The sequence below is a fragment of the Plodia interpunctella genome, chromosome 6, assembly GCF_027563975.2.
Source record: "Plodia interpunctella isolate USDA-ARS_2022_Savannah chromosome 6, ilPloInte3.2, whole genome shotgun sequence".
NCBI lineage: Eukaryota > Metazoa > Arthropoda > Insecta > Lepidoptera > Pyralidae > Plodia > Plodia interpunctella.
The window spans coordinates 11,334,499-11,395,446 of record NC_071299.1 but is presented as its reverse complement, the minus strand read 5'-3'; the positions used below and the strand labels follow the sequence as shown (position 1 = coordinate 11,395,446).

The following is a 60,948-nucleotide window of genomic DNA, read 5'->3' as shown; positions in this document are numbered from 1 at the left end:
TTTAAATTTTTGTAGTGCGCACATTCCGTGTCCGTAAAATTAGATGGGTATAGATATATTTTATTAATTCGATCATATGATCGAATTACTATTTATAAACTTTGTTTATTTCTAAAATATACAGAATCATTACTTGAATAAAATCAACAAAGTAAATAAATTAAAACAAGTTTCCATCTTAGTTGGATTTATAGTTTATGCGGCACCGCGCTCCTGACAGACAGACAAGCAGCTGAACTGGTAAAGTGCTAATTATACTAGCACCAGACTTGAATCGTTATAAACAACACGACAAGCAAAATTGCAATGAAAGTGCAGTGAAAGGTATGTTTGCATCTATGTACGAGTTTCCTTGGACAGGCTTTTGTACGCGGCTTCGCTTGCGTTCATAGTATGGCTCTTTGTACTTTGTTTAATAAAATCTTTACAACAAATAGACTACAAATAACATCTTTACCGGTTACAAGAGAAGATTTTTCTTTTGCTGTTTCAGATACTTTTTTCCATAATGTCATAAACAAATATTTCATGTAGCGCTTGGACGACAGGGAAGCAGTGACGTTTCTTATTTCTCTCTCTTTCATCTCGTTCTCTCGGTTTCTTACTCAACCGTAAAGCCGTAATAGGAAAGCCGAAAGCTATCTGAACTACGTCGCTACGAAGAATCATCTGCTTGTCCACTTCGCACGGTAAAGAATGAAGTCACTTATCGTAGAATAAAAACTGTTCCAAATGCTGTACTATTACTACCATTCGTACTCTTCTTCTTCTTCTTCGCGTGTCGATTGCAAATCTACAACACTTAATTGGATACTAAATATATTTTTGCCAGAACCGAGCCCCTTCCGAGCCACTTCTGTGGCTTCATCGGAAGCTGCCATCATGTCAGCCCGAATAATTATTTATTACATTCAGGATTAGAAGACTACCTATAGTTGTATAGTTGAAATAATTCCATATTAAATAAATGTATCAAGTATTAATGGCAATATTATTTCGAAAAACGTGCCATCATTAGAATGAACCTCATACATCAAGTAACATCAACACCAATGTCTTTTCCCACTGTAATTAATATAAAGAAAATAAAATCCGGTCACGAATCGCGTCGAAAACGTTTCGGGCAAGTGACGGTTCACGGTCATTTCGTGAAAACTCCGATTTAACATAATGCTGCTAACATAACATACCGCTAAACAGTGCTGACGTTGTCGACAATGAAGTGATTATATTTATTAAGTTTGTCAAAAAGTATTTCCAAATTTGGTTTATAAATATTTGAGACATGTAAATGGAAAAAGAGAGACTTTATTTGTAAAACTACCAACTTAGTACTAACTGTAGTGTTTAAATGGATTCCTTTCGGCATTTCTTCTCGGCAGTGGCCGATCCGAAACGCCAGAGTTCAGAAATCCCTACATATAAAACAAAGTCGTTACACTACTGCGTTTGTCTGTGATGTGTCCTTTTTTTTTTCGAAAAAATATTTTTTGTGAAATTCGCAAGGCCATCTTACGGTTGCACAAAGCCTAAGTATATTAATCATAGAGCTTCAAGCGAACGCATCATTTTGACAAAAAATCTTTTTGTTTTACATTAACACGAACAACGTGTGTATAACGTAAAGTGTATAAAGTTTTTGTGCAGTTGAACCCTTCTAATTAACTCGTTGCGGCGTACATTACATTGCAGTTATTCCCAAAAGTGCACTACAGGATTTCAATTGCGTGCTAACACTTAAAAAAAAACGTATGCGACATTATATGGAACGTTTCATAATTAAATTGTCGTATGCGACACACCTAGGATCGTAATGCTTTATTAATTATTCCGTTTTTACCCGGCTAATGGACTTTCTGTCAGCCTTCATTAAGATATCAAGGTTTTTACGTATCGACGTAATGCAAAATGTGGAAAACTTATTCAAATATATAATCAAAATTCCTTGAAATACATGTGGCCTGTGTGATTCCCGTCGTAAAATGTTACTACATCATTACCTTAGCGTGAATGAGCTATTACAACCTTGACAGCTAAGAGGCGTTACAAAAAGGGGTTTCCTAAACGGGTTGAAAACCACAGCCGAAGCTTTAAAATTTTAAAGTTTTTGTTTAAGTGGATCTTCTCATATGAGAGAGAGAGAGGGATTACAAATAATAAGATTTTTAGATCTGAAAGTATATTTGAGGGTGCTGAGACTGAAACCTCCTCCAAAAAATATTACAAGATTGTTTTCTACTTTGAAAATAAAACAAACTGTATTTGACAAAAAAATACTGTCTTTCAGTTACATTTTTCCACAAATATGTGTATATTGAATGACAATAGTTTATTAGCGCAATTAGGTAATCAAAATGCATAAAATCCTTTTGAAATGTGAAAGTCAGAGAAACATTGCTTTTTAATGTTTTGAAGAAACCAAAAAAGATAACAAATCTAAAATTCGGGGCGATCAAGATTAACCAGTGGTTAATTTAAAATAACCTATAGACGAAATTACCGCGATTATTAGAAAGGTAATTAAAAGCCGTGACGGGGTGGGCCATAAAATAACCAACAACCCCAGAAACTACCACGTAATGGGCTGTAATAACTGTCGTGGAAAAAACACCGTTTTTACCCCACTATAATTAGGACTGAAGTGTGGAGGACTTTATACAAAGCTGGTTACTGGTATTAGCTTTATGGTATTTTGTAAATATGTCGCTGTATGGTCTGCCAGCTCCACCCGCGTGAATTTCACAGTTGTTTTTCATGCTGAAATACGTGTATACCCTGTATCCTTTTCAGCACTCAATATATAGATGCAATATCAAGGAGATTGGTTATGTAGATAAAGCGTGAAGAAGTAACAAACTAACAGAATTTTTGCATTTATAATACTAGTTAAGATGTTAGGATAGGAAGTTAGAAGATTCTTGGAAAATGCTGTCATAGCTTTCGATGTTTTTATCGCTTAAAGCCATGTCCCGTTGTTCAGTCAGTCCGTCATTTTGACGTCCGTCGACATACAACGCAGAAATTGAATGAAGTTTTAACGTACGTCTACGAATGACGGAGTAATTTGGTGCTGCAACGTACTGCATCGTCGCAACGGAGCAAATCTGAGCAATGGTTCTTGGCTCTTAGTCGCCTCGTATGAAATCACGAGGTTATGGAGAAGTTCTCGCACTTCTTCACATGTCTCGCCCTTGGGAAACACTTAAATAGCCGTATTTAGATTTTACAGTTGAAATCTATATTTCAATAAAAACTTTAACCCAATTAAGGCTTACAGAATACGTTTACGAATAATCCACGGACCCGCAACTACATATTATAGGTATATATATATTACAGCAGTCGTCATAAATCCGGGTGTTCGTGAATACAATTAACCGGGCGGATCCGGGAGAATTATAAATTCGTGGGAAAGGCGACAGGTGGCGCGGTAATCGCATGGAGCTCGAATCATAGCGAACCTGCACCTACTGCCAGAGATTAACAATAGTATAGTACAGAAAGGACTAGAGAACTTACGTATTTGTGAATATTATGAATGAATGAATAATTTTTGTTGCATAAAATTTGGTACATACAATGGTGTGGTAATTACAATTAAAAAACTTTAGTCTGTAATTAGGAAAAATGTTAAAGATTATACTTATTAGTGTCTGCGTCCCAGGGCAGAATTCAAATTACCAGTTAACGGTTTTCCAAAAGAAAAACATAAATGAATAGTATAATTTATTTCTTTTGAAACCCGTTTTTAAGTAGATTTAGCATAATTGAACAAAACAAACGTATTTCCAATCTCTAGCATTTATTATATACATTATACATTGGCAGCATACTTGCCTTAATAATGTATAACTGAAAATATCTAGAAGCTAAGATTTCATCTCAAATAACCAACAATAACCATAATATTATATTATCATAACTATTAAGTGCAAAAGTTTGTTATTTCAGCTTTATCTATATATCTCAACCACAAATTTTCTTCAGATATATATATATATATATATAGTCAATAGTAAAGAGAAGGTGAAAGGTTTTCATTCCTGGTAATGGGAAAACTCACACAGGAAAAAGCCTAAAATGTCGCTTCTGAATTTCTCATCTAAGTCTCCAGCGGCGACTATTTGCAGAGAGCTGAAACAACAGCGGCCAGATAACACGGAGCTATTGTATAGCCAGTAGTTTTGTAGCCGCTGGATAAATGTTTATACGCGCACTATACTGCGGCAGGATCCAAAAGGTGGATTTGAATATTTTGTTCCATAAATCGGTATCGTCAAATCTCTAAAATTGCAATAGATTGTATTTACTTTGTCTCATTACCGCTGGTACTGTACTTAGTAACAAGCGCATAAGCAAGGCTATATATAGGCTATTTAGTAATGCAAGATAGCCTATAGCCTTGTCGTGTATACATATGAATTGATGTAGAAATAAATTCTTAAATCAGACCCTTTGGTACTTCCAGAGCGCTAGTTCTAATGAACTGTTCAACTTTTAAATCCTATCCTATGATAGTGGTGTATGAAAATAATAGATTATTGTATGTGTTTATTATTTTTTCATTTCGTCAGATAACTTCAAGTGATTATAGTTTTAAATAATGAATGTGTAATATTTTATAGCCGCATTTTTATAATCGGTACTATATCCTTAATCCACTTTGAACTTAAACTCAACGCTATTGTAGCAAAAAATAAATTTTCACATTAAAATAACTGACTACATTGCGATATTTAATAATCAAAAATCTCAATCTTCCAACCTATATAAAAATAATGACTTCCAACAAAAGGAAAATTAAATTGATAGTAGTTAAAATATGTTCCAAATTAGTTGACAAATTATAGGTTAGTTGCGGCCCGCGGCGCCGCGCGCCGTCGGCCGCGACTCGCCTTATTTCACGCATCGCACTACTGGGAAATCGGTGCGCTCTGGCTCTGTGTGTGTGTGTGTGTGTGTGTACTGCATTTTGTAATGGAATGAAAATACGGGTGACGGAGATGCTCCTGTTATTTATATTGTAAAATGCTATAATAATTCATTTCAGAACACCGTATGGAAATTAGAATTAGGAAAATATATTAAGTTGATGGTTTATTTTAAATAAAGACTATAATTACAAATAAAATATTTTCACATATCAGTAAAGGTACATACAAATAAAATGAGATATGCCAGTAGTTTGTAGCTTGTGAGAAATAACTGTTTAATATAAAAATTTACGTAAAACAGTGCCTGTGAAGGTCTAATTTTTGAATAAATGATTTGATTTGAATTTTTATGGCATTTAGTTCACCTTTTGTACATACATTTTGTAATTTTATGCGACACATTTTTATAGTATTTAAGAATATAAAATTAAAACAATTGTATGCGTTGCTAGAGTGAAAGTCTATTCGTGGCGCGTTGTTAGTAAGATAAGCGTTTTTTGTTTTAACCTTTTTATATTTACTAAGTTTTGATATTGCAATGTGTTAATAAATATACACACATAACAGTAATACGTTTTCTCAACAAAACAAGCCATAATGTGAGGAATCACTAAACATCAATTGTATCCAGTCTTCCGCCATAACAATGCCTGTATATATTACATGACATAGTATATAATATAATAGTAGTTCATTTCACGGTTGGCGGCCGCAAATTGAAGGCGGCGCGGGCGCAGGGGAACCACCGTTGTTTTGTTACAGACAGACATATTATCAAGTTACTATGTAGGGCTTTACAAACTCCAACCAAAATGTCACATAATATATAAACTAGAGTACATAGAATACACACTAAAGTTCATGTATTTCCATATAAAACATTGTAGTGAAAAAATTTTTAGTTCGACCTTTGTATCATCTTGGTAAATAGAGATTAAAGAAATAAATAAAATGTCCTCGCCTAGACATTTCCCTAAAACGTCGTCTGGATGAAATTGCTATGCGTGATAAGCTGACTTTTGCGTACTTAATACTTATACTATGTAGGTACCTAAACGGTATTGTAGAATTGTACAAATAGATAGTAAAGAGTAAACTGTACATATTTTATTTTATGATTATCCATGTGATTCTTTGCTTAGTTCTACCGACATCTAGCACGGACACGAGATCTTTAAAATTTCATAATTTACTGTTTATAGTACATCTCATTATAGCACATGTGTCTAAAGTTTTTATACGCTAAAGTGTGTTTTTTAAGGAAAATTAACAGTTAATCATTATTTATTGCATTGTAAATCTAAACAGCAATTTCTGTGGGTGAAAAACATTTTTTTTTCTAACTAGATATTTGTTTTACTTGCTCTTCGTGGTCTCTATTGGAATGTTCACTAAATCCCAAGCATAATTTCATAGAATTTCAAGAAGTGGGCCCTCAGACCACACGCACATGTCATAAAAACTTGCTATGAAAATTTGCCTGGCTTTTAAAAAGACGATATGTACATGACACGAGTCGTTCACTTATATGTGTTATATTTCTGATCACTGTGTGTTCTCTACCTGTGTGCTTTTCGTTTTGATTTTCACAAGAGAATGCTCAAATATATCAACACTCGGTGCGTGTACCTATTATACAATATCCCATATTTTTAAATATTCATTTGGCTATCTGTTCCTGCTTTTATAATCATTATATATATTTATTTTATCTATGATCATGTATAGTACGATACGTATATATAGATACGACGACATCGGTGGCGCAGTGGTAAAGTGCTTGCCTCTGAACCGAGAGGTCCAGGGTTCGATCCCCGGTCGGGTTATGATGGAAAATGATCTTTTTCTGATCGGCCTGGGTCTTGGATGTTTATCTACATATGTATTTGTTATAAAATATAGTGTCGTTGAGTTAGTATACCATAACACAAGTCTCGAACTTACTTTGGGGCTAGCTCAATCTGTGTGATTTGTCCTAATATATTTATTTATTTATCATTATGATTTTAACGTAATTTGTAAAACCTTAAACATGTCTTGAAAAACGAATATTGTTTAACACGATCGCCTCGCGTCAACACAAATATATTTTTACATAACTTATAGTAGTTTAAGATATTATGAGGTGTGAAAATCAGCGTAACAGCTAATAACAGCGCGATAACAGTATAAAAAGCTGCTAAAGCTTGAACAATGATATATCTCATGTATAAATTTATGAAACCCCGCATTAATGAACTAAGGTCATTTGAATTTGTTTTCTTTCACTCATTTTTCGTTTATTCCCAACTTCTTTATTACTAACAATATTTTTAAAGCATACATTTAATAAATAATAATAAAAACATGCATTTTAAATGAATAAATAAATAAACTTAGTTTTGAACCTCGACGAGTTTAGTTCTGCTACTCGACAACAGATGGCGTTACTAGTACCGTCAGCGTGAATAAAAGTTATCAGTCGTTTTTACACGGACCACGTAGTGAGCCTTATAGACGTTTTAATAAAACTTTTGTTTCGTGTTTATTTTAGACGCCGCCGCTTGTCTGGGAGCCGGCGCGTCTCACTACCGTTTTTAATTTAAATAATTATGCACTCGTTATATTATGAATGGATTGCAATTGAAAGTATTTACAGTCATTGTAAGGATGTGGGTGAATGTCACATTGTTACGTAAGAATATGAATTATTAATAGCTTCGTTTTGCTTATCGCTAATACGTTTTTCAGGTTCCTTGCTTGAGTGATTGCTTGTATATTCTATTATTTCTTTTGTAGAATACGTAAGTGTTTGACTATTTTCATCACAATCACGTTAGAGGTAAACAATTTATATATAACTAAGTAATTTGTTGGAGTATTTTCTTCATAAATCGTATAAATAGACTAGGAAGTGATTTTGATCGCAAAATAACTTAACCTCCGTCATTTTACTCTATGGAGTTTGTCTTTTATGTCAATTTTCTATAGGTATATATAATTTACATATTTTTTACACACGATGCTCAATGGTGCTCAACGACAAACCTTCTCGTCTGGAGGTCCAGGTTTTGACTCCTAAAAGGAATAAAAAATTCTAACTTTGGAACATAAAACAAATGTTTATATCTAATTAATTCACTACCTGTCAAGCTTTTCGACTTTTATTTCGCATTACCTACCACTAATAATATACCAATCTAAATAATCAAACAGAATCGTACCGCTGATCCCTAAGCAATTAAACAATACAAACTTGATCCCACGAACGGAAGCAAATTATCACCCCGTACCTTAATTAATATTTTCCATTATCCAATTGCAAAAGTGTATGGAAATCTGTACAACCCTTCCCTTTCTATATATATCGAATCATACCGCGCGTTATCAGCCGGCGAATACCTACGTTTCCTGTATTACATCTATATTCGTGTGTGCGTGAGTTTTCTTCATCTATGTGTTAGTCTGAAAACGTAAGTAAGGGTGACAGCGTTGTCCCTTACCTGCGTATAGGTTTGTCTCCCTCACACATGTTGCTATGCGACTGGCTGCGTCTGTTAGATATAAAATAGAATGTAGATAGAGAGTGCGTTGCTTAGGAGTCTATTATAGTGTGCTTACCCATGTTTTGAGAATACCCGTGTTGACGTATTGAAATGACAGTATTCCGGCGCTGTTTGTTTTATAAATTTATATCTTGTTTTGTATGTTGTGATGTCTGGTGTGTGGATGTTCAATCAGTGCTTTTGCTTGATGGGCGGGCATTAGCTTTGATTAGTGTCTAGCTGTTTTAGAAGCTATTTTCGAAATGAGCTATTAAGTTTGGCTGCGTACGATTGAATTTTAATTTTAATCTGTGGACGAAGAGACATTCAGATAGTGTTAACTTTTTTGGGAATCGAACCCGTAAAATTCAAAATTTCTTTCAAAGTTTACACCTGAATTTTCGATTTTTTGTCTAGTTGCTTAAAGCTCGTTTATTCAGCGCTAATAACTTTTTTATGTTATAATTATATTATAATTATAATAATTTATAAACGAATAATTTCCATTCCTTCATTTTAAGTACAGGACTTGCCGACATCCCTCTCATATATAAATATGTTTTATACGTCATTACCATTTCTTACATATTGAAGAATTAAGGAAAGGAATTAAAAAAACAACACTCATATTAAAACGTATATTTTATTTACTGTTATTACAACGTATTAGGCATTGTTTTTTATATTGTAAGCCCCAGCAGCTCCTACTAAAATGGCTGATGATGAATCCAAATGATCACCATAACCAATGAGCATGATTAGAATTTGGTAAAATTTTAAATCTACATTAAAGATTGGTTAAAGTTCGGTGACAAACTCATTGGTAGTGAATGTAAACAGAATGCCATCAGCATATTCTAACTGCACCTGAACATTACAATATTATAATTATGTTGCAAATTGTATACAAAATTTTAATTTTCAAACTTAATTTATAACTCAGATATAATTTAAACAATGCAAGTTCAGCATAGAAATAATAAAGCAATCATCCATATTGGTCGTTACATTGCACTTACAACAAAAATAACCGAGCCATTTCCTTACGAACAACCAATTAAATTTCCCGACGGTACAATCCGATGGAAAAAATCGCGGCGTGTATAGCTCATCATCGAGTGACCAATCATACAGAATAGCATACCCGGCGCAGACGATCGCGGGCGGGGGTACACGAAGGCGGGGAGCGGGGAGTGGGCGGCGCCGCGCATGCGTCCCGTTGCTAAGGAGACGGCACGTAGCATCGTCTATGTGTGAGTGTAGAGTGCATGCAAAGATTTGATCGTTGTTTGGCCTAGGTGTAAAATGGAAAAAATCTACGGCTATTTTCCTTAGTGTCTGTTATTGGCTACCTGGGTCTTATGGAAATTAGCAAAGATAATTGAGTGATGTCACTTCAGAGTCACAATGAAATCAACTGTATGGGCTTATTATAAGTCATAACGCTAGAGACAGATTGTGCAGTAAGCACCTGTTTAAATAATTGTTTTCTCACCAAAATTTCTTACCTCTGTCGTTTTATTTTAGTCTGTTTTTATCAGATAATAATTGAGACAATAATTATTGGCACTATATATCTGGTCTTCATTTATTTATTCATTAATATAGTGCAAAAAAAAATTAACATAATTTCATAATATATCGTAATAACGTGACTTGACAGAACTTCTAACAAAAAATTCCCCGTGACGTCACAGAAAACCCTACAATTTAGACGCACTATACTAGGCTCTGTTCTACACGCACACATACGCAACGCTTGCACGTATACGCGTGTCACGTCGCACTCACACAAGCACACCACCTTTTACGCCCAACACTCGAGCCTCTACACCAGCATATCTATACGCTGCCGTACCCGTCTTCGCTTGTAGGTGTACTTGAAAACTCCTTGGAGACCTAAAAAAGAATTTTACAAGGGCGTCATTTCTTTTGAAGCCGAGCCTTTGGTTGTAAAATGGCTCTTAACCGTTATAAAGGGATGTATTGATAGGACTTAGCGGTTTTCTTTTGTAGTTTGTCTCTCATGGGATGCTATGTGTATGGCCGTAATCGTAAAACTTGGAATCCTGAAGCTTGCAATTTATTTGTTCTGGTAATATACATATATGTAGAAGTACTGAGTGTAGAAGCACAGCCGGGTCTATACCCGTGGATATCTGAAGAACCTGTAACTTATATCTATATATAAGTTACAGGTTGTTCAGATGCACAAAGTGTGTGAAAGTAGGTAACATTGCACTTGCAATTCAGGTTTTTGTAGCAGGACGATCTAGATACTTTTCGACCACCACTCTGTCTTTTCTATCATTAAAATTTAAATCAAAAATATGTATCAATTTTATTGGTTATCCTATTTTGGAAAATATTAAACTGTGTGTTCATTATGATTAACGTAGTTAAATTTTGTGGATTAATGCTCTATATCGTAATTGTTATATTACAAAATATTGATTACATTAATTATATAAGTATATAAAACATTTTTTACGTCATATGCCTTTTTAGTTACATGGTTTTATTTTCAAATCACATATTTATTTCACAGCAGTCGGACTTTTTAAAACAGCTGGAATTCTGTATATATACATACAAACTTGAAATTAAAAAAAAAACGATACAATAACGAGCCTTACTTTCTTTTCATGAGTTATGATTATCGCAGTTAACATAAATATGCCTGTCAGAAGCTTTACCTAAATGTTGGCAGACATTGGCTATTGTTTAGATATATGTAGATATCCTGTAAAAAATATTTTAAACTATTAATAGAGTAACTGAAATATTATTCTGTATTCCATACAAATAAAACACATTACTTACGAAAACTTATTCTTGTCAAAAGTATTCCTTCTGTTAAAAAATCATTCAGGAGCCAAATTGTAGAGGCGTATAAATTGGCTTTTTTCTGCCCTAGAATTTTACGACATAGGGACACAATAGCCAGGCAGCAGCTGAAAAATTGCATTCCCAAGACGATTTGACGTGAGGCAGGCGGTCGATTGTAAAATCAAAGACAAATCTTCAAAATTTGAACACGCGATGATTACAGAAAGATAGTGAGAGAGATACACACATTACAGAAGTTTACGACGGTTACCAACACATTTATCCCGTCAACGCCAGTCGCTTGTTCCAGTCGCTAGATCTAGACCTGCGCCCGTAATCTAGACCCGCAAAAATCCTCAAAAAAATCGATCTGTGAGCCAAATAAGGCATTGCGAAGGTCATGGCCCATCGATCGGCAGAAAGTGAGACTGCTGCCACTACTAACACCGACCCAGGCTATGCAAGCTGAATTAATCGCGCATATATTTGAATACATTTGAACCCAGTTCGGCGCGGTGTCGTCGGCCCCTTAAGTTTTGTTGCGAGACCGTTTTGTTCCAGTTTTTTCGTGGTTTTTCGACTGAGGTTGATTGTTTGGGTGCTGAAGTATGTACAGGATTAATGTCAGGTGCCCCGTGGCCGGGTGATGCATTGTTAGAATGTTGTGTAGAAATTTGGTATTACAACTTCAAAGGTAGGTCTTTATCATCTAATAAAAATATAGGTTTCGATAGCTGTGAATAGAATATTATTATTCTTTATTGAAATAACAATCACTTATTTAAATTTATAACTTATTTAAAAAAAATTAATCTAATTAGGATAATGTCAATAGGGTCACAAAAATGTAGAAATAATAAAATTAGAAATTTTATATCAATTTTTAAACATTGATATAAAATTTCTGTGTGATTCACAGAATCCGAAATCATGTCATGTAAATACTGAGTTTTCCCTTATTACACTGTGTACAATTTACAATAATAAAATAATTTAAAATTCAATAAATCAAAAGAAAAGAAAATCATCTTGTTTTGATAATTTGAAATCAACTATACGAATCTTTAATATTATACATACTGATTAATTTGTATATTCAATATGTATGTTAAAATAGCGATAAAATAGCAATGAATTATCATACTTTAATAAATTTTGGATCTGTCATACATTCCATAACGTTCAAATGACTGGCGTCGTAAATATATTTTCACCATAGTAAATTTTCTTTAAGACAGGACAGATATATATCAGAGTTTCTATATAATGACGTTGGTCGTAAAAATAATTTAAAATTAGATAATAAGTTTCACAAATAGGAGAAACTTGCATATGAAATGTGATTAAATATGGTGACATCGAAAATATGACACCATAAATATTATGATTTGTGTGACCTCGTCAGTATTAAACTTTCTAAACTTTGTGTTTATCTATACATATAATAAAACTGCAACTGAGCTATGTCTGTACATAGGAGATATTAAAGAAAAAAATAATTATGTAGGGCTAATTAAAAAATGGCTCTTAACATATAACTTAAACAAATTTCTTTAGAATATTTGTCTGTCTTTCTGTCTTTATGTTTGTTCGCGCATCACGTAAAACCTACTAGATGGAATTGGATGAGGTTTTCACAGTTGTATAGCGGATAGTCTAATTTAAAATGTATTGCGATTATTTGCTTAGAATCAGAGATGTTGACAATAATAAGTACGACAGCACGAAACAAAGGCGGGCGAAGCCGGGGGCAAAAGCTAATTTTAAATAAATATGTTAATTTTCCCGAAGCAGATCACATTCCAAATCTGATTGATTGTGTTATTTATTGCTAACACTGGTGTCAGATTTTATTCTAGTCGCCTAAAGGCAAACATTATTATATAAATTAATGAAGTTCCAATTCCTTGCAAGGTATGAAACTAGAAATCTTCATGTTACTCCGGTCAAAGTCTTCTACTCTTTTCCTCCATACTTACGCGCTTAGTTATTTTTAAAGGTTTCATTGTGCCATGATGTCATCCTAATGTGGACCGTTGAGTGTTGACCATTTGATGACCGCCCATTTGATTGTCCATAGCGTAGTGGTTGATGTGGTCTTGAGGTCCATTCTCAGCGCGGGTAAATATTCGTACCTGTATTCACAAATATTTGGTTCTGGGTGTGTTGTGCACTTTCTCCAGTCCATCGGACAAGTTTAGTGTTAGTGGGACCCTGAGTTTTGTCTATATTTGTGTTTGAGTCATCTTCTTAAAAGCTTTCATCTCTCGTTCATTATTTACAGCACAGCTCGATGTATTGACTGTAATATTATATTAATTTATATAATTTTATTCAAAAATGTTCTAGGTAAAACTCTTATACATAGTAATGATGTACAGCTATACTACATATATACTAACTTAACACTGGTGTGATGAATTGTGTACTTATATTCAATTTTCAATCATTTTCACATTTATAGTTTCTATTGGAAACAAAACCATGGTGTTGTGGGGCTTCGCGGACCGCACGCAGTGCTGGTGCGGTGGTGGAGAGCCGCTACAGACAATGCCTCACTTGCTTCAATGTATATCTTGGCCGGATTCGTGCACCTTGTGTGATCTTAACATTGCAAATAATGCGCTGGCCGTGGCAGAATTCTATTCCGAAAAAAATTAAGCTAGCGATATATTATAATGTTGCAAGTTGCAGTTAATACGGTCGACTCGACGAAGAAGAAGAAGTTTGGAAATAAAATTCATATTGTTCAGTGTCTTGGCTGTGAATTAGTTGATATCTGCGGCTTTGCTCGTCTAATCCTTAAAATGTAGTTAAATAATTAACAGTGGATTTTAACGTTACAGAACTATCCGATATTATCCAGAAGTATCGCTTTTATGAGCATTAACAAATAGATAAACATATACCATGTTAACCGCCACGTATTGCTGTGACGATTGCGATGATATTTAGATAACATTCTGATCGTCTCATAGTCGTCAAAACAACGGGCAGTTTTCCGAGCAGCTGCCGGGTAGGGATTGCGCGGCGCATACAAATTGGCGATGGAAAGTCGACCGATTGTCACCCGAGGGCTATTGCTATTCCGAGGCGACACGCAGATGTTCATACATTAGTGAAGGTACAGAGTAAGACAATAACAAGATCATAGTATAAGAATTTCCAGTAGATCGAGTAATACATTTCGATGGCTCCTGCGGCTGAAATGCGTTGAGGCTTTGGTCCGAAAGAATTTTAACTACGAGGTAATTTGGTTTGCAATGTCCTAAACTGGATACAATATATAAATCGATGTCCTCTCTCTCATCAAATGGCATCTAGCTGCCCCAATGTTTGCTGCGCCCTCGCAGGGCGTCACCTGTACTTACATATTATCTATGTAACATCTAACATTTCCACTTGTGACATTGCAATGAATGAATCTGAATCAAATCGGTTTCCCGGTTGCTTCCGTACCCAAAGATCGTTGGAGCTAATTGTTTTCGTGTCCAATAAATAATGGAATATTTTCTTGACCTACTCAAGCTTCCCGGCTTGTTTACAACAATGGTCCACTCTTCTGAAAACGGATATATTTCTAAATTAATATCTGAAAAGTTAAAAGTTAAAAGAATAAAAGTGACAGATAATTAAGACAAAGAAAATTAAGTGTTATAACTGAATTGTTTCACTGCTTGCTGATATAGTATATAGTATATGTCTATAAGTAACATATCGAACAGATAGCGTTAGCGATTGTGTTTCACTAGTATGCACACGGCTAATTGGCTAATCATATTACGCAGATTAATCTAGCAGGTTAGGTTATCGGTCAGATTAAAATATGATATTTTAACAGAAAGTAATGAAACACGCTTTTATTATTATTCGAGCACGGTCAATTCAGTATTATAACCACGTTGTACCACTGTTATTTTTACACTATGTGCCCACTTCACTGCAGCCGTAATGTGTACACGCACCTGGACAACACGCAGCCACATTCGCAGTGCTCCGTGCCAGTCGATGCCATCTGATATTGCCTTTTTAGTCACACCCGTTAGTTTCTTCGACCTGTGGGTTAAATGGACACATTATTGTTGTATTACAACAAATAAACTTAAGTATACAGATAAATAACACAGATGGAGTTATGACCGTATTAACCGATGAACACCAAACGGATTCCTACATAGACATTATTATGCTACTCGTAAGAGTGCCTTTAAAGCTGAGTTTCCTTATAACATAAAAGTTTCCTTAAGCAAAAAGGTGGCACTAGGTAAGTTTTTCACATCTTTGAGTTCCTGGTTTCATTCCCAGCTGCAGCTCAGGGTCAAATCAAATCAAATGATTTATTCAGAAATTAGGCCTTCACAGGTATTTTTTCACGTCATATTGTAAATTAAATGATATTTACCGAAGCTACAAATTACTAGGTTGCCTGACGTCAAACCTCTTTGAGAATGTCTTGGCGGACGGGAATGGTGATCATGCCACGGTGGATCGAAAAGTGGTAAAAAACTACAACATTTTAATATATTATTATGATTAATTATCCAGCAGCTAAGAACTTACGACACTTGTGTGGTCCCGCCCTAGAATAGGACCATACCATATCCCCGTTGATATCGAGACATATGCCTGGTAGCTGATAGGTAACAATAGCATACTCAAGAAGAGCAGACGTCAGGCAGGCAATTATATAATCACAGCCGAATCATCAAACTTTTGAACTTCATTTTTACACTGACCCTGCGTTAAGACGTCACGGCCTTAAATGCAACCACCACGCGACGATGAAAGAGATCCTGCAGCTAAAACCTGGAGGATTTGTACTCTTTGTTATTGCCAAGTTCGAGTGTGTGTGTCTCATGTAAAATGCATAAGCCACGCTCTCACACGGCGACCCTACACTACACGCATGTCGTCTGCAAGTGTGTGGGTGCCCGTGAAACTCTGAAATTCGGATTGCGTTTTTATTATTCAGTACAGAGTCTTGGTGACTTGGCCTACTTGGAGAATGTATAATATATATATAATTATTATTATTTTGATGTATAATATACGAAATAATGGATAGGTATTACCAAAATGTTACAGGCTTTTTCGCGTAACCTTCATCTGAGATTGGGATCATCATCAACAGGAATCTAAGCAAGCCCGAGGCTTGGTTCCATCAGATCAATTTGCTACAGAATAGTGAAAATAAAATATATCAAGTGTTTGTATAAAGGACAACTAGTAGAAATAATGTTTGACATGCATAATAAAACCATTTAAACAAGAATCATGTCAACAAACTAAATAAAAGCTGTAATAAATAATAGGCATCGAATATTGTCGAACACATAGTTTGCAGACTCTTTACATTAATCTTAGGAATTTTTTGATACGATCCAAATGGAGGCGATTCGACGCGTGACGCCGTGTTCCTCTGGATGTATCTCCATTTCTCTGAAACTCTGTTAACTGTTTCAATTAACATAACCATTTAGATAAGAATATTGTTAAGAACCTTTGCTAAAGTTCTTATCCATTATTTCGCCCGCATGCAAGGTACTAATATAATCCTTATTATTATTAGAAGAACGCTTGATGGCTGAAGAAGAAACCGAGAAAACGCTCAAATTAGAGAGAGACAAGGAACTAACGTGCCGCTTATATCGTTACCAGGAAGTGGATAAATTATAAACAAAAACAATACGTTCCATAATGTATCGTGACAAAATAGGTACATCCTTACCGGGAAGGAAGCGTTGCAGTTAAGTACTTAAAAAGTTGAAAAAAAGGTAAAAAAACACCTATAAATAAACAGTACTGAATTTCGGGAAGGAACTATTGCAGTTTTGTGTTGAGCAAGCGGTTCGCATCATTTACTAATAGCTGTGAAAACGCGGGCCAAGTCACGCAATTTCGAACTGTATGCATGGATATTTTTTTATTACTCATTTAGCATGCGAATGAGTTAGCAACGGCGTGATAAAAAACATTATTATTTGCATCGATTAAATGATAAAAAGTTACATTAAGTTATTCGTTTGGTTTATAAGTATAGTTTGTTCTAAACTATCAGCCATATGACTTGAGAAAAAACGATATTTCCATCGACTAAAAATAGTGTCGTCAAAATTCGTGTATGACAGAGGAAAATAATAATTGACGAACTAGTTATCTACTATTTTATTGTTACAATACAAAGTAAATTTCAACTTTTGATGATCGCAAATTTCAATACAAATCCTTCCAAAAGGGTTTCTTGCAAAAATTCATATAAAATTTTTAACTTGTACCAGTGTTTAAACGTATTTGTTTCGTCTCACGACGTCATGGGCTTTAGATATCTCTGTTTGGGTGCACGCTGCAGCCTGATTATCATTCTGGCGCGGCGACAAAAATACGTGTCTTGGCTGATTTGTACCCAGCGATGCTTGCCCCTTGTGTCCGGGACTCAACGGAACATGGAACATGTTTTTGATGAATTCATTAATGATTCATAGAGAGATTTTGAAGATTCGGCTATGATTTTACAACAGGTAACCTGGCTGTCGTCAGCCCTCTTTGAGAATGTTATTGATTCGATTTTGAAACGACAATTGCTTCGTCTACGAACCATTCACCGACAGAATAGAGGAGACATTCTGTCGGCGAATCGTTCGTAGATGAAGGGTTCTGTCGTTCAAACGCCCGATGTCGAACCATTCTGTCGACAAAACGTTTGTAGACGAAGCATTTGTCCGTGAACCGTTTCATTCTCCATTGATCCCCATCAGCTGCCAAACTACGTGTCCTTTAGTCGCCTCATACTACCATTTGAGGATATGGAGTAGTTTCATTATAGAACCAGTAACTGTCTGTCATATTGCAATAATTAAAAAAGAAGGGTGGGTTGTACTGTCAACTTTGGCTTCAACTTTAACCTGTGCAGAACAAAGAAAAATACTCAATTTTACTTAATCGTCGTTGGCACGTTAAAGTTAACGTAAACATTGACTGGTGCAAGTCGGGCTAAGTAAATGTAGTTTTGATATATTGTAACTGCATACAACACGAAAGCACATTCCTTTACAATATCTAATAATCTGAATAAACATCTAGTATTTATCTAGCCGTAAGGGAGGGTGTACTAGATGTGGAGGGGGTGAGGGGGAGGGGGGGTGGGTTAATGAACCTGGGGATGCTACGGCGGACGTTTCGCAATAATATTAGTTCAGCCCAATATTCGCTGGTAAGCGAAATGTAAAATTTGTAGAAATATTACTTGTTTATTGAGTTTGGGAAAATGTTATCGCAAAATGTTCTTTAATTTCGAAATTATACAGTTTGCCTGGAAAAATGTTGTGCAGTCATGTGAAATATCTGTGAGGAAACAAAAAAAAATGGATGAACGCCATGTTGTAAACGAGTCGTGATCATTACCTGGAATGAAACACACACAACGACTTTATTGGCACATGGAGTGGTTTGCCATTGCCTTCTCCATTTTAAACACAAGAATCAACCAGTGTGCAGGTTCCTCACGATGTTTTCTTACACCGAAAACAAATGGGGGTCGATGAAAACTACTATAGGTACATGGACACGATTAGGATTCGAAACAAGGACCTTTAAGGTTCACAGGCGCGTCTTAACTACACCACCACGGTCTTCATCGAACCTCGAATCACTCATAAGCAATTAATTAAGAAGATTTCCCCATTTTCAATCGTAATCTTCAGAATCAGGAGCAAAGCCAGCGCTCCTGGCATACCAAACAGCCGCTCAGTGCAATCAAACGTTACCGCGCACATTTGTCTGTCGGCAAATCCAATTAACATAAAACTGAGACAATAAAATCTTTTCCGAATTCCAATATTGCCTATAAATGTGTCTAATGGAAACGAAAAGGACTGGGAACGATTGTTAGGGGATCGCGTGTGGTTCCGCCCTGGAATATGACCACTCTATATCTTACCGTTAATGTCGTATGAGGCGACTAAGGAACTCGAAGCCTTATGAGCTTATCAGGCGTTAATGCTATGGTGAAGTATACTTATATAATGTGTGTGTAATGTATAATAGGCTATATGGAGTGGAAGGAGACGACATTCTGCGCCGACTTCAGTTGAATGGGAAAACGTAAGACAAGTGAATGTAGTCTAAAGGTAATAATAGCATTCCCAAAGCGTCTTGTTTGTCTTATGATTTGTTATCAAAATATTCTGTGATGTTGTGTTCTTTACTAGACTTTCTTCAGTTTTATTTTTCATATTTAATACATTGAACCCTATCCATAACCCCACAAAATACAAACATTTCAATCGGAGCAATTACTCGTCAAAGGCGTACACTTGAATGCTGATTAAACGATCGCAGCAGACAATATTGACAAAACGCAGGCTGCGCTTACGCAAGCAAATTTACTGAATATCGCTCCATTCAGACGTCACCCATACAGCATTGTATGGCAGTCTCAGACGCTTCTAGTAGCATTTCAGCTTTTATGGCCTTGGCCGTGCTAAAAATTAAGAATGGTTGTATTGCATTGGGGTTATTTAGGTTCTTATACCGCTAAAATGTAGTAAGAGTTCCGTCCGTGATTTTAATAAATTCTGTACTTACAATGAATGTTGAGCTACGATAGGTTGTATGAGAAAGTGATATGAAAAGGTACATAACTTTTCAAAATATATAAAACAATTTATGGGCGATGTTCCTTGATATAGAAAAAATTGTGATGATACCAGGATCTGAATAAGTATAAAAAACAAAACGGTTATCTATGAATCTAATATTATTATTCTATTCAACTCAATAAGCATGAGAATAAAAATAAACATGAATATAGGTGGGTATGTGTATCCAATACCGATGCCAGGAATAAAAATATTCGACAAAATTTCCACGAATATTTGTAAACAAACAGGAGTATTTTTTTAGTTGTGTAGTGTAAGCAAAGCGATCGTTAAAAATACAAGCTCACAACGAACGTTAAACGGGATAAACAGACAGACGAAAATATTATCGGAAATTCAAAGAACAATACCGAGCTAACCATTAAAATAAAAGTGGAATAATAAATGAAGCTGGGATTAAAAATAAAAACGTAGGCGCGGATGCATAGAAATTCCCGTCTAGGCACGGACCAATCAAAATTCTTCGTCAATTAAGTGAGATCCAGCTAAAGAAAATTGGGGGGAAGCGAGGGTGGCATCGAGTAGGGATGCGATTCTATCGATAGTTTCAGAGAGTCTGCTTCACTGTGGAGAGTTGTCTCCAGCTTGTTTGTTTTGAGTGTTATTTTCAGTTTCCATTCTACGGGTATTAAAATTTTACGTTTGAAACATTGTAGCTAGACATTTGTTAATAACTGTTTGTCTGTCTGTCCCTACTGCCCCATATTCTGCTCTATGAAGGACTTGCTCTACGAAGCCAATAACAAAGCGATTAATATGGCATATACTGGTGGAACACCGTCTGAATAGCCATTCCGACTCGACAAGAGCAAGAAGAATTTCAATAAATATAAAATAAAACATATATAAAATATAAAAAAAAAGTTTATAAAGCAATACTGAATTTTTTGTACCGAGATAAGCTATTCTGGTATAGGAAACACAAAATAACCTCGCAAATACTACAACAAATATAATTCATTTTGAAAGCACATTTAACAAATAACGTGCAAAATTTTTCACGATGTTTCATTTACAGAAATCACTATTACAGCTTTTACGGGCATTCAAAGTCATAATTCTTCAGTTGTTCTGCATTTGACAAATGGTGGTAATAAATTCCGAATCGATACACAAGGCGGCGTTATCGCATCACTCAACTGATATGAAAGTCATGAAAGCAAAGTTTTCCTGTTCTGTGCCATTCGTAAATAGATTTTATTTATCACTATACAAACGCACGTAAATTTATGTGCGATCGTACAGTTTATTTGCGTCACATAACTTATATGAAGGATCCATAACAGAGGACGTTAAACTTTTACGGAACAAGCTATGATAATGCAATGATTCTAGTAACTTGTAAATCTGCATATACATGTAAAAAAATGTGAATTAACTAGTACTTCTGAGTCTAGTCTAAGAGCTTGTCTCATCGATTGCTGATAAAGTATCTGATAGCCTATATGTAACATCGAACACATAGGGTGAGAATTTGTGTTTCATAAGTGTTGGGTAGTGACAAACAACTTCAGGCAGATTTATTTACCATCTTTCAGAAAGTTTATCTGTCAGATTACAATACGATATTTTATTAGAAAGTAGTGAAACATGCGCTTTAAAGTCTGTCAAAATACACACACATATCAATCCGTCCGAAAAACTAAAACATTTTCAAGAAGAAGTTCCGAAGTTGTTGAATCACTTTATCACAAAACTGGTCCTCGCAACCAAATACACTGTGATATTATGCGCAAAGTGCTCCAAGGCTCATTTAGCCTAAACGTTACATCTTTGATACCCCAACGACCCTTTGCAATCGTGTATTAATAATAGAGAACTCATCCCTTCCGGACATTACGTTATTTTGAAGAATTTTCACGGAATTAAAAAGAAACATGACATAATTGTTAAACATAACATAACTATGAAATCAAAACTACTAAATTGGGAAGGTTTATTTGTAAAAATACCTCATGATAATCAGTAACTCCCAAAACGCTCATATGTGCCCGAAATTAATCGGGTAAACAAAACGCAGATTACATCAACATTACTATTACTGAAAGCAACGCAAACCTTGTGAATGGGTACCGCACGCTCCAAACAAAACAAATGAACCAAACGAAAAAGTTAAAAAGCACGCGAAAGGACCATTACAAAATAACTCCACCGTGTACCGAGTGATTCGATTTAGCCAACGCAAATAGGAGAAGCGGCTGACATAAAATCAATCGGTGGGCACGCGACGCTTAACACCGAAATAATGTAAATTATTACTCGTAAAAGTGTCATTTTCGACGTACACGTGACGTCACAGGCAGGCAACGACGCGCCGCAAACTTCACTAATAAAACACAAAACGCAACCTTAAACAATTGTATGTAGAATACAATTTTGCGTGGAAAGTTTATAGCTACCAGTTACGGTGGAATCGTTTTTGCTCAAACTGCCCTCGCTTTGTTATCTTTGTCATCATTTAGACGTATTTGCATGTCTACCATATCACGGCTACTACGAGCTGAATTAGAGACACTAGCTTTACAGATAAATTGTGGTTATACAATGTACCTATGAGTAAACTATCATGTTGTGACTGACTGTGTTAAAGATTCAGATATATCACAGTATTTTCAGTTGAAATTCGTGCGTTAGAAATTTTATGTAAAATTCTAATAGGTTAGGCAAATAACACGATTCAAACTGTGAAAACATTTCGTGTTAAGCTTTCAACAAACTCTTTTGAAACAAGTTTTGGAAGAAATAAAAAAATATATATTCAGGTGGATTTTGTTATTTGAATTTCTTTAATATTATTTATTACTGTGATTTGATGTAGTATTGTCACAAATAGTAAAATCTCTATCTATCATTGGAGGTTAGTTAAGGCCTTCCCAGAGCATCTTTAGCAAGTCTTCAACGCTTTAGACGTAGAACCTTTACCAGGGACGTAGTCGCATCAACTTCCAAATTCGTATTTAAAATGGGACAAAAGCCTGTCAGGGCAGTAAACCTCAAACGTGCGTGTGTTTGTGCTCATCTGTACGAGGGTGGAGGCACACCAGTCCACGGAGACGATCATTTACATACGGCGGGGTGAGCGGGACGCGAGAGGGACCGCGGCCCTTGGGACGCCGCGACGCCCGGGATCGCCCGCGATAGACAGAGACCACTATATTATTATCCTGAGCTAAAAAAACGAAAAGTGGGCGGGGGATTACATTATAGTAGCGAAAGTAATCGATATTCTGTTTTAGTACGAGGTTGTTAGACCTGTGCAGTACTGCAGCCTAAATATGGCTAGGTCACGGAAGCCAGGTATTTTTATGTCGAGTTAAGAAGATTGCTATGAAAGGGTTCGCTTTGTGGAGCCTTCTGGATTTAGTGACATCATAAACAAGCTTCGCTTTTATTACTTCGGTTTATGGGGGGAGAATGGACGCCTAAGTAAGCACGATGCGAAAGACATTTGCCTTGCGTTTTCAGATGTTTACAGTTGCTTGGAGATGGATGCTTTAGGAAAATTGTCTGCGATCAACGTAACGTCGTGCTCTTTCGAACATTGTCAGTTATTTATGTACTTATATCGTGATTATTCTATTCTGAAAATTGATCCTTCATTTTGATAATCGGAGCTGGGTGGAATTAGCTGAAGCGGTGGTTGTGTAATGGTTACAACTATGGATCGGAAGGCCTCAGGTTCGAATCCTACTCGTGTCATATTATGAGTTTGTATACCTGACTCATGTATAGTAGCTTTCATTACCCACCACTGGTTGATTATTAACTTGTATGTGAAATGAAGAAGGAAATCGATGACCACGACCTTCAGCCATGAGGGATTACGACTATGAAGAAGCTCTTTAGCTCTGCGAATGTTTGAACAAAAATTATTGTACTATTTAAAGTTATATTTACTAACATACCGATAGTATTATTCATAAACATAATTTCTTCTATCATTAAAGGAAAGGATTGTGTTTGTACCCAAAGTTACAGGTTGCTGAGATAAGTACGTAACTTATTTATTACCATCCTGTATATAGCTCATTTTGTCGCTATATCATTTTTATATCATTTTACGTCACGTACAACAAACAAATTCAAGCAAGCAAAATTGCGGGCTAAAAAGGTGCTAGTTTTGGAAGTAAACAAAAACTTTTATCGAATAAACTCTGAACTAAGTTCAAGTAACATTGAAGAACTCATATTTTTGGAAACTTTTGATAGACGACGCGCCCCGAGCCGTAAGGTGCGGACATAAAGAGAGATCTTAAGGGACATTATTTAGGGCCGGAAGGGATGAGTTCTGTATTATTAAAACACGATTCCAAAGGGTCAATGGAGTATCAAAGATGCAACATTTAGGCTAAATGAGCCGTGGGGCATTTTACGCATAATTTCTCGGCGCGTTTGGGCGTGAGGTCCAGTTTGGTGACAAACTGGACGATGGGCTGATAAACGATTTTGATTTTATAGCTTCCCTTGCTGGAAATTTCCATTTTCAGTTGTAGGAGTGGAGTGGTTAGGTATATTTTATCTATTTTATTGACATCTGTTATGGTTAAAACTTTGATTTATCTAAGAGAAAAATTTAAAATGAATAAGGTTGTTAAGTGTGTTTTGATTTCACTCACAAAGAGATATCAACATTTTAAAATTATTTTGTTGAAATGTTTTTTGCGATAGTTGTCAACTAAATCACAAAGAAAAAAATCGTATAAAAAGCAGGTGAGTAAAGTCGCAGTTAATGCTAGGGCATGCAGACAGCGTGGCGATAAGGGCGTGGACACACGCGCGCCCAATTAAGATCTTCATTAGGCGCCTTCCGCGAATGCTCCCGCGCTGTATCGCGCGCTTTTTGTCAGAGATTACTACGGGAAATTAAATAGGTATTCGAGTTTGTATCTTGAAGAGTTCAAGCTGGGTGTTCTGTGGTTAGTAATATAGAATAAATTATTATTTTTGTAAAAGCCAATTTACCAATTTACCAATTATTAGTTTTTACATTTTAGCACGGAAACGAAGGTCATGAAACTTTGCAGGATACCAAGTCAAACAAGTGAATAAAATAAATCTTCCTACAATAAAGTCGAAGAAGCGGCTTAAATATTGAGGGTTGTGAAACAGGCAAAATTACTGGCACTGGCGGGCCAACATTTTTAGGTAATCTTTCAAAAAACATGCAATTACATAGAAACGTACCGCATATCTATTAAATATATTTCCTGCAACAGTACGGAGTTATGTTAGTAAATTCTGCAGATATGAGCCCCGAACTAGCGCTGCTGTGTAAATCTACAAGTACAGACGGGTAGACAAGTGATGCATGTTTGCTAATTTTCATTACCCACGCACATTAAGTAGTATATAGCGTTATTCTTTTCAATTTTCTTAACATTACAAAGTATACTTTGCAATTTTACTATGGTTTTTGGAATAAAGTAGTTATAACACAAATAAAATAGGGTAGATGATAAAAGAGGAGGCGAGTATTAACATCATCATCATTTGCCTTACCTTGTCCCATCATCTCGGGTCGGCACAAAATATCGGTTCTCTCCACAATTTTCTATCTTTTGCTATATTTGGATCCACTCCCAGTAACCCCATGGAAGGAAGAGATGGAAGGATTGTGTCAATCCTCCCTGACACAATCCTTCCATCTCTTCCTAGGCCTTCCCCGTCCTCTATATCCATGTACCTTCCTACTTAAAGCTTTCCTCAGTAAATGATTCTCTTCTCTCCTCATCACGTGTCCAAACCAACACAGTATTGTTAATTTAAATACAAGAGGTTGAAATAATATGTTATGAAAATCAAGACTTCTGTTCCCGATAGTCTCAGCTAGTTTATCATACTCTGGCACGGGTGAGCGACGATTGTAATGTAAAGCCGAGTGGAGCCGGGTGACGAACACAAACTACCACACCTAATATTGATTTGGACTTTTGTTTTGGTGTGAACTCAGTGATGCAGGAACTAATCGGTTAGATACAAACTGTGCAAGATTTTGTTTGAGACAAGCAACATAATTCTGTTTATTTTACAATGCTCTTCAGAATGTCAGGATATTTTCCACCCACGGCTAATTATGGATCTGTATTTTTACGCCATTTTACTCTGTCCTCTGCTATTCTAACCTAAGTATTTTTTTTAAGACTTTGATTATATGTCGTCCGCCATTTTAGATATTCTGCGATGACAGATCGTAGGACACGTTTCCCCTTCTCTGGACTTCACCTACCGTATAGTACTAATATAAAATGTTTGCTCAATATTTATGTATTAGTTTATAATGATCATAGACTTTTATACTGCATTTAAAGTACCTTGTAAATGTAATGGAGAAAGAATTTTTGAAATCGCTTCGGTAATTTCGGTGAACCTCAAACATACAAACTCACAGAGTCACAAACGCTTACCTCTTTATAATAATAGTATAGATCTATTTGTACTGTGTGGTTCGATCGAAACTGAAGATTCTTGGATCGATGGGAACGAGTGCGGATCGGAAGCATCGCGGGCCTGATGCTCAGGCTCAGAGTTTTTACTGGCCAGCTCAGACACACGCCCAAGATGTGGGAAGAATTGACGCGGCTTTACTTTAATACGTCCACAAAACTTTTTCCAACTCAATAATTTATTTGCTTGTTTTCGATTATTGATTAACTCCCGACGCAAAAAGTTGTGTGCTATAAGTTTGATCGCTAAATGTATCTGTCTGTCTATGTTCGTGGCACCGTAGCTCATCAAAGGGCGAACCGATTTGTATGCGGTTTTTTATGTTCATTATCATTAGTGTACAGTACAGTTTGTAAGTGGAATTAATGATCTAACAGTTAAATACCTGATCATTCAGATAATGATATGTGTTCTTTGGTCGTTTTTGTTAAATGTTATTTTGATTATCACAAAATGGGTCAGGTGTTAGCCATATTTATCATCAAATTGGTGACATCATACAACAGTCTTAAAGCCAAGTTTGAAACAGAACTAGATCCAAATATGCACATCACCAATTCTGGTGACTTGGTCACCCGGTAGCAGCGGGACCTTCGGAGGCTAAACTTGGTGACAGATAATGAATGATTAGCTAATGACTCCTGAATTTTAATTTAGGCGCTATATTTGATTGACTGGATTTTTTTTAATGATTTGAATATCGTCAAATATCTAAAGCTAGTCAACAGTAAGAATGTTAAATTTAATGTAATGTTTTTAATAAAATATTGATCAAGTGTAAAAATATCTTACTAGTTGAGAACGATTCCGAAAAAACAATAATTGTATTATTCCTGTTTTTCGGAAACTGAACTTAACTCGTAAGTCGGCAAACCAGTTAAATATTTAACCATCATTATGTACGGGTAACAAATAAATAAATATATTTGAAGACTAAGGGACTTGTGTTATGGGATACAAGTCAACGATACTATATTTTATAACAAATGCATATATAGATAAACATCCCGGGCCTATGAGAAAACGATAATTTTCCATCGTGAGCCGAAAAGGAATCGAAGCCGGGACCGCAGCGCCACCGAGGTGAGGGCTTCTCAATATAGTGTGAAGCCTCATCCGTTTTTTCTACTCCTCGCGACCAAAGACAATGAACGGGCCACACCGCGTCACTCCTTAAACCTTTTCGCCTTATTTCACTAGCCTTCCTTTTGTTTCGAGGGCATTTCTTTATTTTGTTGCGATCTTATTATTTCGCTACCGTTGGCCGCATCGCAAGTTTGCTATAGACTTAGCAAGCAGGAGACATGTCACAATTAATAAAAATAAAGGCTGAAGTTTACTAATAAATATTAACTACATTATATTATATAGTTAGTCCAACGAGTTTTAATCTTAGCCATAAATTATATGACATTCAATTGGGCAATTAAAATTTTGCTATCTGTTTAAAAAATCATACTTTGAGTAACCAACTGTTTTTTTATAACCAACATAAAATATAATGTTCCATTAATTTATTTCTTCTATATTTATTATAAATATCACATAATTTATTTCATACGCTTTAATATTTGTTTTTAACCAGCCAAAGATGGCTAACCTAATTTGTTTTTGCTTTTTTAAAAATAAAAATCTTATAATCTTTTCATTTCATCTGCCTCAAGTCCAAAACGTATACAAAACTTGCATTTATTTGACAATATTTCCGCCTGAGCGTAAGTCTGTGCGAGCTCGCTTCGTTTTTGTTCGCATTGGCGATCCGAGGAATGAAGTAGTACTGCGCAGGTATTGTGTGTTTACTTGTCTCTTTTTGCACGTCAACTTTTTGTTCGGAAGCTTGTTTTGCTCTATGTGTGTTATGCAATGTATGAGTCAGTTGGAGATGTAAGAATTCATTTGTCAAGTTAGGGGACACTTTTAATAATTATAATCTTGGATAGTTTTTTATATTGCTAAGCAAATAGGCATACGGACCACCTGATGGGAAGTGGTCACCGCAGCCTAGGGGTGTCTCACGCATCCAATTTGTGGCCTAGGGTCTTTTGCTATAATACCCTGTAATTATAATAAGCAGTAGCTTCTCGTTTCCCTTACTCTCTCGTTCTCTAGCTCTGAATCCTACAAAAGAGACTGTAATATTGCTAAGGGAATTCAGAAAAATGACACTTACAAAGTGTAGATGACCTCTAATTATATATAAAATCATCTACATATTTCAACTGGCTTATATATTTCAACTAAGTGTTTAATGGATAAAGTTCTGTGGTTGAATGTTTCTCTCTTTTTTTTTTCTTAGCTTCAGAGATATCGTCTTCAAAATTACACTCTTTTCTAAACAAACGTAAGTGAAAGGCAAATTGAGTGTCAATAACATAGTTATTTATTATTTTTGTCTTGCTTATCATTATTTAAGCAATAAAATATTGGACATTGTTCCTGAAATTTACAAGTTGCTAAATTAGCTTTAGATTAAAATCTCTTTATAAACAACCTAGCGACATGTACAGCGGTATATTAACCAACAAGCATACGCCATTTTAGGCTTTGGGCTAATGAAGTGAAACATGCGCGTGCGCGGTAATCAGAGGCGCAGGCGCCGCGACACCAAGTTGCTTTTAGCGGCGTGCCACCTTTAGGGCAAGTACATAGCTTTTTCAAATTCTTCTAGACTAATATCTATATATTTATATATGAATAGGAGTATGGTACCAGAGCTCGTTGAGTTGCGAGTGCTTCTGTCCAAGAATAGGACCTCTAAATATCCCATGGATGTCGACAGAAATTTTAGCTTTATTTACACTGGCCCAGGGCTTAGCGACACCTAGCCCCGATCGCAACTCTTCGACAACAAGATTGATAACCACCGGGAATACGAGTACGTCGAGATGAAACACTGAGCCAACCGTATACTAGACTCTATTTTTGGATTCTTCTTATAGTCTTTAATAATAGCTTAGTTTTTAGTAGTCTTCCCCATGAATGTGGCTATCACAAACATAAATATTTTCCAAATAATCTTGTACACGATTCAATGAAACAAACTCTTTAGTTCAGATATAATTCATATAACTGAAATTATATCTAGTGGGGCGAGGAACATAGGTTCAATATTTTGATGTTATTAATATAAGCAGCAACAAAATTAAATTTATTGGTATTGATTTGTATGCCTTCCAAAGAACAGACGTCACTAAACTAGAAAGAGCAGAAAATTCCACATTTTTATTAGTTAATTCAAAATCAAAGTTATTTAGTGAAGTATGTGATAATGCTAATTTATTCTAACTGTAATTGTTTGTATAACAATTCTGAACATTTCCAAAGATCAAATGCAATTATGGACCAGCCTTTATCCAGTAGCTTTTAGTGTCCCTGTTCGTAATCTCGGGAATGTGCTTAATGAGATGTTTCGGAAGTCGCGCCGGGAGGCGAGCATTGTCTCAGGTGTTTAGGTGTCAGTGTCGGAGGTATGGGTACGAGATGACTCTTTTGGGAGCTTCACGTTATAATGCAGAGATAATTTGAGCTTGATGTAGCTGAATTTGGCATTTTTTTCTACAATATTCTTAAACAGGTTCCCCTGCTTAAGATAGTTAAAATACAACTTAAAAATGAACTGAGTTTCGTTTAGAACCATATTGTTCAAGAGAGTTCAATTAAACATAAGAGAAAAATTAAATAGACCTTATCAAATCTGCCACAATTGGTCAGTAAATCACAATTTGTTATCGTGTAGTTCCATTTAAAAATTGAATTTTTAAAATTGGATTATGATCCCTATTTTAAGCAAAAGGTTTCTGCATTATACCATTTACATTTAAAATTCAAATCAATCCTGTATTAGTTTATACGAAGGCCTCCGAAAATGTCCAAAACAAAAGCCAAGTGCAGTCCAGTCCAATTCTGCTGACAAACAATAAGGCAGCAAAAAAGTCAACGGGGGCTCAGACAATGTCTGGTCCGCGGTATCGGCTGGTTAGGAATTTATTGCGCCGAGCACGAAATAAATAAGCGTGGTATACGAGAACTTGGTTGTGGGATTGATCTCAGACATCAGCTGTCTGTAAACGACGCTACAGGATGCTGATGTTTACTTCATAGCCAGGCTATGTCTTTTGCCAGTCAGATACTTACGTTGCCTGGAAGCAAATTACCCTAAATATTTTGGCAAGCTTATATGCCAAAATATTTAGGGTGTACTTTAAACTATTTTGTTCTAAATATTAAGGCTACCTTTTTCCTCCAAAGAAACTGAGCTACTGTTTACTACTAAAGTGGCAAAAACCTTCAATATGTACTTATTTATATTTTGTTTTTATTAGTGTTGTGAATCCTTGTTTTTACTTTACTATACTAATACTCTAGTATAGCTATACTATATATAATAATATAAGAACTATACTATATATAGTTAGGGAAGTTTGTCTAAGGCAAATATTGTGAATATGAACTGAACATCCTGTAGGCATGCGCGAGAGCACGCGAGCAGCCAGTTAATGGCACCGTATCGCAGCATAACTAACACATCCTGTGGCTCAGGACTTGACTACCGTTTTTATAGCGCTTGTATGTATACCCTGTATACCTTCTCTTGTCAGTCCAAGATCACTGTCTTGTTCGCTTTTTGTTTTTCCAGTTAGCAACTGAATTGAATATATGCTGCCTATTCACTATCGTGATTGACAGCTGGCGAGGAAAGTCTGATAAGTTTTCTAACCAATTTATTTTGTGATGATTAAATGAGATGCAATACTATGAGTTTGTGTTGTCGCTGCGAGTTTAGTCATTTTAATAGTAAGAAACTAATGCTCTTTCGATAAATTAGTAAATGATATTTACCAAGTTACGATTTACTACTTTTTATTATGTAAATTTTTTGAAAATAACCTTAAAAACGATTGCAGATTTCACGACTAAACTTTCACCCTACACGTGTAAGATAAACTCAATACTATCATAAAGGAGCCTACCCAAGACGAAATTCCTCTACAAATTGGCACCCAGTGAAGTGTTAAGGCCCTTTGCGGGCCAAAGGTCATCGGTAATTAAGATCCCTAAGCAATCAGCCCGTCTGTGATTGGCTGCAATTTGTGAGGCGAGATCAAAGAGCGAAAGGCGGTGTCGCTTGTCAAATGGAATATTTGAAAGGCCGTTTGAAGTCCGAATATGTCGGGTCGGACGGGATAGTTTGATTTTGTTTGTACGGATTCGCCTTATGTAGGGGTGATACAGTTAAGAGAATATAGCGATGAAAGGGTGGATCCTTGCGAAAGGCTGTATGATATATAGGAAGTTTTAGGTAGCTCAGAACAGGGTAGGCTCAGCTCAAAAAAGGTAAATGAAGAAACAAAACGTTAAAATCTCAGAAACAGTTTTGAAATAGTTTGAGAGAATGAAATTAGTTATGCTTTGGGGCTTCGCTCCTATGGAAATACCCTATTTAGTTGACGGATTTTAACTAGGAATACCTGGTTTAAACCTGTCCGTCATCTAATAGTTTTTACATGATCGAGTAATAAATATATTCACACAAATCCAAATAAACTATAACTAGACAAAATATGCCCTTTATTATATAAAAGACATATTATGTCGAATAACAACAAATATGTAATATAAATATCCAGACCGATTTCGGCTACAGCGACTTGGTATCTGGCTTCACTGCAGGTCCTCCGACATAAACAAATATGTAACCACACAATTACCACTAATATAAATACCAGTAATATTTGAAACAATTCACGCCATATCTCTCCAGGGTATATGACCTCTTAACACTTCCATCTCGGACCCTGCGCCCGAATGAAATCTAAATAGGTATTAAACAGGCTTTATCTCGCTCCTCAGATACTAAGGCTTCGGCCAAATGTCTTGGGGTGTAAATAACCCTTTGCAATAGTATGTCGTTTGCACAGTTTATATTTGGCGAGTAACTCATACTTACACTAAAAACATAAGCTAATTCTAATTAGAAGTTGTCTAATACAGGCAAGTATAAAGTGTACGTCAATAAATTTATAACTTTTTGGTAGCCTAGTGTCCCATTGCCGGACGGAAATAAAATAATTTCTAAAGTTGGTGATTTTTTAGATATTCACACAGGGAATAGCCTGAAACTTTATATCCTCCCGTGGATGTCGTAGGGGGCGACTAAGGAATACATAACCTTAGCAGCTAATGGGCAACAATCCCAAGGTTGGCTGACGTCAAGCAGGCAGCCGATAGTTCAAAACTTTACGATCTATTTTTACGCTAAGGCGTAGTTTGTGTTTTTCTGCTCAGGTTCAAGTTAACGTCAAATTTGACGGTGCAACTCAACCTGTATGTTTATTCTAAGTAAACTTCAGTTGTTCAGCATGACGGCACTCGCCCGTTTACCTCGACTAGTGTAAATAGTTTCGGAGGGCGCATCATGGGGTGTAAATAACCCTTTGAAATAGTGTGTCGTTATCGAGGGCCGGGGTAATATCTTTTAGTATCTGCAAAACGTCTAATTTCGTAGAGGCTTAGACGGTATTCAAATCGTTAAGGAAATTTCTTTAAAAAATTACGAAAGCCTTGCTTAGCTTTGCTATCATCTTGTCAAGAGCCCTTTATCGTGGAAAAATATGATATAAATAAGTACATACAAAGAATATAATTTAATTTAAAAAAAAGGTAAGTCATGTAATACTGAGAAAAAAGAAAACTGATTCAATTAAACAAATTATGATTTTGCACATATAAATGTACCCAGAAAAGAAGTATTTTTATCCTAAAAATTTATACAACAATTTACAATAGACACATCGCTGTGAAAATCTACAACCACCTTTTTTGAAGTAGGCTAAAGCAGCCACGTCGATCAATTACCATACTCGTGCATCTTTTTACATTCCTTTTTAACCTTTGTAGATAATGTTTTTTGTAACAAGCCTCCCCCTCCCCCCGGAGCTCTAGGGAGGCTCCCATTTACTCATACGTACGACTAGCTACGTTACGATCGTTACTTTAAATCTATGTTTTGCTCAGCTTTCATAGCAGAATAATGGTATCGATTCTGCTAATGTCTAATCAAAGTGATATTTCCCCAGTAGTGCCTTTTGCACTGTATATACGAACTAGTAAAGTATTACTTCTAAAGAGCTTTGCGAACAAATTTTCAGCCTCATTCGCGTGGATACTATTGACCCGGGAAGGTACTTTACATCTGAAATTCTCACGATGTGTGCTATCCAGAATATATTCCTCCAAATCCTGAAATCCATTTATAATAGATTTTGAGTGACTGAGTAACAAACGTCGTCACATATCTAACTTTCGCGTTTATACAAGGAATAACACAGTTCTCATACATTTTTCCACGCCTCCAATTTGAAGGTAAAGTCAAAGTGTTTTTCAAGTTGTTGATGATATAATAAACACCAAAATTAAAGACGTGAATTACAATATCACAACGCAAACCAGCCTACAAACTTGGCGGGTTCTCACAAATTACCAAACCGCATACATGCGTCTGAATCTTTGGAGAAACGTAAATGTGTAATCAAGACCTCAAGTGTTGCTCGTGTGTGGGAGAGCTTAGGGTGTTAGACGCCGGTTAGCGGGGACCCTGTGTGTGGGAGAAGTCATACGTGATAGCGATATTGATTGTTTGTATATAAATATTCAACTTATTACTTATGTAGTAAAAAATATAAAAGCCTATTTCTATGTAGAAATAGGTTGAATATTTCTATACAAATCAAAATATTTAAAATTTAAACTTTTTCCTGTCGATTTGGCAGTAATATCAGTTTGGACTACCACTTCATAATCTTTTAGTGTTTATTTATTAAGTAGGAGGAATAAAAAAGATATCTATTAAAGTTGCATTATGAAAAATGAGAAATGAAATTTGCCTGGTCCTTGAAGAAAGGGCAAATACAAAAAGTTCTGGCTTGATGTCCTCAAAAAGGTTATGCGTGTGAATAATCTTACAACTAACCCTGCCGAAGTGATGTGATCTGGAGAATAATAAGTTGGAAAGTAGATGAAGAGAGACAGACAAACTGAGTTATAACGTTGATTTTCAGAAGAAATCACTTTTGCTATTTTAAAACTCATGTAATCTAGACACCGCTCTTCTGTCTTAGCAATCCGCTTCCGCTACTAGCTCACGACTTGGCTCGCAGATAAAGCTATTTAGTACTCCGCAGTTGATTCTCCTTCGCTCGTGAATTCTCTGTAATTGTTACACTATTCGGTCTTAGCAATCCGCTAATGGCGATTTAAGATCATGTTCTTTTGTTTGCTAGCTAGGTTTTCTTTGTGCTCGCATGAACTGCCGTTTGGGATTGAATATTGGTACGCGCATGTAAATTATTTGTATCGTTACACTTGTTACTTTATTGTATCATTTTAATATAAAGCACAAATTTTCCGATCTTGATTACAATAAGGAAATTAGGTAATACATTAATTTAGTTTTTACTTATATACCTATTTATCATGTTTATTATTATGTTGTGTGAGTTCAAGTAAAAGTTTGTGTTTAGTGTTAATATTCTAATGCCTCCCATTAGAATATTCCACTCATCCATTCGACGATAAAAGCCTTAATAGCTGAGAGTTTATTTTCAGCGGTCTTCTAGGTATCGTAGCCGAGAACACGATGCTTTCAGATCGATTTCTTTCCATCGTGTATTCATTTACTACATTTATTTATAGCAATATCTCGTCTCCTGACCTCTCCCTTCCAGATCGAGAATTATTGCGTCTTATCTGAGACAAGTCGACAACGCGACGACTCTCGTCCTTACACTCCGATATCTCTGCAAAATTATTTCGGCAAACTTTACCTAACGGTTCAACACCCTTAACAAAATATTAAACTACAATTACACGAAATTCAACTTTAGGATATAGATGTTAAAGTTCATTTTGTAATGCAACAGATATAGGCTTTTAAGACACATGATTAGTGAAAAGCGGGAAACTGGAAATCATTTGTGAATCTCGAAAGGGACAGGTGATGTGATATTATGCAAATGTCCCGCGCGCGACAAGGACGTAGATACGTCTGAAGTTCAGTGGAAATTTATTCTCGGATGAAACGATTTATTACAAAAGCGTTGAGTAGGTAGGTACTTGAAATTAATTACACTAAGTTTTGCTTTCATTTCGCCCCATTGTCTGACGCTGGTTTCGGCGCGCTGTTTTTTGATGTTCTGATTTGAATACGCGATGTCTGATGGTAGCCTTTAATTTGTTTATAATTGGTGGAGTTGTAGGAAGTCCACCAATGATTGACATATAATAGTTTTTAGTTCACCAATGGTTGACGTAACTTTGGATAGTTTTAAAGTTTTATCTTTAGCGGACTTTGGGTTCTTACGCTCTATGGCTGAGGAAGAAACTAGGAATCTGTAAGCTATTTATTCTTGTAGGTAATAATACTGTGATGAGATTCGACCTTTGGATGGATCCGCTTGTAGTTTAGTAGTTTGGATGTTAATGGTGGCATAAATATAAATAAATAAATATATTAGGACAAATCACACAGATTGAGCTAGCCCCAAAGTAAGTTCTATACTTGTGTTATGGGATACTAATTCAATGATACTATATTTTATAACAAATACATATATAGATAAATATCCAAGACCCGGGCCAATCAGAAAAAGATCATTTTCCATCATGACCCGACCGGGTATCGAACCCGGGACCTCTCGGTTCAGTGGCAAGAACTTTACCACTACGCCACCGAGGTCGTCATGGTATGGTAGCATAATTCTGTTTATGATAAGATAGTCTTATGCATCTAGACAGACATTGCAATGGACGAGAGGGCGGTAGATAAATACTCGTATTTAAGGTATTCTTTAAATAAGTATTGCGGATAATTTATTACATATTTCTCCTTATATACTTATATAACTATATCACCAACTATAAAGGCCATCGGTCAAGCACCTCAAGACGGTACCGTGACCGGCCTTCCGGCTCCGGCGCTGCTCGCTTCCGACCCGTGACGTCACTTCCGCCGCAAGTGACGCACTTCCGTCCTCTGAAACCAAGGCATTATGTGTAACACGGGTGATTTGCTTTGATATTCCAAGTTAGATGTAGCATACATAGTTCATTATAAAAAGTAACATAGAAAATTAGGCAAAAATATATATTGTTATATCATACAATCCCAATTAACATTACAAAGGCGAAAGTTGTGAGTGATGATGTGTTACTGGACGTTATTTTGATGAAATTTGGTAAACAAATCGTCCCGGTATAGCACATAGATTTTAATCTTAAAATTGTTTCAGGACAGGAGCGAAGGGTAGAGTATTTTTTTCGGGAATATTATTTTTCTTAGTCAAGAATTAACTAAACAAAAATGGCGGATGCACATAAATAAATACAAAATACCGCTCATATGGCTTGCTCTAAGTTATGAAACCACAAAGCTTGTATGAACTAACAAACAAATATAAACATGCCAGCGACGCTCTGAAAAACTATGATATATTCAAAACTTTTACATCCATAAATATATGAGGGCAAAGTTCAAAATTCAACCACAAATTTTACTGTAATTAGGAATTGCACCGATTCGAAATGCACCTTTGTCTATTTGTAATATTTTTCAGGGGCCATTTATATGTTGTACATAGCAAAACTATCTGTTTCTTTCTCAACTGTGCGTTTTCCTGGTGGCTTTCTCAGTCGGAGCCCATTGTCCGTTTTCCTAGTTATATTATTGATAAAATCAAGTTACCACTTCTTGAATTTGCCCTTCTTTGCCAAGGCCAGGCGGGAGCGACTTAGTCAGTCATTGGCCGTGGCCGGCAAGCGGCGCTCTCAAACACATTATTGATTGATCGATAAACTAAAATGTGTTTACCTATAGCTAAATAATTACCAGTGACCCCGCAACTAAATACACATATTATACAACATGAACCCTAAAAACAAAAGACTCCTGTTTTTAGGCAGTCGTATAAAAAAGTTGCCGACAGCGCCTAGTGGAAGTCATAAAGAACTATCGTGCATGATCAATAAAACAAAATATCTTCGCTATTAGTTACCGAGATTTCTCTACATCAAAATACGGACGTAACCGTAGCGTGCGGAGAAAGTGTAGGGGTTGCATCCCATGAATATGTATAAGGGAGGAGTAGGGGGTTGGGGGTGGCCTATAGAATTTGTAGTATTAAGGTTGATAGAAGTGCTGCTGTCTTTTATGTAAAAAGATTTGTCGCGCTGAGGCTCACTAAGAAACTGTCATAAGTTAATCAAGATCGAAAGGTCCAAGGTTCAAATACTACTCGTGCCACATGAGTTTGGTATAGTAGTTTTAATTCACTACCACTTGATTCCGGTGAAAAAGAATATCGTGAGGAAACCTTGTACACTGGTTGTCAGTTTAAGTTCACTAGTGTGTATGCGACTACTTGCCAATAAATGTCGGTAGGTAGTCGTAAGTCATGTCAGATGCCTTTAATAACATCTAACACTAGTTAGCAATTCACACATTCGAAAAAAGAAGCATCCAATACGGCTTGTCAGGATATCAATTCTATAGTATTTTTATTACAAATTCTGCGGCGGGAGGCAGACGACCGCGTGTAAATGGAAATTTCAAATAAAAATACCCCAAATATGAACACGATTGGAGTCGGTGTTGCGACACGTGTGATGTTAGGTTAGATTTCGTGTCGTTTTGCAATTAAACTCAGTTTTTGCCATTTGTTTTTTGTGTTTCATTGTTTTGTAATTTACATTTTTACAAAGTTGGATCCATCAATTTTGCTAAAGTCAATACTCTAGTTCGTTTCCTTATATTTTTTTCTATAATATCACAGCGTTTATTCACTAAACTTTTACAGGCACCATAATTTTTTTTAAATGTCTCCAGAAATGTTTTACGTTTGTAGTTTGTAGCTTTTGAGAAATTACTGTATAATATTAAAAAAAATAAATGAAGGTCGAATGTATGAATAAATATTTTGAATATTGAATTTTTAAATTTTGAAAAGGTTACGTTGCTTTTACACGTTGCTTGTTTTTAATAAATCCTTATTTTGCCACAAAAAGACAATTAAACTTATCACACCCCACTTTGCCGCCAGGCGTGAATCACGGTCCACTGATCTTTCAAACAGTATTAAAATTGAATAGAGATGTCGCTAATCAGTAAATAAGATCTTAACAATGTTCGCGCGTCCTGCATCTGTCAGTCTGTCTGGGACAAATTGCGTCTAAACTCCCATGACGCAGTAGTTGGCAGAGGGGGACGGAACGAGTCGGAATTTTTTATTATTATAATTTGTTTGATAACTGTGTTGATAGCAGATATGTCAAGAGGTGCAAATAATGCATTTGAAGCAATTATGATATTTATAAACACTAACATTTTCCCGCGGTTTCACCCGCGTAAGTTTCTCATGACAACAGATTTTCTTTCGTAATAAAAAAAAAAAACCTTTGTCCGTCTCCGTACTACTAACTTCATGTATTCAACATTTCAAGAGGATTGGTTGAGTTGGTAAAGAGTAATGAGGTAACAAATAAACTTACCTTTCGAATTTATGATATGCGAAGGTGGCATAATATATATATATATATATATATACATATATAAGCAGTTTCTCCTTTCTGTTTTATTTTTTTAAGTTGTCTTTATTGCCATTATCATTATTTAAAAGACTTACTTTGATAACAGAAATCATCTTCTAAATAAGTATAAGACAAAACGACAAATTGAGAAACTGGAACATAACTGAAATATCTTTCAAATAAGGGTCTTTTAAGACGATCCAAGGGTGACTACAACATATTTCCATCGTGTAAGGTACCATCTTAGTTTCTCTTGACCATGCAGACGGCAAATGCCAACCCTTTCTTTATCAATGCTTTAATGCTATAAGGGCAATGTTATAAGGGTTGTCAAGACAAACTTTCTGTATTGTAGTCAGAAAATATTTTAAAGACATTCGCCGCTAAAGATATATTTTACAGTTTACTGTTTTGTAACGTAATACTTCTCTTTGAATAATGAAAATTATTTTTCACAATTTATCAACTAATATTTCAGAGCAAATTAAACGGAGATGATTGCACTAAAGGAGAAAAATTTACAATCTATTTCAATTAAAATAGACGAGTAGAAGAGTTTAAAATATAATGAAGATTCGCTATATCGCAAACTTAAAAAATTTGCCAATTTAAAACTTCCTTGTCACAAATCTTAAAATTGATTGCTACTTCAAGCTACAGCGGAAAAATAAAGTTACCTCTGCAGAAACCATTACTCATGACGTCGAAACCATAGACTATAAAGACTCTGATAAAGAAGGCTAGAAGAGCCCTCGAGACCAGAGTCCAGAGGCTCCATTCGGCGCGGTCGTAAAACACACGCAAAAAACTGCTGAAGCAGTAGTTGTGGAACTAATGATATTAGTTGAGGTTAACTTGTATATTGAGTACTACTGGGCGGGTCAATGACTCAGATTTGGAAGAAACCCGATGATTTTTGATGTCAGAAAAGAGGGTTATATTATGGGCTATTATTATCGGCAAAGATATATTATAATTTGTAATTAAATTGTATGGAATCATGTCGGAAAACTAAATTGGCTGTCCATAAGAAAGTCCCAATACTACATTACCACTCCTTGATATATTTCAAATAGGAATAACAGTAAGCTACAAAAAATAAATAAATACCGACAACCGTAAACAACACACGCACCAACTAATCACTTTACATACTATACGTGACATAAATAAGGCCAACTAATTTCAGGTAAATATAGTTGTCAAAAAGTAATTAGTGGAACGAATAACGCACGCGCCGATTGTATCGCGGATTCCTTGAGGGATAAAGCAGTTATTCCATTGCTGTGTAAAAGCTATACTAACAATAGTGTATATGAAAAATACGAACCTGTAAATATATTAAACTATACCACTTTTAACATGCCGTTCATAAGTAATGGAAAATTGTGAAAAAGTGAACTAAGTATTGATTTTTTGGAAGATTTTTTGGTTTTCGTTTATCAAACCGTTTTAAGTTTGAAACGCGATACGTTTTTGATATTATGCTAATATTTTCTGGGTGAACTGTACTATATTGTATAGGATTGAAATCTTATAGATATAGATACCGACTAGCGTTAATAATATTGAGATCAAGTCGTCAAAATGTTGTGTTATAAATATCTTTCAAGATTTAAGTTACGTTTTTGTGCAATTTACATTAAAAATGAATACATGTATATAATCAGACGAGTGTACAGCGCAACAGTAGTGAACATAGCGATGGATAAGCACCTTAAGAGGCATTACCGTTGCTTCACATATATTTTGATTGTTTAGGAAAGAAATTATTTTCTTTCAAAGAGTTCTTACTTGAATGATTTGTATTATTATAACAATTGTATTTTATTATTTGTTTTGTATCGTTAATATGTGCGTGTTTACGTGCCATAAGATCTTTACTTTTTTAGTCATTTTTAATTAGAGTCAGAGACAACCTCGGTGGCGCAGTGGTAAGGTTCTTGCCACTGAACCGAGAGGTCCCGGGTTCGATCCCCGGTCGGGTCATGATGGAAAATGATCTTTTTCTGATTGGCCCGGGTCTTGGATGTTTATTTATATATGTATTTATTATAAAATATAGTATCGTTGAGTTAGTATCCCATAACACAAGTCTCGAACTTACTTTGGGACTAGCTCAATCTGTGTGATTTGTCCCAATATATTTATTTATTTATTTTATTTTAGAGTCATTTGTTTTACTATATAGTTTTTGATCACTATCATAAAATATTAAATGTGTAGTAAGTCGCTCAGAGCAACTTTGACGACCTCGGTGGCGCAGTGGTAAAGTGCTTGCCTCTGAACCGAGAGGTCCCGGGTTCGATCCCCGGTCGGTTCATGATGGAAAATGATCTTTTTCTGATTGGCACGGGTCTTGGATGTTTATCTATATATGTATATGTTATAAAATATAGTATCGTTGAGTTAGTATCCCATAACACAAGTCTCGAACTTACTTTGGGGCTAGCTCAATCTGTGCGATTTGTCTCTATATATTTTATTTATATTTATTTCTTAAATGTATCAATTTATCTATTGTTTCTAACATTAAACTAAAATAGTCAAAATCCTATTTCCTAGTAGAATGGGGAGTAAAGTCTTTTCCTATTTAGTTTTAAGTCAAAAGGAAGCACAATCGAGTTTTTGATGTTCACTTGCCATTAGCATAAGAAAATAAAGGCATAAAAAAGGGCAAAAGTCCAATCAATATCCCTCTGTACTTCAAAGTTATCTTTTTATCTACAATTAGGATTTCGACACCCTCGCCGTCAAAGGGCGTTCTCATCATACAGCTATATTGAGTTATCAACCCTGTAGATTAGTTCATACTTCCATACTCAAATCCTATCACACAAGCTGACGCCTTTGCTGGATACAAACTCCATTTTGGTTCACCGCAAAATAACTTGTTTATACTTACCATAGGAACTTTTACTACGACTATCCTCAAATAATTTTCAACCCTAAAATGTAGATGCTAAGTTCAAATTGGTTTGTGGCGTGTAGATGTTAATGGAACCGTGTCGAAGTGGGAATGGGTGTCCCCTACACACTGCCTCGCTAATAAGGAACTGCTAGGGAGGTATTTGTCAAAGGGACATAATTTTGTCCCTTTAAAACGTCCATAATGAGATGCATGATTCGATTATCTCTTTATTTCCACAAAGAATTATCGGTTTAGAAATTTCGGATTTAGAGATTAATTAAGATGGTTTGTTTTTAAAAATTTGCGGCGTTTTTTTGTTCTCAAAGTGAAGAATTAAGATTATATTCAAATTAATTTTTTTTAATAAACATTAATATGTTTTCTATTACGTACTTTATTTTAGCTATATTTTGAAATTAAAAATTACTAACATACATTAATAATCATAGTAAAAACATATGTAACAACACTGACAATAATTCAATTATTACATATTTCAATAAACTGTCAGTAATTACAAATGTTGAAAATGACAAAATGATTCTAATTTAGCTTACATGATGTGACAAAAACGTATATTATAATAATTTCATTAAAACTATTTAACTATTTGAAGTAAATAACCAGTCGCAGTCAGCGTTCCGCACTGAAGGGTTAACTAGTGACGTCACCAGCCGCGACCAATGGCAGGGGCCGTGTTAATTGCGTTCTTGTCAACTTATGATTTGCGTTTGTAGGGTTTCGGAGCTCCGTGATATATGTGTCTATATTTAGGATTTATTCGAAGTGAATTTTCCTTTGAAATAAATTTTTAGCAGGTAAATTCTTGACATTTTGAGACTAGTATAAGATTTAGTTCTATCAAACATAATAAGGAAATTCTACCAAAATTATGAAATATTTCTTTTTTCTATTTTACTAACTGTATAGTTTACATTAAGTAGATTTATAATTTTTTTCTTTTTTAGAGATAGGGTATGGTAAGGCTATATTTTTTAGATAAATGGTGTCCTGAAATCGCAGTTAGCATTATCATTTTCTTGAAAATCTTTATAGGCTTCACATTAGCAGAAAATTTTTTTTTTTTTTTCATAGCAGTCGAGCCTTGAGTTCGAAATGAACGCAATCTGTCGCTTACGCCGTTTCCGTTCGTCCCTTTATTTACATTTACCTTCACAAACAGCCCTCGTGAATGATTCGTCAGGAGTCAGTCAACCGTTCACTCGTGAAGCTATGTCCCCTGCAGACCCTACCTGCTATGTACTTCATATATTTTGTGTTGGCACAGAGCAATGATCACTGATATTGAATAGGCATTGACGCTGTTTTTGAGCGAAGTAAATGCGATTCTTCTTGACGAAAATCTATTTTTTAGGTTCGTCTCTTATTCTCGTTTTCCCGGTTCCTTTCACAGTCACAGACCAACTGAGCCCAGGGTTCCCTTTCTATCTTTTCTCCTCCACTGAGCACGGTAGACTGAGCTTCAGAATAAGGATGCTAGGAGCTTTTACTTTAATTGAAAACTTTCAGAGCATTGGCTCGCGGATCATCCTTGATGATCAAGCCAGCACATCTTGGGTTTGCCCCTTCTGTCAGGACCAGGCGGGAACAGCACAGCCTGAAATTTGGTCCTTACGTAATTTACTGGTCTACATAAGACATTACCATTATTGGCCATACTAGTGCATGCGGCACTCCTGGAGTTTGTCTGCTAGGAAACGGTCGTGAAGGCTATCGCAAATAGGTGAGTTCCTCACGAGGTCGACCTGCTTGAACTCACATATCCAGGACAGCGCTATAATTACCCTGACAAACAATTTCTACGCATCTTCAAATACCAGTCTGGATTCTGTTTAAATGTTTGCTTGTATAGACTTTATTTACCTATAGACTAGACAGGGAGGCTCGAATGATTCGCCAAGAGTCAGTCAACCGTTCACTCGTGAAGTTATGTCCCCTGCAGAACCTACCTGCTATGTACTATTAGCATAGACATCAAAGTTGAAGTGTGCAATACTTCAGGGATTTTGAGTTTATTGACAAAGAGCAAATAGTTAACAGACAACGAATGTTGTTTTAAAATTTTTACAAATATCTTTTTAATAGTTTATTTAGGTACTTTTCTAAAAGGTGTAAAGTAAATTTCTAATGTGAATTTATTTTAAACTTCTGTTATAACAGAGAAAGTTTTCTTCGTGTTTGAGTAAACTATTTCTTTTGATAAATATAATTTTTACGTTTTTTTTTATAGTATTTGCAATTAATGCTTGATTATAATTACGTATTACGACCATTATAATCAGCTTTTTGTCAGAATTCAAATAAGAGATGAATATATATTAACAATTAAAGTATATTAGTGCGTCGTTGCCGTTGTAAAAAGTTATGATTTTTTTTTTCAATGTTATCCGCTAGGTCAATCAAAATTGTCATTTGAGCGGTTTCCTGCTTACTTTCTCAGCGTCAAGGCTCGGAGCCTAGAGTACACTTAAATATTTGTCATTTCTGTAAGTAATATCTAGTTCTGGTAGTCATCTGTGACACGCGTCAGAATCTAACAATTCGCACTCACCCTCTGAAACCGGATAGTCTCTTGGTAATTAAGTAGCGATTTCATTTCTTGATGCATTTTTAAAAGGCTGACGGCTTTTTAATGGGCATTTTATGGTGACGGATCGGTTATTAAGTTTTTATGGCGGCGCGGGAGTGACAGATGGGATGTAGTTTGACACCAGATTTGAGGGACGCGCGGACAAATCGCGCGGTTGGTGTTTGCAGTGAAATATTGCTAAAAATTTAACCCATTGCTAAAATAAGGAAGTGTTAAATTTCACGATATTTTTGACTTGAAACAGTTTAAGTACGTGATTTTGAAAATAATGTCGTGATTTAAAGATTGTGTGGACGGCAACCGATGTCTAAAATATGTTGCCATTTTGCAATTATTTCCCAAGTTATATATTTAAAAAAAATATGAATGCTTGTTAGATTGTCTTTCATTCAGCTATGCTAGCAGCTATATGTAATTTTTGAGAATACTCGTATTTAATTTAAAAAAGTATATTGCTAAAACAATAAGTTCAGTTTACAATGTTATAAATGCGAAAGTCTGTCTGTTCATTTCACTGTCATAGCTATACCGCTTCAATTTTGATGAAACTTAAAACTACGATACTACGGCTAGGTTTTCTTTTTCAAAAATCAACCCTAAATGACTCTAATGGCATATAAAAATACACGTGGGAGAAACCGCAGGAAAATGCTGGTATATTACATTAAAGGAGGCTTGTGTGTTGTAGTGGATGTAAAAGATATTGAAAGAAAACAATAATATTTACATAACCGACCTATGATACACACAATATTATGCGTTCGAAGCCTCAAGCACTCACATAACTATTTCAAAATAATATCTCCTTTATTTATCTTAAACAGATACTTTAACTACCATATCAGTCTAAATGGCTCCACACATGCCATGTCCCTGGAGATCGGGAAAATTAAAACAGATGACGAGCGTAACGGCGCCGGTTATAATTAAAAAGATAAGAAATACCCGGTTATGAGAACCCTCGGCGGGGCCCTGGGCCCGGGGCCCGGGGAACGGTTAACCGGCTAGCGCCCTGGAGACCGATGCTGATTAAGTAAACTAAGATATAGGGAAGAGGTACAGAACATTCGGTATGGGGTGAAAAGTGTTTACTTTTTTAAAAAATATGGTGAAAAGTCTTTACTAAATGTAGATTTTATTAGATTTTTTTCTTTTTTTCGGGAGCGAAATTTTATTCAAGTAGCCCAAAGGCATTTTACATAATATTTTCGAAAATCTACAAATTAAACAAAACCGGCAAGTAATCACATACTTACTTTTTTACTAAACTATAAAAAAGCATGAAACTAATGTTTGGTACTAGTGTACCAAAATCACATTTAGTTATTTTTCTACCATTAATGATACAATTGTATAAATTAAACTATGAACCTTCAGTAAATATCATTTACAGTGAGCCATACAGCCATAAATGTACCAATAAAAGGTTGACGAACCCCGGCTGGGAATATTGTGAAAAGTCAACAGGGGTAAACGGTAAGTTGATTTGCAGTCAAGGGTTGCTTGCTATCAGATAGTTACTGTTTGAGATGATTGGATTGGCTCTCTGTTTGGACGGGGCAAGGTTATCTGTTGATACGTGGAATGTGGACAAATATTTGTATTACAAGAGCAATAGTTAACTTTAAGAATTAATTAGAAGTATTTCTACATTGATAATCTCAGATCTGATAAACATACATATTAAAGTAAATAGCATCAATGTTATATTGTAACTTTAAACTTTGTTTTAATGGGATGATAGCATGTTCTCAATTGAAATTTAGACAGAGACACATAGGTTTAAGTTTCATTTTTAACACCATAATTTGTTAATACTGTAACTTCATGTTTTTTTTCTAATAAAACTTCATAACGTAACTTACGTTATGAAGTGTCTGGCAGGACATGCAAGTCATTCATTGTATCACGTGTCAAATAAAACATGGTTTCCCTTATTCTCTCTTCATAGTCTTACTTGCTCATGGCTGAGGGTCGTGGTCATTACATGGAATGAAACATACACAACAACTTTCTTGGCACTATGCATGGAGTGGTTTGTCTTCTCCATTTTACAGTCAAGTTAATAATCAGTGTGCAGGTTTCGTCACGATGTTTTCCTTCGCCGAAAATAAATAGTGGTCGATGAAAACTATTGTACATGCATCAGACTGGTATACAAACTCATGTGGCACGAGTAGAATTCGAACCTGTGACATTTCGATCCACAGACGGGCATCTTAACCATTACATTACCACCTCTTTATTCACCATGAAAAGCTCCAGGCTATACGGATTGACCTTGCAACGAACTATATAAGATTCAGTGAAAGACCACAATAGCTGACATAGCAAACTATATCTGAATACAGACGGAAAGTCCTGTGGACTGCAGGACTTTCTGTATCCAGAATTCGGGGGCCGCACGTGGCCGTCTGCTTAGTATGCGGTGCAAGGCTCGCGTATCGATTGCTTACATCCGTGTACCAGCGGATAAGTAGTTCAGAAGCGATGGTTTTTTCAAATATTTTAGATCTGTGTATATTGTGGATTCAATTGACTGTCATCATCGTATAGCTATAGTTTTTAGGAAGTTCTTATGACATTTTAACTTAGTTATTCCAATTCCAGTCATAACATTGTCAGCTGCATAATAAAAAATATTTATTTTCCAAAAGCTTGTGATTAGCGGTGAATGGAAGTTTATATGAACGACAACTTCATGTCTACATGATCGATTTGGACGAAATCACAATACATATTTTCGGCGTCTTAAGTAAGAGGAGCGCGTACAATTTTTTCCAATATTATCAAATACTATGAAGTAGGGTGAAATCTAGAATAAGACTTAGCATACAACATATACTTTACTTTATTCATAATATATGAAAATACCTGTGTGATTTGTCCTAATATCAATACCTTTAACTTCGAGCATATAGCAAAACGGACAGGACAAGAAAGCAGGACGCTACCAGGGACACAGGAGTATAGGGGAGCACGTGGGCTTACCTATTTAGTATGCCACTCAGGGCCATTGTATTTTTGTCGTATTTCGAACGTAATAGTAGATCGTTAAGGAAGAATTTTGAGCTAGATCTAAAAAGGTATATCAGACCATTCTTGAAATCTAAGTGTGTGAAGTTTATTGTGTCACTTTTTCTTCACCTGCGTCTCGAAAGACGGCAGTGGGCTTAGATTTTTTTTATTTTTTTTTTTTTCACGTCTATAATTTATATGAAATAGCTTAGTGATCATCCTAAATTGAATAAAGAATTTTGCCTTTGAGTCAGGGGCAGGTGGATCAATTTAATTCACCACTGTGTTTATAGTCACGTCCCTCTCTGCTATGCTCTGTATCATTCTCGGCCATGATGTGTTGCAGCCCAAAATCCGCAAAAAATGCAAGCATATGGTATACGCCTGATGTTATAAATGCGAAAATTATTTTTCCCTGCACTCTAACTAAACGTTAAGCTTTATGTGTTTATGTAAACTTGAATCAGAAAATATATGTATGCTCAAAGATAATATGATTTACAGCATGACCATAAGAGTAGAAATTTATTAATGTGGATCTAAAAATTTTCCATACAAAACTGTTGCAACTCAACTTTTTTTGCACTTTACGTCAAAAATGTGACAGCTACGAAGAAACTAGCACCCTCATTTTTTGTCAACTCTTTTGCGTGTTCTCAACCGCGACACGCTGGTATCGTCAAGAGCGTGTTTGGCTTTTGTTGGTGTGACTCGGATCGGTTGTGGAAAGATATTTAGATTTACAGTAAACGTACACAGCGAATAGCCAGCAAAGCACATAGAGTAGGTACGTTTTATCTCGAAATTCCTACGGGAGCGAAGCCCCAGGGCACAGCTAGTTATTATAAATACCTACTTTTACATCGTGCAAAATCCAAAAACCCAGGACGGTACCAGGGGCACAGGAGTTGAGGGGAGCACGTGGGCACCTGTTTAGTATGCGACTCGGGGCTTCAGTATTGATTGCGCCCGGCCGCGCGGCCTTCCAAAACAATCCTCGAGTAATGATTTTTCTTAGCTGAATTTCCCCAGTTTATGACAGACGTGACTCTGAATGGGAGGTTTTTTATAGGCAAAAAATATGATCTGGAAAATAGATGGAGAATTAGCCAAAAGATGAATATTATTGTGAACTTTTTCTTACGTTTCACATGACTAATATATTAATATAAACTAGTGGGGTAGCGAAATAAGGGGTTATAAAAGGCGATCATGAAAATATATACAACTTCTAATTAAATGAAACTGCATAGATAACAGCTGCAGTCATGCTTTTTATATTGTTAGTAAAATTGGTTAATTTATCCTAGTTCACAATTCTTAGACATATAGTCTATCCATTTTACACAGACCTCCAGGCCTACCATCAACTTTTACAGAACGATTCCAATGCAACTCAGAACTCCTAAAAACAGAACTCCTAAAATGAATCGCATTCATACTAAAAATTAAGTCGATGGTACGAATTTGCGATGCAGTTCAGTTTAGGTCGTAAAGTGAATCGCGTTAAGAGATGATGGTAAGGCTGCTATAGTCTGTATCATTTTAGACCAATAAAATACATAATAACACTTCCTTACCGCCATCTTGAGTCGGCCATCAGATAGCGGCCAGCCATCATAGTATGTTGTGCTAATGTACTACGTGACCGAAGTCGCTGCCAAAACTATGTTGAGGATTAAATTAGTTGGCTGCCCGTTATATCGTATTTCACGTCGTGGGGATTAGGGATGTGCCTAAAAGGGGTGATATAGCTTGATGTTAAGATTAAGATTAGGCAAATTTTGGCCAAAATAAGGCACTCGTTCTTAAGCGTCCGCGGCCAGGATGACCACAGATCTAACGGTAGATGATTTTTTGAATAGAATACGGGAATTTTTGAAGAATGGAATATAATTGTGTTCATTAGCTGTAAGATGTGTCACTTTAAAATTAAAGAAATGTAATTCTTTTAGAATATAAACTTCCGAATCATTGAAGAGCTCGCGAGCTGTTGATTAAAATAAATTTCAATGTCAGCAAATCATGAGTAAAATAGCAATAATAATCTTATTGATTATTTTTTCTATCATAATTTTTCAACCATTTTGCAAGGTTAATTAATTTTTGAATTACTTAAGTAGCCATTAAGATCCGAATTGTCATTATTTATCACTTTCTCCTTAGCGTTATTGTTTAAAACAGCATTTTGTCCATATGAGAGTCATTCTCTATAATTTCAACACATGTCCAAAATCGATATCACCACAAAGCGCGTAAGGCGAGATTAGCCGTTATCCCCAATTCCATCTAAATACTAGCTCTAAGCCGGAGTACAATGGCGACAAAAATAATAAATATCCTTGGTGTGACGCCCACAGTCCTGCGTTTCAATATTTTTGTATTGGGGTATTAATAAGGGGCGAAAAAGCGGAATAAAACAAACCCGCTATTGATACGGGAACCTCGGCGGCTGTGGGGTAACCGGGCCAGTGATTGACCACCGACAGTTAGGAATAATTGTGACTGGTAAATCTGAAATTGTGATTTTATAGGTAAGTTGAATGATAATAGACTGTCTTTATATCAGAACTATTGCAAAACGTAAACATTTGTATGCTTAATTATCTATTTTTATTAGGAATATTTTCAATAACCTAATCCGTAATGTAAAACATTATACTGTGTAAAACAGCAATAATAGTTCAAGCAATGAAATATGTTTCTTCTTATTATTATTCCACGACCTGCGTGGCCTAATTGTCATCATACCGGACTGTCACACTGGAGGTCCTGGGTTCGATCAGGTCAACATGGAAAATTAACTTTTTCAGATTGACTTGGGTCTTAGATATTTATCTATATTATCTGTATATGTATATGTAATAAAATATAGTACCATTGAGTTAGTATCCTATGACACAAGTCTCGAACTTACTTTGGGGCCAAGTCAATCTGTGTGATTTGTCTATTATATTATTTAATAATACATATTTATATAATTTAAAACTAAAAAATCATAAATAAACTCAAAACGAAGGCCAATCACCGGGTAGCTCACCCTACTCACGCCTAATCTCCTAACAAAGCGATGTCGGGACATTTCGGCGCGAAAATAATGAAGTACACGTGCCAGGCTGTGGGACCGGCCATACTGGTGCGAGGTCGGCTACCGGCGCGTGGCGATTACCATCGAAGAAATGGCTCAAAACTGTGCGAGGCAATTTAGCTATGTTTTATGGTGGGCGGGAGCGGGCTTAGTGCGGAATATAATTCATGTGACGTTAGTTTTTAATTGTTTTTGCACCATTAACTAATGTTTTTATGTTGTCGCTAAAGCTTAAACTCATTTATTTCTACTACTATAACGCAAGTTGTGAAATGACATGAAAATTAGACGATTGAGTGGCTCTTGAATTAAAATTCTTAATTAAAATTTTCACTTAAGTGTATAGCATTTAAAAAAATTAAAAAAAAAAATTAGTTATTTGATCTCCACTTTAATATAAAGTATACTTTATATACTTAGTACTTACATGCATAAATGTATTGACACGATGTTTTGAGCAACAAAATATAATTGAAATTGAAAACATTTAAGAGACGGATGTAAAACAAAAGAACATATAACCAAACATTTCTGTTGCATTCAAGCAATAAAATAATAATCACATACACCAGTTATTAGCCAGCTATATTACATATCATGTGAAAATAAAACAGCGCTTACACGCAACATAATTTGAACTTAAATCGAATATTGATAAGATTGAATTTCGTTTGTGTTGAAACCAAGAGTTAGTATCTTTGTTAGTGGTAGTTAGTAAAATAACAAAAGGTTTAACAATAGCGAGTCGTCGTATCATTTGTTAAACGTCCCTTTTGATGACGTACTATTATTTAATGAATTACTGCGGGGTGACGGAGCCGCCATCTTTTGTCGGCTAGTGTTAACTAGCCGTTTTGTACTGGATTTCGAAAGCTGGATACAGGAGCACACATTGACATTACTTAATATGGCTTTAGCGAATTTCGTGAATTACGCAGCAGAAACATTGAGTCTTATGGTGAATATATGGTTCAGTTTTCGCGTTTTTTGTAACGCGTAGTAATATAACGTATAGTAGATATCCATTGTTCTTTAAAACTTAGGGTTCGACCCATATATAAATCTGTGGGTCCGACTTAAAATAGACCGATCATTCTGGAGGGAAAAAATCATTACTCGCTCATTTGGATTTCAGTTTAGCAGTATTCACTAAATTCTAAGCACGTTCATAGAATTTCAGGTCGCACGCATATAATATAGTATGTATTTTTGTATTAATTTTCTTACTGTGAAAGTATGATTGGTCGCTTGAATTTATCAATGAATTTACCTTTGTATCTATATGTGTTTTGTAATGAATTGTACTTATTTGTTTTCTCCTATACACTTTTAACTAGATTTATAATGAATTCAGAATTCTTAGTACTTGGTATTACTGTTAAAAACTTGTTTGAAATAACAATTAAAGAAAATATAAAAAGAACCTGACTGTAAAAAATACTGAAAACAATAAATTTCCATTTTACACAGTGACATAAAACAATTGGCAAAATGGCCATAACTATTTTTATAATATAGGGCACCGTAGTCACACGCCATCCCCATTCATAAAGATTTTTTATCGTCACTTCTATTTTATTGTCCTTAATGATTTTCCAACCCCATTCGAAAATACACCAAAATTCGTAGCTTATAAAGTTTAATTCAGAATATTGTCGAATGGGTATACAAGGGTGTGATTTGGTTAAAAAAATACATCATTTGTCTAACGACACCTTGATGCGGAGTATTTAGCGCAACAAAAGTGATTGTGTGGAGGCAATGTAACGAAAAGTTTTAATTTTGGTTTATGAGTCGAGTTTAATGCTCCCTTGAGATTATGTCATGCGTATCTAATTGTTTTGCTAAAAAATGATCGAATGTTTAAAGCGCGTGTCAATGGACTATAGGTTCGAATCCTGTAATGCTTCTTGATTTTTAAGCCAGTCTAACTAATGCACTGTTATTTTTATATATATTATTTTTATTTTTTATGTTATTGTTACTCTGGCTGATGATATACAACAAATTGTTATGGTTATACATGCTCGTACTAATTAATAAAAAATATGAAAACCTGCCAAGGTCAAAGTCAAGGATATATGGAAAGAAAGTTGGCAATTTTTTGCCTCGCACACGACGTAGCAATAAGCTGTTTAAACAAATATATATCTAGCTTCATCCGATACTGAGGATACTATTTATGTCAATATATTAACAAGGCATAACTCAATACATATTAAATTTTAAACAAACCTAGCTTCACCAGGAAATTAATAAGTTCGAACAAATGACTCAATTGCATCACTTACACGATTAGGAACATTCTTAAACGAGTATCAGTGAAAAGTAATAAAGCCGACACCCTTGCCTAGGCGAGATTAAGTACCTAATACCATAAAGAACAGGATCGAAGCACAGACCACTGCAGGGTGCCATTGTACCATTTTATTGGAGTCCACAGGCGCCCCGCCGGGGCATTGTAGCTAGCACCAGGCTGATTACTGGGACCTTTACCCTAACGCCTCTCGCTTGACGAAAATGATACGCCATATTTGTTAATATTCTCCCAGGACCTCTCTTATTAGCTCGCTGTTATGATAATTGTGTAGTGAGGAAGGATCTGTTGTGCGAATTACTTTTGTGTCGTCGATGGTAGAAATGTTTCTAATATTATAAGTTGAAAATATAGTTAACGACTTTTTTCAAGTACTTAAATGGAAATCTAATTTATGAGTCCATGTGGATACAGTACAGACAGTTGGCAATTGATGGATATGTTCACTGTGTGTGTAAATGTTCCATTGATTCCATAATAGTGCCTAACTATAGCTAGTTACAAGCGGCCTTGATTACTTTCTATTCCAGGTCAATAATTGATAACTTTTTACAACGTCTATCATGAAATCTATTACAATCCATGACAATGGAATATTTATAATAAAATGGGCGATATGAAATTAGTATATTTATCAGTTTATGTAATATATGTTCTCGGTTATGAATAGATTGAAAGAGCATTTTGTCCATTTGTCAGAAATGTAGTACTGAGCCATGTCCAGTTTTGCAATTTGAAATTTTCAAATAGACCTCGGCCAATTTTATGACCAGTAAATAATTTCTATCGTGAGAATATTCAAATCGGTTTTCGCGGCCTCTGCCCTAATGTCAAAGCATAGGCTAGTCTCTTTGTTAAGAGCTTTCTTACTCCTATGAAAGCTCGTCGGTTAAAGTCTGTTGAATTTCATTTCACAAGTTGCAGCTCTATGTAGGTCTTTTTATTTATTACTAAACTACTTTTCGAAATATATAAATATATAAATGACGGCATAAAAAAATGTTTTAACTGCCTTCAGTATCCTTCCTAGCCTAAGATAAAAACTATCCTTTTGTTGGAGTTCCAATTCCAGTTGTTTTTTTAAATAAATTTGATACTAACAAAATTTTACTTTGTCAACAAAGAACATACCTAACGAGAATATAAATGAACACATATATCTTTCTCTATTCGTGTTCGTGTTCCTGATTTTATTTTCGGCTGTGACGCTCCGACGTACAGGGTCCGCGTAAAAAATAATATTTTATTTTTACAAGCTTTTATTTATTTTAGTGTGGCAGTACATAATACGTCTAGATGCACCATCAGGTCAAGTGATGGTACATCCAGGATCGATTCCCAATGAGGAAACTCATCAATGGTATACTGCGCGGATATGATTTATTGTCACGCGTTGAATGAAACAAGACCTCTCTGACTGACGACAATAATCCGTTCGTCAATTGAAGATTTTGTAAAAACTTATAAAGATTCGGCTGTGATTTTATAAGTACCGATAATATACAAAAATTGATGAACAGAAAAAAACATTTGGAATGCTAAACCTTTGGAAATATCTAGCGAATATTAAATTTGGACGAATCGCCTGGGGGTACAACCGAACCCATCGATTTGTTAATAACTCGATTCAGACCACTCGTAAGTGAATCGAGTCCAGTGTGCAGAAGTGAGCCTTCGGGCTACCGATACCCACCTACCCGTTCCCAGCAAGTCGAGTAACTATTGTTGAATCGAGTGGTTTTGACACACTTCAAATGAACGGGTCAAGTTTATTGGAAGCTGTTGCGATCTTTGTTCAATGGTTTATACCATTTTTATGTAATAGCTCTAAATTAGGTTAGCCCTTTGCTTATGTGGTGTTAAGATTACAAGAATTAATGTTATAAAAGTGTTTTATATCATTCTTTGTGGTCTAATTTTTATTTAATTTTAGTCAATTGGCATGAACTGATAATTTTTAGGGTTCCAAATCGTAAAAGTTAAAAACGTATATTTAAGTTATATGATTACCCACTTCGGTGTTCGTATGTCCGTCTATCATGACCAAAAGGGTCTCAGGCTCAGGACCGCTTATTTAAAATTTATATTAAATACTTACATACAAATTGTACCTACATCTAACAAGACCGTAAGTAAACAGTTACGGTAGTTTAAGTAAATGTTACTTTCAGGAGTGTTTACTAGCTATTCTTTTTTTAGCTGTGACAAAAATCAATTTGGCAATGTATTCAAAAAACGCGACCACTTATATTACTTGTTTCGATTAAATCGGGGATTAGTTCCATAGAAACATAAAATTTGACATTAAGGACACTACAGAAAATTTAATGAAAAATATGGAAAACCGTAACTATTATCTATGTACAAATACATATAACTAAAATATATTATTACGAAAACTATGGGTAGCAAATCCGCCTGGCTAAAAATTATACTCTTAAAAATTTTTTTTTATAAATTTTTTATCTTTAGGAGGGCTACTCTCTTTTATTGGATTTTTTCCTAAATGAATTATTATTATTTTTTTATTAATAAATAATTATTTCTTTTTAACTTTTATTCTTATTATAATAAGTTTATTATTTTTTTTATATTCGAATTACTTATTCATCTTTCATATTTAATTATGCACTGATTTTTTAACCTTCTTGCCATAAGCATCTACTTATAAGAATGTTTTCAAAATAACTATTTACTTTAGGTTTTAAAAATTAACTTTAGATAGACCCTGGATATCAAGCATAGATAAAAGAAATATATATTAATTTTATCTATGGTTTCAAGTGTCACAGCTAAGAATGAAACCAAGAACACGCGAGTTCTAACCTCAAATAATGAGCGCCTCATTTCACTGCTCGCAGTTTTGTTTAAAAACAAACCGACAAACACAAACAGGACGGGTTTGTTCTATCATGGGATATTGATAATTTGCAACACGTGGCTCAGGCCTGGTGTTTTTTTAATGCCGCTGGCGGAACCCTAACAAAATAGTTTGTGATCTCGCTTTATGCTGACTTGATGGACAAACATTTTTATAATTTCATAAAATTGTTTTCTTTCGTATGTTATCTGTTTTAGATTTTAGCTATATTTTAAAATTTAAAAACAGAATAGAATGAGTCAGAATATAACCAAGATAATAAGATAGAAATTTGGATAAAATATAAGTCAAATTGGAATCGCTGTCTGTATTTGATTTTATATGTTATCTCTAAGTATTTATTTTCTTCTGTCTACGATTTGATACGAAAAATAGTCTTGAATTTTGATGTTCATCAATCCTATTAACAACTTCATTTTTAATTTATGTAATTTGGAATCATAAAAGGCAAAATAGGTTATGAATATGATGAATCATTAGGTTCGTAAGTTCATTATAAGACTAAAATAATAATGAACCTAATAAAGAAACCACTATTGATAAAGTGATATTTATTTATTTATTATAAGACATATATTTATTATAACACAGTTGATTTTTAATTCATATTCCCATTTGAGTTGATAATGAACCTAATAAAGAAACCACTATTGATAAAGTGATATTTATTTATTTATTATAAGACATATATTTATTATAACACAGTTGATTTTTAATTCATATTCCCATTTGAGTTGATGACCTTATCGGTTTGTTATTTGAAAAAGATTCTTGTTTCCTTAAATGCGGCCTATTTCAAGAATCAAGCACACAGTCGCATCACACAACCTCGGCACCGACCCCCAACACGCGCATTATGATGCAAATTCCAATTTAAAACCACTTGTTATCTACTTAGCGACGAAAAATACCTACCATTCCCCCAAATTGGCCGGCGGCTGCCAACTTACCATGAATAATCGAAGCCAATTGACAAACGAAGCATTGGCCTGTCAAATTCTAGTTTTCAGAGTAACAAAAGAGATAACAACTTTATTTTTTTCATATGACAAGGGTGATTTCAACTTTCTGGCAATAGTAATAGGGGTTGTTGTGACGGAAAAGGTAAATGGTTTGCCGTAGGTGCGTAATGGGGGTCTTGTTATGGTAATGCTGGCCTGAGGCGGTCAACATAGGGGCTTCGGTTGCATCTGCAAGATATTGAGGCATCGATTAGTGCAGCCTCTATATTTCATAGGGACACAAGTGCGCTACGCATTTTTTTCATAATTAAGTTACAAGAGTAAACTGGAGTGCCCAAAATTTTGTGATCTCAAACCCAGAGTATTTGGTTGAGTAATTCTGAACAAATATTTCACCTATATAGTATCTAAATTTCAAGTATGTCCTCAATACCTACATCCAGCTGATAAAGAAAAGCACAAATGATGGCCCGATTTTGATGGAATTTAGAATAACTAATTAAAATAAAATTAAGCTGGCAGTGTTTTGAAAAAGTAACCTAAAGTGCTGTGTTAAAAGTGTGTATAGAAAACACACATGCCCCGTGAGCGGAGCCACGGGCAACAGCTAGCATTATACAATTAAAAATTTGACGTTTTGACGTTAAAGCATAAAGATTTTCTGATATTTTTGAAATTTTTGACTATGATTTTGATCACAAGATAAGTACACTTTCTATTGTGGCCATTTTTCCAAAGCAAGAATCATAAATATCGATATAGAACAGAGAGAAAACCCGTCACGTATATAAAAAAATTGTCAAGTACGAACAGATCTCTAAATACAATAAGGTTACCTTTTTATTTTATTACAGTATTAAATTGGTAAATTATTTTCAGCAAACCTGCAAATCCTTCAGTTTTATGAAATCTTAATAGTCCCGCATCCAAAGTTGTTAAAATTTCTAGTTAATATCAAGGGAAAAGTCGAGTCAGCCCTTCGGAAGGGTTGGTAATGGTGGAGCTGAAGGGGGAACTTGATAATTGAGATTTAATTTATGATTTCTTTATTGTTGCAAATCATCGGCATTATTTATTGGCGGTCTGTTGGGTACTGACTTTATGATGTCCTGTCCCTTATTTCATGTGAGCGTGCTCCTGTATATATTTCTATATTAATTGGCTGTGAAGCTCCGAAGCCCAAGGTCCATTTAAAAAATATACGTTTAAATTTTTAAATGGCTCGCGTTAATCGTCTTTAGCGAATTCAAATTCAAATTCAAATCATTTATTCAGAAATTAGACCTTCACAGGCACTTTTTCTCGTCAATCTTTATATTTATAGTTATTTCTCACAAGCTACAAACTACTGCGATGTTATTGCTGCCTCTAAGCTTAAGATTTTCTTGACTGTGGCTTTTTTCGTTTAATCGCCTAGTAAGACATATCACATAATTAAGGTTGTGAAGCTGGAGTCTATCGTAGTTTTCTCTCTTCCCTATAATTGCATATAAATGCCATTGCAATTCCTTAAAAATCTCAAAAGATAGCCTGCAGAATACACACCATTATTATCAACCATATCTACAGCCAATTAAATGTTGTCCGACCACAGATTTATAAATGACTTAGGCCTCACTGCTGTGGTACTGGCCTTCTTTTCTTATGGATGGATAAGTAGTATGCGCCATGACCACGCGGGCCAATTGCGGATTGGCGGGTTTTAATGACTGCAAACACAACCGGGACCAACGGCTTAAAGTGCCTTTTGAAGCACGGATGATCGCAAGATAATACCTCACTGCAAATAACCCGACTGCAATGGTCCGGATGGTCACCCATCCGATGACCAACCATTGTTACAATTTCTTAACCGCCACTATCACAGGCCGAACGCGCTAACCACTGCGCCAGCTCCTCTTACTGTATTACCTGTCTGTAAAATTCTTCATAAATATTATATAAAACAATATTGACTACTAAAATCGTATATAGGAAGGTCATATGATAGGTATTTAGTAGTAGGCCTATGTAATTTTCGAATAGTTTCGGATTGTGAAAGTCATGTCTTGCCGCAGATATGCTAGACGTAGGCGCCCGACGAAAACTGGGACAGAGGCATGTCACGTACTCATGACGCATACCGAATGCCATTCCCGATCCTGATGAGGTCAGCCACCACGGCTTACAAACATACCTCCTTTTATTAAAATTCCATACCAAATTAAAAAGTTACGACATCAAAGTACTGCCCTTATCTAAAAAGTAATATTTTTGTTTACTTACGATCGTACGTGCACGCGATCGCTCCCCCTTCCTATCTTCTATCTCTGTCACATTTTGACAGATCGAAATACCACGTGACACGTCACTCCTCACAGATTATCGTTTTCTGTTCGTGATTTAAAAATGTACGCGGCATTCGCGCGCTTTTCCATATTCGAGCATCTGTCAATGTCATATCGGGAATATGGACAACGCGCGCGGGATCTAGTTTCCGTGAATTAGGTATTTTTACTTTTTTTGCAGTGAAAACGTTGAAAAGCAGCGAGTTGGCTGAAAGACGTGGCGGCACTGGCAAAACGCCGCTTACTCTCGCTCGTTCAACTAAATTTTCAATTCAAACAGGGTTTTTATAAGGGTAGTGACGCTGTACAAAATTTACATATCGACGTAATAAACCAAGCGGGTGTCTGATTTGAATTCGGAACGCGTCTTTATATAGATTTTTGTTTCGGTACAAAGTTAACGATTTACTCCCGTGAAGTGTAAGTTTTGGCTCTCTATTTGTTTATCGAGTCAAATATTTTGAATGTCTTTGTCATTGTTTTGTTAATTCTACCTATTATTAAAAAAGTTAATTCAAAATTTTCACTGCAATATTTCACAACATAACATTACAAACAATTATATTAGTATGTACTAAACACCATGATTATGTTTACATATAATCATAAATAAGAGATCTCTTGAGAGAACGTTGTTAATTGATCATTCCTACGAGCGTTTTAACCGCCGCGGCCGCGCTCTCTTTATAATCCGTCAATTCTCATAAGAAAGGGATTTTCAAAATCAAAAATTAATAAAATCAATATTAGGTACCCAAGTTCAATACAATTATTTCGTAAAGTGATAAAATTGATTCTTGTCTTTAAAATTTGAAAAATTGTAAATACAGCGCTGGCTTGGCTTTCGTCGCTCGTAGGAACGGCCCAAGAATGTCTGTCATCGATTTTAATGATATTTGGTATGCATATACATCTAGTTAAAAATTGTGTTTGATCAGTCATTTTTGTTCAAGATTCTTCCCCTAAAGACCAGAAGTGGAGAGTTTATATGACAATAACGCTACCTATATTTTTTATTATATAATATAATAAACTTTAAAATAATATTTATGGTTGTATATGACTGCGTCCACATATTTACATCCTCTCTTGAACTTAGACCCCTACCCACAGTCTCATATAGTCTGTGCCCATACCAGCCAGGAATATGAGATGCTTCGGTTTTACAGGCAAAGACGCGGGCAATAGCTAAATGATAAATAATACTACATATCCAGTAAAACGCTTTTGCACACTATCATTCGAACATTCGCGCACGTTTCACACGCAAAACCACAATGAATGTGGAATGAGACTGTTAAATATAATCATTTATAATTATACACTAATTATGCAAAACGCGCTGTAATTACGTATCATTAAGTTATCGATGGTCTTCAATTGATAAGTTTCAATATTCAGTACGGAGCAATTGTAATATTTGTATACTTAGTTCTGGCAAACATTGGCTATCTAATTTATATGAAAGTTATTAGGGATTTTGTGGTATATACCCTTTAATATTTAATAACTTATTTACATTTGGGAAAAGTACCAAAACGCAGATTCCTTCCTTCTTTAGTCGTATTCTGTGGCTGAGGTTTGTGGTCATGAAGCACACATGTAATATTAAATTTATGCATAGTATTAACAATACATTTCGCTATTATTCGCTATTATTTATTAGGTAGACACTCAATTAAAATTCACTCAAAGTTGAATCAAGATTCTGAACAAATTCTTCATAGTCATATTCCTCATGGCTGAGGGTCGTGGTCATTACGTGGAATGAAACACACACAACTTTCTTGACATTGTTAATGGAGTGGTTTGTCATTGCCTTCTCCATTTCACACACAAGCTAATAATAATCAACCAGTGTGCAGG

At 35.4% G+C, this 60,948-nt stretch overlaps 1 long non-coding RNA gene across 1 annotated transcript; it reads right to left on the bottom strand.

Annotated features, from left to right (window-relative positions):
* Positions 1-12,158: 12,158 nt before the first annotated feature.
* LOC128670716 (uncharacterized) lies at positions 12,159-59,291 on the bottom strand. The gene is made up of 4 exons (XR_008404789.1): positions 59,021-59,291; positions 36,325-36,418; positions 15,253-15,343; positions 12,159-14,849 (listed from the first exon to the last, which is right to left on the bottom strand). It is a non-coding gene; the product is annotated as an uncharacterized LOC128670716 (long non-coding RNA).
* Between the last annotated feature and the right edge of the window lie 1,657 nt (positions 59,292-60,948).